Source organism: Papilio machaon, chromosome 4, assembly GCF_912999745.1.
Source record: "Papilio machaon chromosome 4, ilPapMach1.1, whole genome shotgun sequence".
NCBI lineage: Eukaryota > Metazoa > Arthropoda > Insecta > Lepidoptera > Papilionidae > Papilio > Papilio machaon.
Window position 1 is genome coordinate 10,049,855 of NC_059989.1, and position 72,089 is coordinate 10,121,943.

Here is a 72,089-nt window from a genome sequence, read left to right on the forward strand (position 1 = left end):
CCTCCCCAGCGCCACCCTCAAAAGATGCAAAACAACGACACTGTCTTTTTATCTTTCTTCAAATAAGTATCACGGTTTACTTTAAAACGTGGAGAGAATCGGTAAGTCATTATGATTGTTTTCCTATTTATTATTTATGTATGATAGCAGTTGATCAGCAGTCTCCATATTTATTGAGAATTTAAATCCAAACATGAGGCACGATATCGTCGACTTGTTTTCGGAAGTTATGCTCAGCGAAATATATTTATGAAGCGTGACTATATGCAAGGACGATGAGCTTAATGAATTGTATTGATCCAAGTACGCTCGTGTGGAAAGTGGGTCTATGCAACATCGAAACAAGCAATTTAAATTCATGTAGTACCAATAATAAAATCATGAATATGTAACGTAAGTGTAGGTGGTTGCTGGGACTTCGTCTACATTTGTTAGTTTACGTAGAATAGACTTACTCCTTACTTAATCCGTTTTTTTAAGTTTTCAATTTCTTCAATAATTATGTCGTTTTATCTTAATTCCATGGTACTGGCTGTATTGAATTATCGGGGTTTTTGTATTTTTTATTTATTATAACTATAAAAAATTCAAATATATTACAAATATTTCTATCTTATTCATAGCTTACTTAATAATATAAATGCAAAAGTCAGGATGTATGGATGGATGTTTGTTAGAAATAGAAGGTATATGCAGAACGGCTAAACGGATGAAATTTAGCTCGGATATAGAACATAGTCTGAAATTTGACATAGATGAAGATTTTAGTTTGGAAAACACACATTTAGCTTTTTTTTATAATTTCAATTCCGCGCGGACGGAGTCGCGGGCTACGGCTAGTATAATGTGAAACTTATCCTCATCATATCTTAATATAATATGATTAACTATGGGATAATATGTATTTAACGATATTTATGAACCAAGAGAAATGATCCAGAGGGGGCTAGCCCATAATCAAGGGGGGTCGGCGAGAATGCTTATATGCTGAGTTATTTATGTGGGTCTATAGGGATTGTAGGCACATAATTTCGAAGTAGTTTATATTATATTTTATTTACCTTTTTAGATATTCTAGGCGAAATTGCATTTTAATCCCGTGAGCTGTAAGTTTGAATGCTAAATACCCATGAAGTTTTAACATTACATACATAACATTATTGTAGTGTGGATTCGATATCGCATCGGAAAAGGATGATAATAATAATTAACGGTACAGTGATTACAATGAATTTATTTTTAATTGTTACAGATCACGCAGGTCATAGTTGGTCCAAGCGGCGAGGGCTGCGGGTTGCAGGCGCCGCGCGGCTTGTCTGCGACTTGCGACTAGGATGCGCCTCAGGATAGAGTGGACGATTGTCGAGGACCATCGACTGCGATACCGGCGTCTATCGGCGGCAGGTGGCGGCGGCAGTCAGCAGCCAGTGATCGAGAGACGACCGCGGCGCGCGCGCGTTAGTGTCCGGCCATGCGGCGCCCGTGATGCACGCTTACACGTTCACCAACATGTCACCGCGCTGCAGTCTCAGGTATGCGAACGAATCAGTGCGGAAAGCGGCGGCCGATGTCGTTCCAGCAATTAGTCAATTAAACATTACAAATGTCTTCATCGGAACCCGATTGCCGCGCTTTTTAAATGACAATAATAGTTTTGAGTTTTTTTTTTGAAAGCAAGGGCCCGCCGTCGTTTTCTAAAACGGAAAGTTTGAAAATTTCTAAAATCTGATTTATTTTTATTAGTCGATTTGTATTACGTTTTAGATTAGCGCCGGATATTTTATTGGCTGATTTAAATAATTATGTGGTATTTAACAAAACGCACGTGGGGAAAGTCGGTTAAGCGCATTAATTTCACGTCGATTTATGCATGTGCCGTTTGCAAAATTCTCGAATTAAATTAGAACAATACGAAAATGCAAGAAATTTACGCTTGGTCGATGTGCTCGATGCAAAAAACGCATTAACATAGTGTTACATAGCATTAGCAATCGCGGCGACCCGTAGACCCCGCGTGCGGAGCCGCGGCGGACCGGTGCCAGCTCGCAGCTCCATTCACCTCCGTCAGCTGTGCAGCCGGTGAAATTCCCAGGTTCAAGATCGTCTTAATATGAATATTGATGGACACAAGTGAGGTGCGACAATTGTACTGAAAAACTTGCTCCGACGACGCCGTATTCGAATTAGAAGTTGCGTATCGGCAATTGTCATTCATTATTCAACTTCGTATTTACAAACAAACGTGTTTTGTTGCTCTCTATTATTTAATCATTAGAAATGTTGTTTATTTACATAAAACAATATCCGAGTCTTTTATAAAAATCTCTGTACTGATGCGAATGTGGAGATTTCCTCGTCACAGAAGTTTTGAACCATGTTGCAATAGAAAGGGCTAACGTCAATTGAGTACAAAACGTCCCGTGCAGGTATATTAATTTTCGAATAATGATCTATTAACTCTAACTGCGGCTGAAATCGTTCATTCCATTATCTCTATTTTCACAAACACGGAAACGCGAGTAAATAAAATAATAATATTAGAAAACAAACTTAGACAACCGGTTTATAGGAACGAAGATCTTGAGCTGCAAAAAATTAATAATTTTAAAATATTTTATTTGTCTTGTAAGCTTGTAACTAACTTCAGACTTACTCATCATGAAGCTTTTGTCTCAAAAAAATCCACATGGGCTTGTACAGTAAAGTTATATGATTATTACCGCGTATTGTGTTTTGAACGTAAAATATTTTTAATATTTTTCACTTTCACTAATTTAATTTATTATGTATACAAAATAAATGCGAATTGCGGGAAAACGCCCTCTTTTATAATTGAACACCTTTTGATCCTTTTTGAATCATTTGCTAAATAAATAAATAATTCAATTCTTTTATATTGTGGAATGAAGCCCTTGAATATGATAGATGTTTTGATTGTTTCAAGTAAACGTTTTAAAATTATTTTGACTAAAGCAAAGTGTATGTTTACATAATGCTGTGCAATAACAAAAGATATTATGATTATGTATGGATAAAGTCAACTAAAGTCTTGTATTAGCTACACACCGCCCTGCGACACGCTGACGAATCCTTTCAAGACCATAACAATTGTACTATGGATTTTAGTAACCCAAATAGTGACGAAGTAATATCTGTGTAAGACATTGGCTTACGAACAATATTGCGACTATTTCTTACAGAGAGCATCTTTAACATCCATTTATTTATTATTTCAGCGTCGTTGTAAGCTTCAGAATATAAAACTAATTACGGATGTAAGTGAATATCCTATTTTTCTGTTTATCCTGTCCATCGAAAGGAAACAACGCAGATGCAACTTTAATTTGTCGCAGATGTCTGTAGGTAGCGGTCACTCAGCTCTTTTGCTAACAAAAAATAGTTCGTTAAAGTTTTGAATATTAAATACTTGCTTATGAGAATGATTGATTATTTAAAGTATTCGGATACGCGGCTGAGCGCCGATCCGGCGTATACACTTGATGAGGAAACGAAATTTTTGCTAATTTAGGGAAATACGGATTATGCAATAGTTGTTTAATTATAAGGTTAGTAATCTCTTATGTATTAATTTATGCTCACCTTAGTTTCTTATCATTACTATGACTCTATCAATGCGGCACACCTGGATCAATATTTTATTACGAACACGAACGACAAAACAACATCTCCCATCTCCTCTGTCCAGTAAGTTGTTACTACGTTGTCATCCCATAGGGCTTGGATTTGATCGCACCTGCCGTGCCTAAGGGGTAAGCGACCCATTTAATTATAAAAAAATCGACTTAGTGTAATACAAAATTGCTCCTTTCTTGATGTTGTAATAACAGTGTAACTGCCCATTGTAGTGATATACCGGTATATCTTGTGCAACATAACAGATACGTATGTGGTACAGTTGATCAAGTTAATAACACCAGCTCGTAGGAACGAAAACGAATCGGCAAATCTATAGCTTATTACATTTGTTGGCAGCAACTCGCAGTTGGGCAATATCCGCGTTACTTCTCCTCATCGTTAAATAAAAAAATTGGTTGTATCTAATATGTAACAACCGACAGGTGGTCGTAGTTTGTTTTGGCTCAGGTTGCGTGCTCGGCCGCCACTGAGCAAAGTTCCGTTGCAGTAGCGTTTGTAAAGCAATTCGAATTTTCACAAATAAATGTAACATGTGGTAGAAAGTTCATTGCCGCAGTGAACTAGATTGTATTTCAGCCTTGAAATAATAATAATTGGTTCCAATATTTTACTGAAAGTTAAAATGCTACAGTTGTTGCATATTGATCAAATTCACTCCAGCATTCCAGTCAAACGTTTATAAAATAATCTATTGCTTACATATACCGACACTGAACAAATTGAAAAAGTGAAATACAAATCATCATCAGACGAGTGTCATCGTACGAGTATAAACCAAAATATACGCTTGTTAATTCGTAACGTACGAGTATACGTACACTATGTGAACCGTACCGTACACAAGTAGTACTGTATTATCGGCAGCTCAACTCGGACTCCATTTAGGACCTCGAGTCTAGTTGTTTTTGATGTCCACGATGTTTGTTGTATGAGTACGTATGAAGAGGAGGTAATGTGATGTAAGTCGGTGTACCCTCACAGTATACCCAGGATTTAGTTAATTACTAGGCGAGCCTCATATTATACGTTATTATAAAATGGAATTCCGGTACCATTCATTCTATCGCTTTCCAATATCTCCCATCCCATACTCTGGTGTTATTCTTATACGTAAAATGTTTTTACCTATATATGGCTAAATAAATTATAATTTTCCACGGGACTTAAGTTATTGTGTCATTATAGTATTGTTTTTTTAAAGCAAAGTCGCGCAGTCACAGCACTTAAATGACGGACAATATTTTTATACTTTATCCCCATAAATGCTATTTGTTTTACTGAAATAAAAAAAAGTTTAATCATAACTTGACATTTTTATCTAATAGTATTATATATAATAATCTACGAAAATATTAGGTCCTTACATATGAAATTGGCGTTTTTCGTATTGGCCACTTTAATCACGAATTTCTCCTCTTTGGTAAGGAATTCCAAATTCAAATTTGTACAGTTATAGACTCATGTATTTGTGGTTCGATGACCGTCATTCATTTGTTTTTTTTCTTCTGTTTTTTTCTGTTTGCGTCACTCATTTTACAAAATGGAAAACTTAAAATATCGCATTATTTACGAGTACGAGTTCCGCCGTGGCACTAGTGCTGCGGAAACGACTCGAAGGGTGAATGATGTGTATGGCGGTCGTGTTGCAAAAGAAAACACAGTTCCTTTTTGGTTCCAACGTTTTCGTTCTGGAAATTTCGATCTGCAAAACAAGCCCCGTGGACGGCCTGAGACTCAAGTTGATAATGAAGAGTTGAAGGCTATTGTGGAAGCGGATCCATCGCAAACCACGTCCGAGTTAGCTGCAGGCTGCGATGTTAGTGATAAAACTGTTTTAATTCACTTGAAGCAAATTGGGAAGATTAAAAAGCTTGAAAGGTGGGTACCTCACGAATTGACTGAAGCAAACCGGCAAACGCGCGTCGACTGTTGCGTTACATTACTAAACCGGCACAATAATGAAGGTATTTTAAACCGAATCATTACCTGTGATGAAAAACGGGTTCTTTACGATAATCGGAAGCGCTCAGCGCAATGGTTGGATCCTGGCCAGCCAGCCAAATCCTGCCCCAAGCAAAAATTAACCCCAAAAAATTTACTTGTAAGCGTTTGGTGGACTAGTGCCGGTATTGTTAATTAGAGTTTTCTCAAATCTGGCCAGACTATTACGGCTGATGTCTATTGTCAGCAATTGCAAGCCATGATGGAAAAGCTAGCGGCTAAACAACCTAGGCTGGTCAATCACTCCACGCCACTGCTGCTTCACGACAACGCTAGACCACACACTGCGAAACAGACGGCTACTAAATTAGAAGAGCTTCAATTGGAAAGTCTAAGACATCCTCCGTACTCCCCGGACCTTGCTCCAACAGATTACCATTTTTTTCGAAATTTGGATAACTTCTTGCAAGGGAAAAAATTCAACTCCGATGGGGCAGTCCAAATCGCCTTCAAAGATTTTATTGATTCCCGTCCGACTGTTTTTTTTAGTAAAGGGATCAATGAACTACCTATGAGATGGCAAAAGTGCATAGAAAATAATGGTTCATACTTTGATTAATTAAATACATTATATTAAAAAATATTCGACTTTTTGTTCCTCCCATACAAAACACCAATTTCATATGTAAGGACCTAATATTAACGCTCAGAAAACTTTTCCCTACTTAAAGCAAAAAAAATCCATTCAAGTTAATTTAATTTATCTTCGCAGTAATTATAAATTTGTGCCGTAATTATATTTAAACGGGAATTTCCCTAAGATTATAGTAAGAATTGGTAGTGTTTGCTTTTGTGTTAACTTTATAAATGAAACTGATAAATGTGTGTGATGATTGTTTGTGCGTACAGTGACCCAACATACAGTCGGCAGAGGTGCACACTAGACGTATTATGTAAACACGGGGCACAATGTGAACTATCAAAGAGACGTGTTGCTGCGCCGGCGCCGGGAACATGTTTGATAATATTACATCGTTATTCAGCAACTACACGACCTCCTCAGCGCCTCAGCAACGGCTTAGGCTTTCGCATATGTTATTTAAACGCCGGCAGAAAGAAAGCGTTCAATTCTATGTATCTAATAATTCAAGGTTTTAATTTATCAAATATGTTTGTTAAATTAATGCATATTCGGATTTCAGATCTTTTGCGCTGAGCGTCGTGGTTCTGTTAGCTGTAATTTGTACAGAAGTGAGCGCGTTCGCAATCAGAAGCTCCTTCAATACAACGAGCACGCCCGCGCTAGACCTCGCTGTAGACGAGAGTCTGCAGCTCGAGGTCAGACGTGACTTCAAAATACCTAATGATTTAAAGGCAGAAACTTCTAAAAAAAGTAATGAAGTTCCCGCATTCACTACCGATTTACCGCACAGTAGCAATGCCTCGACCTCAACATTTACCCAAATAACTACCACAATGAAGTACAATTCCGATGTCATCGCGGAAGCAATAAGAAATAATATGACTACAAAAAATAACCTTTCTGAAAGAAGTGTGTTAAAGGTAAACAACACAGTAAATTTTGATACCGATACAACCAAAACTCCGATCGTGTCCGAACCGGTGGCCATTACAGAGAACTCTACTGCTCAAAATTACCTCAACGTGACTGCAACGACACAACAACCGGCGGATATGGACAACTCCATGTCACTATCTGTTGAAAAGATTAATGTTAGAGCACTTAATGACACCTTTGACGATTTGAGTACTGAACTAAACAACACAGTTAAACAAATAGCTGCGCGGGACCAGCTCGCAAATAAATCTACACAGAATGTAAACACTTTAGCAGAAAAAAATATATCTCTATCACCCATTGTTAACAGTAGCGATTACGATGATATTACTACTAATTTTACTTCGCGGAGAAAATACACAGTTATAGATAGGATATTAAAATTGTCAAAGAACGAGACAGCAGCTCCGGCCGATAATAAAGCAGAATCTCTGGTGTCTCTGACTTCGACTACATCTGATGAGGTTCTAAGGAGAGTGGCGACGGAGTACCCTACGGTGACGACACCGATGCCGCGGCTGGACTTCGTGCCTGGTACTACCAGTTATCCAGATATACTTGTAACGCAAGAAATAGAAAATATAACAAACTCTTTCGAAGTATCAATACAAAAACCTAAATTCGAATCGTTGTCATCAAAACGAGCTGGATTTTTAAATCATTCATCGAAATCTAAACAAAACGAGTCAACGGGTGAAAATGTTACAACCGAGACTGCCTACAGAGATCACACGACAATAGCACTTGAAAATAATTTTGACGCATACACTGGTCCAAATGTCGCTGGGATATCCAAATCGCAGAGTTATTTAGTAAGTAAATCTTTAGTGACATCTTAGGTCTTTAAATTTTCATATTTATATGTGAATGAATATTTATGTTTGTTTTTAACATTGCAGGATGAAGACGCGATTAAAGAAGAAATGCTTCAAGAAACGTCGCTTAAAAATAACGAGGAAATGGCTCAACAAAATCACGAAGGCAGTATAAATGATACTGATACCACATTCTCTTTTCTGGAACAATTCGGCTTCTTTACGTCAACACAAGATTTGGAAGGAACCGTGCAAACTAACACTGAGGAAATTATTAATACCAAGCCTTCTCAAGATAAAAGTAAAAGCACCATTGTGTACACAGTGAGTCCGAACTACAAACCTATGAAGAAACTTGAGATCCAACCACCAAAACAATTTGTTAGGGACCCAGATGACAACAGCTGGAGAAATGAGAGCATTAGTTCCCTAGGGATAGTTTTCAAACCAAAAAATTCTTCGAAACCTTTCACTCAAGTCTTGAAAAACAAGACAGAGACCGAATGGAGTAATTTACTAAGTAGAGATAGCAAAAGTGATGTTCCCGACCTAAGAGAAAGATTGGAGAAAATAGCTCAGAGGCGCAAGACCAAAAAGAACAAGACAGATTTCTTCGGAAACGTAATTTATAGTGACTACGAGGAAACCAATAGTTCCGAAGAAGTGACCAACAACCGAAATATTGATTTCACTCAAACAGTAGAAAGTATTTTGGAAGATACGACCATCCCAAATGTACTGTCAGAAACAGTAAAGGAGTTGTCTACGTTGGGTTTGACTACGACGCCAACCACATCGACAACCCCCGCAACCACAGCTGCTGCAGCCGTACATGAAACTACAGAGTCGAAAATAAATATTAGTTCCACAGCGACGACAACACAACTAAAAGTTTCTAGTAAAGTTCTTAATAGAACAAAAGAGACATTGTCCAAAAAGGGAAAATACAATTCTTCTGCGACTGACAAAGAACGGAAATATTTTAATGTTTTTGATTACTATGATATTCCTAATGAGGACGAATCGGAGTATTTACAGTTGGCAAAGTTAGAACTAAAAAAATACTCCGTTCCAAATTACGTGACACAGAGACCTTTGGTTACGACTACACCTTTGCCTTATCGATTTACTAAGCCGGAGACGATGTCTATGCCCGAAAGAAAGGCAACAATACAATACTTCCCCCCGAGAATTAATACTCAGCAGCCGAAACCGAATAGATTTGATAATGACGTTAAAGCTAAAATTAAATCCCATACAAAAATATCATCTCCGAAAGAAGTGACGTCATTTACACTCACCAATGCGCCGGATACTCCGTTAGGCAAATACAGTTCAAGGTATCAAGAGGACCAACGCAATGTACATCCTACTCATGTCAATACTATGACACCGATCGAGGCACCGAACATGTACAACGCAAATGACTATACAAGATATCTCTCGCACACTGAACCCCCGAGGATACCTTCGGAGCAAAAGACTAGATTCGGGACCAACGACCACACGGAAGGCTTCCACAGGGCGTCCTACATGATGAAGAATTACAAAGATTTCATAGAGCAAGCCGCCAAGGATTACGACTACGAAAGAGACGCGGGCTTGATGACGTACACGCCGCCGCCGGCGCCCGCCAGAGGCGTCACCATCAGCGACCTGCTGGCACAGGAGAGAGACAGACCGAACACAAACTTTAACGAGGACTACGACGCGAAGTTCCGCAAGGACGTCCTGCAGAGATTCGTGGACAACTTCAACCATAACGACGCGCGTTACCAAGCCAACTTCCCCGTGCTGTACAACAACACGGTGATGCACGTGAACATGGCGGGCAACGGCGAGGCGGCGGCCGCGTCTCGCGCCTTCCTCAAGGGCCTGTACAGCCCGGTGAAGCCGAGGTCGGGGTACGCGCGCCGCGAGCCCTACGACCCCGCCTGCGACAACGTGACGGTGGAGCTCTCGCCCGCCTACGAGCTGCACTACTACGTGCCAGAGCAGGAGGAGAAGGAGGAGATCGAGTCCAAGCCGGTCAGTTAGCCTCCACCCCATTCTCTCTATAACTCTGCATCTCAACTCGTCGACTTAACAGTCAGTGATTCGCGATGCTAACAACGCCTGGTTTATTTTGTAATAAAAAATATATTACTGTACATGCCTAGGGTCAATATTTTTAATGCATGGAATTTCGGTAAAGTAATATTTTTAGGACGATAAATATTTTTTAAAAATATACACGCAATTTATCTTATTTGTATATTTTAAACTTATTCAATTAAATTACTTATAGGAGCTGATAGCTCTTCGTGATCATATACTTTCCAAGTATAATGTAATAAATGAAAAGTAGACAGACAATTATTTTAATGTGTATTATGTATAAATAAATTCTTGTCCTGGCTGGGAAAGATGTCCTACTTGTGTGTCAGCACATTGTTTCACAAAATAACAGATGTTATTATCTAATCTTTGCTGTGTTATGCAAATAATGATTTCTTAAAATCTAAATAACTTTCGAATGATATACATAATTATGTATTTATTTTTCTATTTTCTAATTCACAGTCATTTTACAATCAATCGTTCATTTTGTACCAAGATATTTTTTTATTATTTTCAACATGAACGCGGTGCAACGCGTATTTTTTATCGTTCTGTACTTTTTAAAACTATAGACAGTAAGTTAATTTTAAGCCAACATTAAATATACCAAATAATAGCTGATTTACATATTTTGTAAAATTTGAATGGAGATAGTTTTTAGACATTTATGTATATTATAAAGCCTATGTATTTACCACCGTTTACTGCTATAGGTTATATTATTTTTGATTTCACAATTATGTTGATTTGAACAAAAGTTGATCATTGTGTTTATTTTGCTGGTGCAAAGCTAGTATAATATAATTTACTCACTTATTTTATTTATTGTGAATATCTTTTCGTGTAGAAACAATGTAATGTTTAAATAGCATCACACAACGTTCAGAGTGAAGATAGAATAAGAAAATACGATGTTATTAGGTAGATATATGTACTATTGTTGTATTGAATAAGTGATTTGTAAATGTGATTTATTTATAAGTAGTATGAAGAGGTTGAGAGGCGGCTGTGTGTCGAAGAGGGGCCATCGCCTTGTTATAGCTCGTTGCATTACAAAGTTCGAGTAGAGGTAAAACATGAAGCTCGCGGCCGAGTGTGGTCAAGCTAATGTCTCTAGTGTTCATACAAATAAAGTAAATTAAACAACTATTTGTTTCTTTTCTCACATTTGTAATGAAGAAGTACTTATCACATTGATTCAATTACTTTTTAACAGACGACGCTAAAATTGGCGTGTGTTGCTATACAAAGAACACTGCTGTAGCTGTAGTATACTTATTGTCTGATGAGAGAAGACTGTCATATCGATCACTTAGTTATTCCAAGTAAGTTGTACACTTATTAGTTAGGTTGTTGTAGAAGCGCTAAGTAACACGGAAGCTCGTTGATTCTGATCGCAGCTTGCTCTGTGTTTGTACCATAGTTTTAAAAATGATTTGATGTAATGGGTCAATTGAAACCAACTATGCCTTTTAAAATACCATTTTATTGACATTTTCATTAAATAATAATAGTATGCAAACATCACTCGATCGATCGATCGTTTCAAACGGTTACATGACATTTGAGCATAATTATTTGGGCCGGTGTTTGCCCCCCTCCCGGCGCCCTCCCGGCGCCCTGCCCGCCCTGTACGCCGGGTCGGGCGGAGCGGGTAGGGCGCCGCGAGTCGGGCACCGCCGCCCTTCGGGAACATAAACTTTCAGTGGAAATGCAACTCTGGACCAATAAATAATTATGTTACAATCTCAATTATTATATAAATTCAAATAAACAAAAAAAATGTATTTTTCTTTCATAAATGAACACATTCCTCTTTGGATTATACAAAAACAATAATTCAGAACGTCCATTATATACAACATGTGTGTCCCCGCTTTCGATGTGTCCATTTTGAATGTTACAGTACGATAATGATTACAACAATAAAATATATAATTAAACAAAACGAGAAATCTCAGATTATTGTGATGCGATAACACGAGATAAAATAAATGTACAGAATTAGTGAAACTGTGCGGGAAAATACAACGAGCACACACACAGACACACGCCTCGATAGACAAGAGCGAGCTCACAGACATTCAGTGTGCAGACAACAACTGTGCGGCCGCGCTGCACTCTGTACAGAATTTAATGAGTACGGAACAGTCTGTCTGTCTGTTTGTCTGTCTGTCAGTCGTCGTGTATTGCAGACGTGAGTATCGACGACTGCACATAACTGACGGCGGAGTGACATATCTCGGGCGACCGACTGACGCTTGTTGCGCGGTCTAATTTTCGACATAATTCCTGCCATTTCGATTGGTCGCGATTTGGTTCTATAATTTAGGAATCAATAAATTGTATCACATCTAAAGAAACTTTAAAATAAAATCTTATTTAGAAAATAGAATGACAAAATTAGAAAAACGTTATTAACTCTATCGAAGCGTGGGTAACTGCGAACGTTGGGATACTAACGATGGTTTAGAATGAAATAAATAAAAAAAGCACTGCACTCATAATAATAAACTAATCCAGGCTCCGACTGTCTCTGTAGTGGGAAGTTACACGAACGCTATCATAATATGTTATATAATAATAGTTTTTATATTTTATACTAAAAGCGATTATTTACAAAAAGGGCATGCCACTTTCCTAGCTATAAACCTGCCTCCGACTTGCCTCGCGGCCCGTCTCCGCCTCCGCGACTAACAATTTATTTCCACGTGTTGTTGATGGCGGTTCTGCATCATGTTAACAGTGGAGACGAGCTCGAGGCCGCGAGAACATCTTCCTCAAAGTGTCGGAGCGCGCGCCGCTCAATTCTACTGTACCAAGTTGCGAGTTACACGCGACACGCAGCAGCGCGCGATCTGACAAATATCGTTACCTTACTCGTTACATTAGCCAGTCTTTCGTTTACACTACACTAAATACAGCGCTTCCACTTCCACAGACACAGACACAGACACGTGTCCGCGCGACTGACATCTCACACTACACGTCGTGTCACCTCATCACATCACATTGCAGCGTGCGATACTTCAACAGTGACTTGTCTACGATAAAAGCGATTACGATAGATATGATGCTGTGATCACATTAAACTGTCGCACGATACAACCAAACACGCAGATCAATTCGGCAACTAAATGGAAAAAGTTAGTGATCAGTCTCCGCACCGACAGCGCGCTGTTGCTATGTCAAGTTGCAGGGGAAGTGTTTCAGCGCGCCGCGAGTCACACCGATTTAATTATAAACATATGAAGCCATGCACTTGGCGGTTAATTAACATAATGACTACGGATGATATAAAACAAATTAAAATTAACATAAAGACGAGTGGACGAGAGCTAGCGAGCCTTCAGATAATCTGAGAGAAGGCGACGCTACGACGAAGCTAAACAGACACGGGTCGGCTAGGGGATGTCGTGTGCGCGAACACACAAACAAACAATAAATAAAAACTATAGTCGTGTTGGCACCTCGCATTTGGCACCGATGACACAAACTGAACTGTAGCGTGCGTTAAATAAAAAAGTCCATCCTATATTAGGTCTAGCGGCGGATGTCTGCGCGGCGGAGAGCTAGACGCAGCAAGGCGCCGGTGCCTCGTTAGCACCATTCTTGTGTTTTTTTTTGTTATTTTTCATGTTGACTTAAATGCACAATACATTTTGTTCTGTACATCACTTTAAAATAATCTTAAATACAATTGACTATACGAGGCGCGTCGCGGGCGGGAACGAAGCGTCACGCAATGTTTTCAATCTTTGATACCAAAGGTATTGTTTTAACTTCTGTCCGGGTTTGTGTTGCAATACGAGCTACGTTAACTATTTGATTAGACCGTTAATTATATAAAAATATAGAAAATGTCCGGTGAGCTGCACGACGCGCAATACGTCCGGACAAAATGAAACAAATCTATATAACAAAATGATGTAACAATTTAAACCCTAGCGCAGTACAAATCTCAACCTTACATTAAAGTGAGTATGTTCAGTTTCCCGTATACTTACATAAACATATCCATAAAGCTTTGAGAGGAAGCCTCACTATATATATATAACATTAATGCAACCGTTACAATTAAATACTTTTAAATATACTTCTGTTATACACATTCATACAAATTCTAAATAAACTAAAGCATTCTCGATGTCCGAACTAAACTATACGACGATTTTTTTTTTGTTTCGTCTAAGTTATTAAATATTTACTCTTACATCGGCGACGTTTAGAAATTCCTCAACAACTCGCGAGAGAAGCTGATACTTTACAAGATTCTCAGTGGACTAGCTCACACTTGTAGCGGCAACACTCGCCGATACTTATCATCAAATATGTTGTAAAAAATATCTAGTAAATGAATAACCTAGATATTATATGATATTCAGAGAGAGAGAAAAATAAATAATGTAAAAAATATATCCAGTGATAATTCTCATCGATCGAATAAGAAGTTAAATTTTATTTTATTTAATAATTTAGTAACTCAAATCGATAACTTTGTTATTTTTTATAAAATACCTTTAACGATAACTTAGAAGATGGTTTACGAACAGAGGAAATAATGTTTGAGTGATGAAGGAAACGTTAAACACCTCGCACCACTTCTCACACTCAGCCTCTCTTCAGATGTAAAAATACAAGTCAGCAATTGCTAAATCTCTGCTAAAGATAATTTTCTACATATAATTAACATATTAATTTGAACCTAAACTATATCAGGATACAATTTATGTCCTAAGTTAATTAAAATCGATTTCGAAATAAGGATTAATTTAGATCCCTTCGCTATTTTTGACTATAAACGTTTGCAGACACAATTTACAACTGTCGCATCTCAACTAAAAGCGCCCACTGAAATTATTTACTTTATCATTATCAAGTACTTGTGTAGACAACATTCTTACTGCCGCATGTCACCCATTAGTGCATTATCTAGATGCAATAATTCTAGTAGTTTATACTTTACATTATTAACCATTAATAACAGATTAGGTGATATTTATAAGTAATTAATAATAGAAACAATTTAAGACAATGTAAAAGTTTGTCATCTCTACTCTGCTTCAGAACTTGTCATTGTCTTCACTAGAAATTTTGTAGAGTGAGAAGTCTGTGTCGGTGACAAGTTGTAGGTGACGTACAAGTTAGGAAATTCGTAACAAAGCGGACAATTGTCTAATGGTACAGGATTATCAAACTCTTACTGAAACCGAAACCTGAAATTGAACATTTGTTATGTTATTTCTTAAGATGAATAATTTGTGAAGAATTGTACGATTTTGAAACTACCAAATGATATTTTTAATCTGCCTACACTTTTTCATTAAGGAAAAAAGCGGGAGATATGATATAGCCGTCGTACATTCACATTAAAAAATTTCAAGATAATGCTCAAATAAATACGATTTTTTTTGTATTTCACAAAGTTGAAGACGACTCGTTTGTCTCCACATACTACTGCTAGGTCAGTAGGAAGCGAACGGCTGTGGGCACGACTGTGGGCGCGGCTGTGGGCGCTGCTGTGGGCGCGGCTGTGGGCGCTGCTGTGGGCGCGGGCGAGGTGGTGCGGGCGGGGTGTGGACGCGGAGGTACTAGCTGGCGACCTGCTGAGGGCGCGGGGTGGGGGGCGGGGCGCACTGGCCGAAGCTGCCGCGCAGAGACTCCTCTATCAGCCGGCACAGCTTGTCGCGGTCCGCCTGCAACATATACACAAACCAACAATAAAACATGGTCACCCTGTCAGCCGGCAGGAGCCGGCAGGAGGCGGCAGGAGGCGGCAGGAGGCGGCAGGAGGCGGCAGGAGACGGCAGGAGGCGGCAGGAGACGGCAGGAGGCGGGGCGCAGTATTCACCTCGTGTATGAAGCCGAGCTGCACGAGCTCGTGTGCGAGCGCGGGCGCGGAGTCCCGGCGCGAGACGGCGCAGGTCAGCTGCCGGTTCATCTTGTCGTCCATGCGCAGCAAGATCGTCATCTGCATACGTAAGACGTCGGATGTGAGTCGCCGAGGCGGGGCGAGTGCAAAAAGACAAGGAGTCAGGGAAGAAGAAGGCGCAGTACCAGGAGGTCGTGGGCGTCGTGGTGGGCGCGAGGCTTGAGGCTGCACATCATGTTGACGACGCGGCGAGTCTCGAGGTCGCGGGGCTCGGGCGAGGCGGGCGCGCTCTCCGCCGCGCGCTCGCACGGGGAGGCGGCGCGACGTCCGCCCCACGCGTACGCCGTCAGCGGGTAGATGCCGTACCTGACACACGACCACCATCTCTCACTATCGCGTCACGGACACATCGGAGACGTCGTACGATGTGTGCACGAGTCTGGTCTTACTTGACGTCCTCGACGAACTTCTCGAGTTTCTCTGCGTGCGGCTGCAAGTCCCGCGCCGCCAACTCGCAGCGCTGTCCGTTGCGGACGCACCACGCGAGCGCCCCCGTCCCCGTCCCACCGCACACCACCTCGTCCGTTATCGTCTCGGAGATGTTCGCTGCGACATGAATATGTCATATATATAGATATAGATATATAGATGACGCACAAAAATTATCCTGTTTGAAAGCGGAATAAATTAAATCTATTAGATCGAGACACAGGTAATCTTCTGCAGACTTATAGTTACAAGATTACAACCATCGAATTGATGTATATATCGAGATAAAAAAAATAAACTTACCAGTTGTGTTGACGAGCGTGTGCGCCGCCAACAGCTTCAGGGAATGGACCTCGAAGAGAAGGGGGTGGAAGAGAAGTTCCCTCGCCGTCGGCCTTTTCGCTGGATCCTTATTTATACACCTGCAATCACGGAGTGCGGGATGTGAGTATCGAGAGTCGTGACGAGGTCGAGAGTCGCGAGCACACGGGTCAGGTTGTCGACCGCAATGAGGTAACGAGCACTCACCGGGGAGGCAGGGCGGTGCAGGGCGAGGCGGGTCACCTGTAATGTACCTGTATATGAAGTCCTTCTGCCTCGGCTCCTCCAACGACTCGACCGTCCTTACGATGTGCTCCTCCGTTACGTGGCTGCCCGAGTCACCGTTGCCCTGAATTTCGAGAGCGGCCGTCTCCAGCGCGCACATTCCGAATGAGTAGATATCCATTGCTGGCGTCACCATTTGCGATGCTGATACGTGGGAAAGAAAGTTGCAATAAATACAAGTCACTACTTAGTTTCGCCCGCTGAAATTCCTCGGCGCGTCACCGTCGCTTCACCGCAAACGAATATAGGTAAAATAAAAACTCTGCGGATTGCATTGAAAGTTAATCGTAAAATAAAGAAGAATAAAGTTGAAGAAAGAGTTCGGACGTGAAGGTGGAGCGAGCGATTAGCACGACAAGGATCCGAGCAAGGGAAACCGCGTGTCGGTGTGACGTCGCGCGCGTGTGGCTGTGCACTTACATCCGTACTCGGGCGCGATGAGGTGCATGTTGCGCATGTTCTCGCGGCAGGTCTTGACGTGGTGATGGATGGCGTCGGGCGCCACGGAGCCGATTTTCACGAGGCCGTTGTGTTGGATGAAGATGGTGTCGCAGGTCAGATTGCCGTGCACGATGGGCGGCACGCAGCCGTGAAGGTAACTGCGCACACGACGCATGCATGTTTCGTTATAAATTATCTATACGCACGACCGACGCGATTTAGACACTAACAACCGATATATTTTTATAAACTCTGTATGAAGAATATAATTTGACTATTTTGTATAGGTACACAGAAGTGAGTGTTGCACCTGAGGGCGGAGAGAATCTGCGTGCACCAGCGCTTCCAGGCCTGCAGCGGCAGCCGCTTCACGTTGCGCTTAGTGCGCTTCAGAAACTGCTTCAGCGAGCCGCACGACATGTACTCCGTTATGAATATCACCTGATTACACATAAGTATTGTTACTGAATTTAATGCAATAAAGTTACAATGCTAATTCTGAAAACAATCGTCAATATCAATATGCTCCCAATTAATGATTGCGTGTAATTGTCTTTTGTTGTTGACGATGTTGTTGATGAATCGACTCACTCTGGGCTTATCGTTGTGCGTGTCGGTCCAGTAGCGGTGGAACTTGACGATGTTGGGGTGCTCGAGCCGCGTGAGGTTGTCGAACACGAGCTGAATCTTGTCCTCCTGCGCCTTGAAGTTCTTGCGCTCGGAGAACTGCACCTCGTTCCACACGACCTCGACGCCCTCCTCGGTGTCCATGGCGAGGTGTGCGCAGTCGATACCCGGAACATCGCGCTGCTCCACCTGAAACCCCGATAACGGCAAAATATTTAAATTATAGTTATTTGTATACGATACAAAGGTATCGCATTTCCTACAGTAAGTGAGTACGTAATATGAATGTTAAGAATATATTTGGGCTATTTTGTTGAAACGAAATACGAGAAGTAAACCGAGGACATATATAAATATTATCTTAATTGCAGCAGCGCAAAGGATCGCATAACGAATATTTTATAATAACGTCGGCGTCCGATGATAAAGTCTATATGGTTTCAATTTACATGACGTTTTTATGCCATACCTTTCTCGGACATATAAAGATAAATGTATTCACAGTCCCCATTTCTATAATATTGTTACACCGATATTTTTTTCTGACGAAGTGTGGATCTAAACTAGTTATTCCTATTATTTTGGTAACTTATCATTTTTTGAGATAACGGCTGATGTACTTCTGTTGATAGTTCTCAGGTCCGAAAACCCCGGGTGATGTCAGAAGGACTTTTCGACCTTCAAGGAGCGAGCAATAAATGTAAATTAACAATAAGTGGCAGGAATTGTGCCATCTTTCCAACGAGCAATCATTCAATTGCAACTCTCATTTTGCCATTTAAATAACAAGGATATTCGACTGCCGCGTTATTTTTGCTATTCAAAGGTTAACACTAGAATACATAAACAAGCATTTTCTATATTTGTTAGCGAGACATTGTGCAAATGATTTGATTATTAGTTGACGGCAACTAATAATCAAATCGTAGGTTTAATTGTAAATCATTTAAATTCCTATCAATGTTGCAAGTATTTTTAGCATAAATTAATTACTTTTCTACGCAAGTTGTTGAATTAAGCAGCGAGATATTAAATATAATAAGTTGCATATATCCATAAATTCTGTCTCAATTAATGCGGAATTCAAATAGAAGTATAATCCAACGTTGTTTTGCATTTTAATGAATCCAATAACACCAATCCAAATCCAGATATAAGCTTATCAAATGAATTCATCGAAATGACGCACTGACGCACACAAGATAGAGATGATATTCGAGTTGTTTATGAGTTGCAAGACACGTATCTCAGATAGAATTCGTATTTAGACAAAATAAGAAAAAAACACTGGCTTTTTATCTAAGCAAATTGAAGTAACAAATTCTTTAATATGCTAAAATTATAGATGCAAATTAAAATTAAAAACAATAATGTTTAAAATTATTTTTTTGCGTGAAAAAAAATAAAAATATCATCAGCGAAGAGCACAAAGAAGGGGTTATGTTCTATTGTAGAATTTAATGCATATATATCGCAGCATTATTTCGTATGTCACCGTCGATGAGGTTGTTTAAATTTACATATTAAAGTTAAAGTTTATATTTACTGGTAATTGTAAGGAGAATCTGTTATTGCCAATTAAATAATTAAATAATTTATTAATAAATTTAATTAAATAGCCAATTGTTTTTATAATTAAGTGTACTGGCCAACTAGGAGTTAATACTTTATTGTTTTCTTAAGCATCTTATTGGATGTTCCAAAAATTGTTGAATGTAAACGATGTAAAAAGGAAGTTTAAGGATTGCGTCTAGGCCTATTTGTAGGAAGAGGCGTTTGTGTCGTTATCGAGCGACCGCGGCGCGGCGTCCGGCGTCTTCCGTGGCGTAGATAGCAGAGGTAAAATTAGCCCGGCGCTGACGAGCGATCATTAATTGTCCATTTGTTATTCATTACGCGCTGCGATAGGGGCCCGGTAGACCCGTAGTCAACTCTCGAAACACTTTTACAAAGTAACTTGTTAAAACCATTTCTTCTTGGTGGTTTACGGAGGCTCAGAAACTAAGCTGTCGATCATAGCTTTGCAAGTAATAAAAAAACATGAAAAAAAATACAGTGGTCTTTCTTGATCTTAAAATAGTTTACTCGCTGTACTGGCAACGGGACAACGAGGCCCTTGTAATGTGTCCAGAGCATCTTTTGAGTGCGTTTTTGTGTAATTATCTCATGCACAGAGTAATGCTTAGAAGGATATTGTTTCGGTCACTGAAATATTTAAAAGCAAATTCATAATGAAAAATATACTTAAACCAGAAAAATTGTTAGATTTAAGGTCACATTGAACGTCTTGTTTTATTTTTTATTTTTATAGATGAAATATTCAGAGCACAATTCCGTTTCATACAATACCGTAAAATAAAAATAACAATATTTCCAACAAATTTAAACACAGCAAAAAACATATTTATGATTTCATTTCTTTTGAAGAACATTTTATAAATGTTTGCCAAACAATAACATTGTCATGAGCAGAACGAACATCGCGTCGTTTCCCCGAGCACTTCCGATCGACTATCATTTGGCAAATAAAAAGCGATACGTGTGTAGGAACGTGCCAAAATAAGGAAGTGCTCGTATCGAAATAAGATAATTATAATATCTTCCTTATTTTATTTTCTTGTACTTGCATGACAAGTTTAAATTACAACGTGACAATATGTCTTGATAATTTATGGCAGATAATATTTGCCCACTTATGAAGTTGAAAAGGCCATCTTTTAATAACTAATAAAGTTTTATTGTAATTTATTTTGTACACGAGAGATGACAATTTAAAATAGGTTCTAGTGTTAGAATTACAACTTTTACTGTGGGTTCACATTTTTAGATCAAATAGTAGTTAAAGCTTTTTTATGATTACAAGTTTCTACATGTTATTTGTTTTTGCTTTACCTTTGGTATGAACAGAAATAAATTATTTAATAAGTACAAGATTGCGGATTGGGTCGATCGTTCGCAATCAACTTTCATAGCAAGCATGCAGTTTATGTTACATTGTAAAGTTGGTGATCACAAAGCTGTATGGACGATAACGACCTGGCCCTATTGGTAGCGAAGAGATACATGGGGGGGGGGGCTGCTTCCCGTTCTAGTACATCGAGAGGTAACAACATATATGATTTATTCGTATGAGTTGAGCATGAATTTGAAGAAAGACTGTGAATTAATGTTCGCCTACAGAGGTACATGAGATTTATAGAGCACATTATGGCTACGGGCTAAAGGCGAGTGCTGACCTACCGCAAGCTTAATTGCCGTGACACAATATCGGCACGGCCCGGCCGTGGCGGCGCGGCAGCGGAGTACGTAACCTCTTATGCGTACTGTGTACATGTATACAAGTTTACATCAATTCACTACAATACATTACTTCTGTGCTAAATTGTTACCATCACTTGAAATAATATCATCCAAACTTATAATAGATGCATCTACATACAACTATGGTATATTAGATGCACAGGAGAGCGACAATAATGTGATATAAAATGTCGTGGTCTTGTCGTCGATAGGACGCGGCCCACGCATCATAACAGTGGGGTTCGTTCACTCCTAGTTTGTAGTTTTGAGCGATGTAATTGCTCTTTGGGCCGACAAGTGCACTTCGTTTATGCAATTAATAATTTCTATAAACTGGATATACATCTAGAAAACAGAACATGTATTTCCAGTAGATATAATAACAAGTAAAGACTTGTGATAGAAAATATGAATTTAGAATGTCGAATCAGCTGCTAAGTGGGTAGCCTCATGACCTTTGTACCGCTGAATGTCAACCGCAAACACTGCATACAACAATTGCGTAAACTACATTTCTTAGAATCAATGTACATGGCAATCACTAACTAGAAGTCATGGCAAAATACACACCAATTAAACGAAGCTTAATGTCTCGTTTGCATTTAACAAATTGACTTAATGATCAGGTTCTTTTCTTATCCTCTTATTGTTGTGTCTGTCGTGTCAAAGAGAATGTGAGAGATAACAATATGCAGTCGCAACAGACAGCTATAAATAAATTTATTTTATAAAAACAAATACTGGACCCCTTGCTATGAAATGCCAAAATTACATATAAGACAATTAACATTAAAAACAACCAAAATGAAGAAATCTTAAACGAAGAAGAAATAACTAAAACATCTGGATCATCCAATAAACTTCAATAAAATTGAGTAAGGAATAAAGAAAGATAATCTTTAGGAACCAAGATATTACATTACAAAATATTGAAGAACTTTTTGAAATCAGAATTTTGCAAAGGTCAGTAAATATTGTACATAAGTAAACATATAACCGGCTTTTGAGCGGAGCGGATGTTCCGATATTACATTTTATGCAAATGCATCGCTGGATTATTGAATATCTTATGACACGAAGTCTGCAACATTTTGTAAAGTTCGAGATTGCAGCAAAATGCTAAGCTTGATAAATCATAGAGATACTTGTTATATTACAGTTTTTTTAACTACGCAGATTATAGAATTATCGTTTTCACTTTACATCGTCTTCAATCATGGCTTTCGTTGAAGACAATAACTGTCTTCGAATTATTACGAATTTGCAGCGTAAACATTTCCTTTCAAGCCTTTCCAAGTATTCTGTTATTGCTGTATTGCTGTGACATAGGAAATTGTTAGATCGCGGACAAACGTTAGTTTTAGCACCCGACGCGTCTCGGAATTAGCGAGAACTAAATGCACGACGCGACAGATACACGCAAAACAAACAACTGGATATTTTGTGTTACATGTGAATTGTAAATGTTTAGTGATTGGTATTTATATTATTTATTCTCAGTTCTGATCATACCAAAGATGACCAGCACTAGATGGAGATGTTTCAATAAGAGAACATTAGAATTGATTGCTTCATCTCCCGGAATTTCCATATAACTGATAACTGGTACCTTGGCTATTAAAATAGTTATACGTTTAGCTTTTTAATCTTCGGGTTAACAGTACCTTTATACGCACGTTGATTTTATTCATGCCAATGTTTTGTTTACGGCGCGACGCGGCGAGCTAAAGACGTCAAACCAAGGAAACGTCAGCGATGCTCATGTGATCTCCATCTTGATAATAAACATGACTGAAGAGACGGATTCGTCGTTTATCGTGCGATTAAGATTTGGCTGGACCACAGAGGAATATGTAGCTTCAAGTTATGAGGTACTGATACCAAAAAAATAGTGATGAACATACCAGAGGCTGTTATAAGGTTTTTCGGCGAGGCGTTTTTCGTGGCCTAGCTATTTCTTCTCTATCAGTTTTCGATGTATCGAAGAACTGGACGAGCTTGCCCCATGGTTAGGCCTTGCGTTGAAAGATCGGTGTTATCTCGAGGCCGGCGCCGGAGCCTCCTTATCTCTGGCAAGCTCATGCTACCTCGTAAACAAAACGTTCACATCCCCGCGTGTAACTATTGTATAAATAACGCGACGTCCGGCTGGTCGTCTATAAATTGTTCTAATGCTTTGACATTCGTATTAACTTCGCTCGTCAATGTCCAGTGGAGCGCGGAAATTGAGATTGAACGTTGTTATTTCATGTCTATTATACAATTGCAAATATTTTTAGAATGATAAGTATCCCACTAATATTATTAAAAAGTCGTAGTCATGTGAACAGTATTATAATGCGAAGAGGTTGATATAATCCAATGCTGGCAGGGCAACAAAACAGTTATTTTGACTGAAAACTAAAAAATAAAAATATTTTTAACAAACCTTATCAACTTCGACAGTCGTAAAATGTCCGAGATATAAACATTTAGAGGCACATCTAATGAATGAGACTAAAGTGTTTTACATATAATAAAATAGTTATTACATTATTTAATTATCATGTTTATTCGATCGTAATCGAGTTGGAGCGGAAACTTCACTCAGTACGGCTGCAGTCAATTGACAGCGCGCTTGGGATCTAATGCGTCGTGCTGAAGCGTAGTTACAAATAGCTCTTCCTGTCTTATCTGATTGAACGGTGCACTGCCAGAACTTTACTACTTACATCTGTTAACGTAATATAATATTTGTGGTTTTGCAACATCCGTCCGATAAATAGCGAGGCCAATTGATACTGTTTTGGATTTCAGATAGCACATCTGGTATAGTAGCATCACATGTCCCGGCACGTTAGCACTAGCGCTACCCACTGGACAATGCAATCTGTATCAATCCAATATCAAGATCATATTTTATTCCCGATAAGTTCCCGCGTCACTCACAGCGTCACGCGGGGAGAGTGACGCCCGGCGCCCACCCATTCGTGAAGCGATCGTGCGCTTATTGGTGTGATTATAAATGCTACACCTATTACGTCATGTTCAATACAAACTACTGTTGTGACGTTCATACTTCCATAAATTATAAATTTGCATTTAATTTTAAGTATGCTTTCAATTTATCATTTGTAAAAGAATTAACGGTAAATTGGTTATAATTTAATGGATAGTCATATCTATCAACAATTTAAAGTGCACTTGAAACATTCGTCACTTGTGCAAACTTTCCACAAGTAGAGACATGCAAATCGTAGTCAAATAGAACCGGAGTCATCGACCGACGAGGGCGAAGTGTGCGACGGTCGCCACAGCGCCTGGCATCGCTCCAGCCACCGACACCGCCGCATGCACTTGCACTCTCTGTACTTCCTCCTTCTGCCAACTCCTATACCATAACCTATCGACACCACAATTGATACTCTAGTACTAAGTGCATACAGCATAAAACGCATTGTATACGTTACAATTTTCTTAGCGTCAGGATGAAGTGCCTCGACATTTAGAAGGCCTTTGAAGTAATATCTAGATATCGGTATTCGAGGCCATTAACACTTGCGGCGGGACAGCGCCGACGTAAATTACTTTCAAATATGCGAATTCGGATCTAAATAAGATCTACGCATGCCTTTGAAGACAAATATATGTGCCAATTATTTTTATTTGTTGCAATGCAAGATCTGCCGGAGCATAGAGGGAACTTAAATAGAAAGTTATGTCTGGTCGCGCTATGCGACGTATTTGATAACAAGTGTGACTAAAAGTTAAGGGATAAATACAACCGCTACGTATTAAATTATGGTAAAGTCCAGTCTAAGTGAATTTTCCATAAGAATAACGCGATTTTTTTTTACGTAATGAACAAAGGAATGCTGATATCACGAGTGGAAACGTTACTGAATAAGTTTGACAACAATCGCATTATATAAATTATCGTAATTGTCACCGTGGTGGCGTCATCCTCGAGACGGCTGATATCACTCCAGCGTGTGATAAACATCATCATACAAGATATGCAAGTTTCTAAATAAAAACATACTCAAGATAATCCTAAAGCAAGACCATACATTATTTTTTTCATAAGATAATCTTCAAGCCAAAGAAGGAAAGTAAGATTGCCTATTACAGCCTGATATACAAAACTCAAAGTAAAAGAGAAGACCACTACCTACATCAGTTTTTGTATTTGTCCCTCTACCAAGAAAGGATCGCTAATTTCTTAATTATTTTACATGCAGTGGTTACTGATATCTGACGAAAGATGGAGCTGGCGCGTCATCGCGTCGTCACATCCCGCCCGCGCGCAAATTACTTCCTCTATAACTTATACTTTTCATTGCTATAAAACCACGCCTACACTTTCCAGAGAATTTCTGACAATAACTATAATAAACGAGTGAGATAAAAAAATAACTATATTAAAGGTTTAGTGACGAAAAAACATTAATATTGTAAATTCTAGCAAGCGAAAATTATTTTTTAATTTATCCAAAGTCTTACTTTCACATATCCTTATCTTCTACTTTTGTAACCACAAGATATTATAATATTTATAAAAAAGTAACTGTCGCCCGAGACTCTGACCGCGCGGTATTAAATAAAAACTTAACAGTTTGCCTATTAAATGTATATTAATTTTCAATTTGTTTTAAGTGAAAAGGACAGCTAATGGAGCAAATATTCAGTAATGAGTCAATGTTTTCAATTAGCGACATCGTAGTGAGTCTTTTCCGGGCGATATATTCATTCCTTAGGGCGCGTTACATTCTGTTGACTCAACAATGATTCAATTTGTCCATTATGTACAACCGATTCCTTTTGCTCCCGTATTATTCCCGAAGCAGCGAACGCTATAAATACAATTGGTGACTCTATGATTTTGTTGTTTGTAGGACAAGTGTTTTAATTATTAACAATATTTTAAATAAGTATCGGCATAGAAGAAGACCTTCAAGAAAAAAATCAAGTGTAACGACAATGTGCCTTTAGTTTTACTATTTGAAAAATCCTGAAAATCCATCAAATTTATTGCAGCACATGGTAAACCTACCAAGAGCCCTATTAGCCTTATTCGCTTCGTCATCTCTGTATGACAATGGAGTGAGATGGGTTGGCAGTGAGTCATTCCATATTCCGAGGCGAAAGAAATTTGTTGGGACGTGTCATAGCGAGTTCACATCTACATGTGTTCACAATTCAATGCATATGTCGGCCGCATTAGCCAATGTAAATAAAATTTTATTACGTGTAGCACGTGGAATGAGATACAAATATTGATAAAAGCAATATTTTACATATTTATATGAGTATGAAATGTGGTCAGTTCTACCAACATTTTTAATCATCATTGCGTCTAAAGATGTCAAAAGATGGAAAGATACTTATTGTTTTTTTTATCGAAGGCGATCCAAAAGCCACAAATATAGCATGATAATTAGAACTGTTGGAGCAATTCGTGTTCGCACGAGTGTGCTAACTAATGATTCGATAGTCTTTGCTGACGTGTCGCAAGTCAAACATGACTGATTGATAACCAATACGTTGTGTGGTGGCGATAAATGCGCAATTACCTACCCGATAACTCAAACACGGCTTCCGTCATACTCTAAATTAAGATCCGTGAATTATGCCTTTTATGATCTTGGTACGGAAAAACAAATATGTCTATTTTCTTCTCGCACTCCGAATTGAAAGGTGCCGCGCGCGGAGACGATAAAAGAAACTATTAGACCGTAATTACTGACCCAATAGATTTCCAATAGAACTATTTATATTTATAACCTTATGTCTTATAAGACTCCGAAGTAATCTTAACCTTTGTCAAAAATTAATTTTGAATTATACATTCAAGCATTTCGTAATCGGACTGTTATAAATCAATGTAAATTTTTATTCGTTGGAATTAACATTGAATTAACTATTGTATTAATTACTATTATAATTTTTACGTCAAAACATTTACTTTGAATATTGCACGTTACTAAAGGTCTATGAAAATGATAATAAACTTTTAAAGTGAACTAAAATAAATAAGAAGAGGTTTAAATTGTTCTATTTAGGCAGTCGTTATCCACTAGCTTCTTCGTAGACCAAAAGAGGTAAAGAAACATTTTTTTTCAATAACTTGACAACCAGAGAGATAACCATGTTAAGAGATAATTTTCAACCGCCGCAATTTGTAATCAGCCATCCTTAAGATTATTGTATTTATGTGTACTTATTTTATGTAGGAATTTGGACGTTGTGTACGCAACTCGTCGGGCTTGCACGTAATACAATGATAACGTGCAATTCACAATTTAATTATGTTAATTGATGGCGTAATTATCGTGCGGCTTTTATGCATACCGCCGCGTCGCGTCGCGCTGAATGTAATATCCTCGGTGATTACTTTCTAATGTTCTATTGTCGACACTTCACACTTTTTTAATCTTAATTGATGAGTTTGGTCACATATAGTTTACCAGGAGTGATAGCTGTGCTGTGGCTACCTTTGAATAAAAAGTAAACTCTATCCATGTTGTTTATAATGGTACTCGAAGCCGAATTTGAACGTATATAAACTATATCGGTAATAAGGAGACATTGACGAGCCTGAAGTTACAATAAATAAATGTTGCAATACTCCGGAATCTGGTCAGAATGGTATCTTGTTGCATAGATTAGATAATCTCAGAGATATCAAGTTATACTGTGTTGCGGTTTTATGTAATGTAACTTGATAAGGCCAATTTTTTTTTAGCATATTATTAGCAATTAGCATAGCACGTGTAGCTTGTGTGAAGCATGTTTGCATAATTGTTGATAATATGATTCAAATTGAAGGCAATTATGTTTGTAGTTTCTATTTCATTATGGCAGATTCGCAACATCAAATTAGAGAACTGCAAAAGTGGAAATTAATCTCCGTAATTAAATTTAGCACAGGATTGGGCATTGCGGCAATCGATGGGGGAGACCTAGGTCCAGTAGTGGATGAACTTAGGCTGATAATACTGATGAATTAAAATTGTATTGAGGAACCCTGATGTTAAAATAGTACAACATATTGATACTTGACAATTGTAAAAGTCTGATACATTGGTGTGATGTTGTGCAGAGCAGTTAGTCCAGTACGAGTAAGTTTCGTCTATCAATGTGCCAATAAATATTTTATGTTATTACAGCTAGACTTTCACGTCGGAGAAAGTTTTGCTGTACTGTATGTTTTTGTCGTTAATGTTTAACTACTATAACTAGCATAAATGTAGGACTAATTTTAGCGTCAGTTTACTTTGCTTATTTATTACATATATATTTTTTTAAATCCATCATTATATCGTCACTCACAGGTGCCTATTTCCGCCTAACCTGCGCCAACCGCATCCATCCCTTGTTTTCGTGCTTACCTAAAATAGAAGAGAACATTATTATTAATAAGATAAAACATAAAAAAATTGCTTGATATCATTCAGTCCAGTCCTGTCTTGTCCGAAATATTTCTAAAGAATCAATATTCCGCTAACTTAAAATATTATTACGAGATTATTTCCAGACAGCCCTCAAACAGCTTAACTGCTTATAAATAACAGAGAACAAGACAGTACAAACAACTTGACCTGTGTCGATCGAATATAACCTCAATGTAAAAAAGATCCAATATTCAAATAAGCTTCAAGTATCCAGTAAAAGATTGTTAAGATATGGCGGGGATTATAAACCGAGAGTGTCATTTGTTTCGGAAAAGTACAAACTATTTTTCATACGTGAAACTTTGACTTTTTTTAATTCAAAAAAGTTATAGAGTAAAAGTTACTATATTTTCTTTATTATCTGGGGATAGATCATAGCTTTAGTATCGCACGGTATAGCGCGGCGGGGGCAGTATGCGCCGCCCTGTCTAATGCCACTATCGGCGGTCGGTAATCGGCATGTTGCGCAACCTTTGTAAGCTGTAAAGAGTTTTGTTTCGATTATGTCTGCTTACATAAGACGGTGCCGATCAAAGTTTAGCCGCATGGGGTCAAAGACCCTACCAATATCTGCCTGTGCCGTGCTAATGCACTACAAACTACTTTTTTATGTTTATTAACGTGCCTATTTATCTATTTATGCAAAATACAAACCATGGAATACATATGCTAAGGTTTTGGTTAAGGCGTGTTTCCAACTTATTATTACTAACCTGGTTTATATCACAGACAGGTTTCGTGTGAGAAATATATTAGGGTGATATATCAAGTGTAGTCAAAAGACACATTGTTAGTGTCACAGCTCGTCACATGGGAGTTGCTACGCGCGGGAATCCGACGCCGCACCCCCCGTGCCCCACGCCCCACCTACGTCATAAATCACCACAACCAGTGCTGTATTTCATGTGACAATAAACATTATTACTAACTCTATTATTAACTGCCTTAGTACTAACTCTATACTTCCATTTTGCAACATAGACCTTCGCCTCTCAAGACAAATGATATAGACAAGGGACATTTTATAGTCTTCGATAAAGACTATTAAATGTATTTAAATTACAAGAACCTTGCACATTTTTATCCTTAAAAACACGTTACTCGGAAATTCCCTAATCAATAGACGACGACAAGTGGCAGGTACTAATATAAATCATAAGCGGAAGCGTTTTAGTTATACAATAGTCTAATTTTCTCACATGGCATAATACATACATATGTATTCACAATTCTTTTTTTTTCATAAATTTATACAGAGCAAAATTTCTTTATAGTTTATTTTATTTTAATATTTGTGTAAGTGTGTATCGCGTGCGCTCATTACTTGTGCCAGCATTGGCAGTACACGAGTCACGTAGGCTGGCACCGGGACAATGGCAAGGATACCGGCAAACAACACGCGCAACCGATGGCTGTGTGATCAACTGTGCCACCTCCTGACGTCACTCACTAAAACAATTACTTTCTGCATCTTTCTCAATGACAATGTGAGTGAAAATTTGCAAAACGTACCTACGAATTATGTTCTATGAAATATTTATATGACAACTTAGTGTCGTCTCTGAAAAAAATGAGATCGCTTTATTTGCAAAATGTAGATGATTTGGCGATGGAAACCAACGGTAACAAAAATATTTCTGTAATGGTCTAAAATTGACAATCGTTTTTTTATTGAAGTCCAAGGTCAACTCTCGGCAAATGGCAGTATATTTCTCCAAAAAATAATTAGGCTGAAAAATCAGCGAAAAACCGAAGTATGTGCCGTTGGCCAAATGCTTGGACTGAAATCGATTCTCATTACACAGTGAGTTGGTAATCCGCTTTAAGCCGGCGGCGGGCGGCTGCTGGCAGCGGTTGGGTCTGCCCTAGAATTAGTATTGCGTGCATATTGCTCCTCTAACTCTATAATTAAGCCTTAAATCATTCTATTGGTATAATAAAGGACTTTCATATTTTATTAACTTTCAGATTTCAGTTCAGTATCGTTAACGCTTGCAATTTCATAATCATTATGAAAAACCAATGAAATATAAATTATTTCGTACAAAATATAACTATAAATGGATAACATTTCAAAGCTATAAATGCATGTTAAAGGTAAAATTTGCATTGACAAGGAAAACCGCTAAGCGAAAGAGGTCAGTGATGTTTTCCAGCATTAATTGCAATACGATAAAACAATGTCATTTATTTACTGCTCGGCCGGTGAATCCTTAGGTCATGCGCAGTGAGCACGGTTCATGGTCGCAAACGCAAGCTAGGCCACGATGGAACAAGTAATAAACACGATTAGAAGTTATTGAAAATCGCAATTTAATCTGTAGTTTTCAAACCTTTATATTCGGTCTCATTGAATGTAAATCAAATCACTCGACGTATCTTCTAAGCCTTCTAGAGCCTTCGAGGATTTATACAAAAAAAGTAGATTGTTGTGTGGGGCATGAGCATGAGCACCGTCACGAGGATGACTCTGCCCGGCTAACGATACCGCACTTACGCAGACAAAGCAAAAAAGGGCATCCGCTACGCTTATTGTGTTCCTAACTTTGAATGGAATAGATTAAAAAAAAAGTGGGTTGCGTGGAGCGTGGGGTGCGGGGTGACGTGCGCCCTGTCACGTATCCCGACCGTGTCCCGCCGCCGCCGGGGACATCAGCGCCCCCTCCCGCTCATTTGTCACTATCAGCCGTCGAGAGTGAGGCCAGCGACATATGCAGTGCAACAACGTAGTATTACAAACACTTATAAACACAATTTTACCTTCATTAAAGAAGTCATTCAAATCTTTATCTACAACCTGTCATCGCCTGCGTCTGATATTTCAGATAAAATTTTGGCAGCAACGATTAACACGGTACCCATACGGTAATGAATATTGTTAATTGCTCGCTTTGCTTGGCACATTGCCAGCAGTGCAGACCAGCCTACGGGGACGTCTATATCTAAATCCGAGAATTTATGCGACCGGTGTGGCCTGTACAGCCTTTACGTAAACGGCTCATCGTATAAATATAAAATTGTCAATAACAGATATACGATAATTGTAGTAAAAGCATACGACGTGTATTTAATTTCAAAGCTTGCACTATTTACTTAGCCTGTTAACGTTTTTAAGCCTGTTATTTCAAAAGCTCAGTGTATTCCAATCTTTAAGGCGGCTCGATGTAAAGCACTCGTGCGCTAATGGGCTGTATTCTTTAAGGGTGAAAGTTTAAAGTCGAACAGAACGCGCGACGCACAGTAAACACAATCAGTTACTTTGATGAATCGAGTTTAGGCCTCAGGCAATTTCAATATCCACAACGTTGAATGATCCCATTTAATTAAATGCCATACAAGTGTTTACATTGTTATTTATAAAATGAAATAATATCAATTGAAGGAGACACCTCATTATTCATTTCACCAGAGGTTATGAAGTTATACGAGAGTCATAGAAAAGCATGACAAAGGAATCTCCTTAAAGTTAGTTCTTCGTACATAAAGATTCGAAAAATAAAAATGTATCAGTATTGACATTTACCATTTTATATGAAGGCGAAAATCCGCACGTATATAATTAAAATAAATCGGAAGTTTGTAATCTGTACAAATAATGAGACGAGATATAAAACAAAAGATATAATATGGAAGTGATCAATAAAACGCGCGGAGTAAATGGGCACTAGAGATGTCGTAGAGACAGCCGGATAGCCGCCTGGGGCGAAAAGCTTTGACATTCTGTAGGTCGGCGAGATGCTGAAGGGCGTTTCGATTTAGTAGCTCAAATAGTGAGCCTGTAGATTTTAGGTAAAATCTGATACATTCCGATACACTTTACAGGAACAACTCTAGTAATATGTTACATTCTATTAAATTAAAATACTACGCGACCTTAAAATAATTTAACGACAAAAAAGTTCACCAACTAGGTAAATATCTTGCCATTTTATAAAAATCTTATTTATCTCATAATATTTATTGTAATATTCGAAAACCCATCCTTTTCAAACAACTTAATCAGTTTGACAAGACGTAAAGAAAACAAGTAACCAAATTGCAGATATAAAAGACAAGAGTTCGAATTAAAGACCATAAATAGATCAGACAGGACCTTAATTACATTTATCTTCTTTTATTACGCTAAGGACAAAATATGAGCGAAACATTTGCAACAACTCAGGATGGTTGACATGGCAACGATACAATTGGTTAACTTCCAAAGAAAAAATAACAGAAGATTTTTGGATAGAGAAAAGAAGTAAGTACATAAAATATGTAAAAAAAAAAACTGTTGTTTGTAATTAAGAAAAAATAAAGACAATTAGTTAGGACATCAGTGAAACTTGGCAATAGTCGAGACAGGCGATCATTAGCGGATGCGCTAAAACGACGGTCGTTCCAACAATGCTTGCGCCGGCGCCCGTTGTCGCCCCGCGCCGCACCGAGCGCGCGTGACGCGACGACACACCACATCGAATACTTCAGTTGACAAACATCGATCCCCGCTATGTACCAATGTGTTTTTCGAGTTCCGAATTTCATATTAACATTTTTCCGACGTTCTTACGGTGAAGAAAAACGTCGAAATGGAACTGCAAATGCACATAATATCAGCTAGGGTGAGTCAACCAACGCGTACTGGGCCAGCGTGGTTGACTAAGGCACAGTCGCCCCTAACGCATATAGAGTAGACTCCGAGCCCCTCATTGGGGACCACAGTGAGCTGATAACAATATTTTTGAGTCGCAAACATATGAATGACAGTTACAAAAAAAAAAATTAAGTCCTAATTTAAATGTAAAATACAACGTAAGGAATAGAAATTCCATTAAGAAGGTTTTGTTACACGTGCGACACGTTTAAGGTAAAACATCATCAAAATCAAGTCAATCTGTGACGTGTAAGGCGTGTATAACGAGCGTGAATGAATCATCTAACGCCGGCTGCGTGAATCACTGCGCCTTATTCAGAATAATGCGGCGGCTGCAAGGCATATTGAACCCCACACCAACCGCGCACGGCCCGGTATGGCAAGCGGTCACAGATACCATTCGTTCCAAAACGGTGCCGGAAAAAAACTAAAGGAAAATATTACATGTAATTAACTGCTATGTTGCCGCTATGAGTATTTACAACTAACGATGTCCCTGGTCATATTTTAAGCCGTATTAAGTTTTTTTTTTAGATAAAATCTATCAATACTCCACATAACATTTGTAGAGTTGACTTTCGACCATCTTTACGGTACAGCAGATATGCACTTCAATTGGAACAGTAATACTAAATTAAAATATACCCTTAACCGCATAAACATAACTTTCTCCGATTTGCAAAATAAATCTAGAAATGGAGCGCCAAGTGAGGCCGCCGCAAATATACAGGCAAAGCCTTGGGCAGAGCGCATTGAGTTAACAAGAGTACGCGGAGTTTTTCCCGAGCTTTCTCCCGCCGTCCCGCGCTCCCACCTCACACGGCATCTCGCTGCAATTTGCGGCAAGCGGCAAGTCAAATCGTTAAGCTCAGCGGCGCGAAATCGGAGCATACTCAATTACTTCCCGAGGAGCGAGTTGCGAACCTACCCGGCAATTAGCAGCAAAAACTCACACATTATATGAAAAGCTACTAGTTTTTATAACTTTACCTACGACGTACGCTAGGATAAGGTTTTAAAAAAGCGAAATTTCTTTTCGGGTTACATCAATCACTTCTGAAAATATTAATAGTACATAAACCATATTCATATATACGATTTTAAAGTAACTTTAAAATTGAATACCGGTTAACTAGGCTTTGACTAACTGTCCGGACGGATAAAGTTGTTTCCGGCATAATAACGAATTCCAGTGACAGTAGAGTAGGTAAGCTGTGTATAAACGAGGTGCAAAGGGGATTTATTGCGCGATTTATTTGAAGCCTTCTATTTATACATTGTTTCCCTCAACCCCAGCCTACGCGGAACACCCCTTGCCACTATTTGAACACGGACTTGGCACCTCCGCGTTCTATTTTAGTACCGAAATAAAAGAAGTAGATGAAATACTTTTCTTATAAATAGAGTAATTTCAAAATATAATTTTATATTTTAAGCATAGGTGAAGTGCGGTTGTTTACTTATTAGTACAATTCACTTATTAAATATTGTAGGTTTTTTTAAATTAATCTTTAACGTATGAATAGAAATAAAAAATAAATCTTCATTGGTGAAAAGCAAACTAACAACGATAAATTACAATTTATAGTCGACACAGGCACAATAGCCCAGCCTTGGACGTGGGTGCGCCCATCGCTGTACAATCCCCTAGATAATTTACGAATAAATAGGACAACGTATACACCGTTTGTATGTCTGCAAAAATAAATATATGAAATTATACAGAGAATTATATGACAAACTTTGAAGAATCTTATTGTGAGATTGTAAAAAATGTTTTCAACTTGGAGGGTCGGCTAGAATAGCTAAAGTTATTTTTTCCCTCTTTCTTGTACTACGACATTTTTTAAACGAACGTCGATGTTAGTACGAATAAATGTTTTACTATATAATTTTCTTGTTACTTTTTAACACAACATTAATTGCCGATTACTGATAAATATGATTCGAGCGAAACTATTCATATTAAAAGTCGCGTAGACATGCTGTGAGTTCTTGTGTTTTCCATTTCATATAAGATAGGTACTAGTTGGAACTTTGCTTGTACATCTACTGTGTTTTGCAGGCGACAAGCCACAGCCCACGCAGCGTCGGTTGGGAATTTACTGACTAGCCTGCTCGACTTGCTCTGCCTGCTCGCCGCCCGGTTCATACAGTGCAAAGAGGATCGAGGACGATTGTTACACGGCCGCTTGTAAATCTTACACATCTTATCTTGATTGCACTCCTTAGTGGAGTTAATGCTGTAAAATGTGGGACAAGATTCTCGTGACTGTTATAAAGGCAGAGTATCGTAATTCAATCGGCGTTGCATTCACTGTAATAATGTTTAATGAAGAATAACATGAGAAATGAAATTAATAATAAGGATAGTTCATTCAATTTTTCTCAACATGTGTTACGTGAGAGGTTATCACTTATAAATAGCTTATGATGACTTGTACACTTTTGAAAGGGTCATTGTAGTGATACAATCGTGAATGCATGTATTTCTATAAGAGGTTTAAGGTGAGCTGCATAGGTAAATAGTTTATCTGCATGCGCGGCGGGGGAGAGGAGGGGTGGCGGCGGCGGGGTAGTGGAATGCGAGTGGAGCAGATCCGGCGACCGGTCACGGACCACCGGCCACACTCAATGCCTTTTGCACTTGCTTTGCATTCAAGAAAAAAAAAAAAAACAAACAAATTGCAATCGCCTTCGGGCTCAACTACACGGAAATCTATCGAGTTTCTCTAATAATAAATAGAATATAAAAATTCTGTGGCGTCGTAGACGTATGCCATTCAGTTGAATAGTCTAAATGGCGGACATTATTACAAACGAAACTTCCTTCCGTTGTTGAAAAAACTTAATGATGCTAGAGACTGTCGGCAAATTGCAATGGTAGAAAATTTGAAAATTAACTTATGAAAAAGAGGGAAAATGTCAATATCCTAGGTAATATTGCGTTACCTTAGTTTGATAATCTTTATGTATTAAAAAAAACCGTTTATATTTCTCCGGTAAATTAACTTTACCGAAGGGATAGTTAGACGACATTGTTTCAAATTAGCCGACAGCGGTTTACAAAGTTACTTCATTGCCGTTTGTTTACAAATTGTTGCGTGCTCACCGCGACTTGGCGAACTGGAGAGGGGGGGGGGGGAGAGGGGAGGAATTGCCACAAAACGGAACTTATATCTTAAAATGACTTTACTATACAGAAACTTTATTATTTTGTCACGAACATAGAAAGATCTCAACGACTGTTGAAATAACGTAGCAATCGATTTATCAGTAGGTATTAAAATTATTTCAGCAACCAAACGTATTAAGAAAACTTAGACGTCCAAAGTATGTTTTGATATTTATGTTTTTTAATTTTAAAACATTATCCTTACACAAATTATTTGTAACACCTACTACCATACCGTAGCATAAAGACATTTAATAGAGTTCAAAAATAATATTCAAATGTTTTCTGTCATAAGACTATTGTACATTTTGCTTGCTATTAATTTAGCATCCGCTGATAAATTTGTCTGTCTGTGGCATTACCTCATACCCTAGTAAGGTTTGTCGGCGGACTGGTATCGGGTCGGTGTCGTGTCGGTCACGTCACGTACCCGACCCGCACCCGGAGCATTGCACTCGCGGTGCGCGGCACTGACTCAGCCGCCTTTCTCCGTCTGCCGCGCGTCTGGCCTCGCGAACGCAATCGCTAATTCTGCTGTCTATAGCAAATCTTCTAATTTTCAGCCTACACTACTTGATACTAAGTTCTATTGTTATTTAAATTGATAAGGTTTAGATGTAGTTTGGTGATGTATTTGTGAATGGAATACAAAATGAAGTTTGAACCTAATTATTTACTCCGTAATGGTATAATATCATTACATTAAAAGTATGACCGACGTCTTTAAACTGTATGCTCTTCGGCATCCGTCTGGTCTTCCTCATTTGCATTAGCTAGTTGATTGTTTTGTTACCTCTGATATTTACTTACTTTTTCAGCGCAGGATTTAAAATAATAGACTAAAATATGGCCGTATGCCTCAGTTACCATCACGTCAAAGTCCCGTCAAAATAAATCCTGCCGTTCCATAGATTACACGGAACAAACGCGGTCATGCGGACAGACAAGAGGACAACAATTTAAAAATTAGTTTTTCGTCATCAGCAACACGCAGATAACGAACGTTGAATTACTTTTTTTTTTTTTTTAGTAATAAACAGAATATTAATTTAATTTCGCATTTCAAGAATAAGATTTTGTTGACACGTTTATTGAATACACGTACTAATATTATAAATGCGAATGTTTAGATGGATGGATGGATGTTTGGTAGAAGGTAGCTCCGAAACGGCTAAACGGATATTGTGTATTTGACATAGATGTAGAACATACTCTAGAACAACACATTGGCTACTTATTACATTTTTTTTAATTCCGCGCGGACGGAGTCGCGGGCGACAGCTAGTATAGAATAACTATGAAACGTATTACGTACGTACATAAATAGTAAGTAATAATTTTCTATAGGAGAATCTAGTGTAGCGAGACAAGCATGACTTAGTAAGTCGATACCTTTGACATAACTTACATCGGTGACACTCCGGCGAGTGGGTGTTGCCTTTCGTCTGGCCTCCAGCCCACGTGACGACTTTACTTCTGTTATGTCATGTTATTTAGCTATTTGGTCGTCGTTAGCTATTACTTCAATCATAACAATGCTGAAGTAATCATTTTGATTAAGAATAACTAATTGAATACTCTACTATATACATTCAAAAGCTTCAGTCTAGTACATTATTATCAATAGTTAATTTTGATGTAAAACGTTCCATACTTCGTGTTCAGAACACATCTTGCAATAGTAAGGAGCTAATATTGCACAAGTTGTGAAACTCCCCGGAGACTTCGAGAAGTCTTAAATAAATAATGAGACTTGCATTGAACCTGACTTGAGAACTTGAGTCTTAAAAATTAAATAATATGGATAACGTAAAACTTCTTGCTGTCTTATACGCCCCTCATTCGCTCGACTCAGATTTGCCCATTTAGAAAATAAACTACGAGTTACCATTTGTTGTAGGTAGAGTAGCTAAATCGATGACATACGTGAATTTGTTTTAACAATATAAAAGTGCCTAATGCAAGTATTTTCTCGTAAAATCTCGGTCGAATCGGTGGATTTCAAGAGAGTGCTGTTTTCTCTGAAACTCTCAGTGTTGCTTTTACAAAGCACGTCGGTGTATAACCTGCGTGGAACTGAAGCCTGAGCCCAATCTCGATAAGCTTGCCTTATTAAGCAGCTCGCTTAGCTATAATAGCTCGCGTCTAACATGAACTTTACAAGAAAGCTAATCTTGATAGAAACTCTGTATAACATTGATTTTAATGAGTTTAATGGACTTTCTAATAAATGTGTGATAGTATTTACAATAAAAGTTATTTATACATTAATAGCAAACTGCACCAAAAAGATTTCGTTTTTCTGATACATATTATGTATTAGAAAAACGTGTTATTTTAAAAATTGAAACGAATCACATATTGGATTGGACTGAAGAAACATGATGTGGGTAGAACTGTTTTGATTGATTTGATGTTTGTAATAACTGACGTACATATACATAGGGGTTTATGTATTTACTGACGCAATGATACATATTTGAGAATAAAAATCGACACAGTTGGCAAGCCATTCTTAGTTTGTTTATCATTTGGGCTCCAAAAATTATTTAAGACTATATAAAAAGAACACAAATACATAAAAATCTGTATTGCAGATAAATTCCGAAACCCCATGATAATCAAGAATACGGCTATCTTTGGCCACTAATTAGATATAAACTTATTTTGTCTAGTCATGTTTTGGAGGCCGAGTTTGGAGGGTACGCGTGAAACGCAGCAAGCTTTATGTTTAACTAAAGACGTCGAATTTGCCGGCCAGCACCGGCGCCGGCGTACGCCTTACATAACCTAGCTACACTCCGGCCCGCGGCGACGCCTGCCTTTCTAGCTCTAAACAGGGCGTCGACCTCGCTATCTATAGATAATAGGTATATAACACAGATGATTGTTCGGAGAGAAAGTATTTGGATAAGTTATGACTTGTACTTAAAAAAACTTAACGAACATAAAGTACTTTCGTATTACTATGAAATTAAAGTGGCCTCAACTGAAAGCGGGTCATTACACTCGACCTATAGATACTTATTTGTTCGTTAACTATGCAATATTAATTAACAATTACTGCTAGGTACTGGCGCACATCTACTGCATAAAAAAGCATTTCAATGACACTGACAGCCTTTAGTTTTTCTAAGCACGTCGCGGCGGCGAAGCGCTGGCCAAATGTATTGGAAGTCTTTATTGGGCAACTAATGAGGTTTTAATGCAGCCGACGCGGCGGCGGTGCGTAGTGATTGTGAGATACCGACGGCTCATGCTGATGACACATAACGCGATTACAATCGACACACTTTTTTGTAGAGGTCTTGAGTCATAGCTTCGAAATATATAACCGTTACTTAAATTAATAACATTAAAAAAGGTACATTTTGAAATTAAACTTTAATAAGAAGTTCGAATCTCTTATCGATACAATCTAAGAGCCACATACGGTTTGCCCGCAAAGGAAAAATTTCCCTTATATCGTGATTGAACCAAACACATTGCTGTGTCGTAAAATCTAAATATAAAAGTGTTTTACGCACAGAGCGAGGGTCACGGCCGAGTTTATGTCTTAGCTAAAGTAAGTCCGTATGTGGTACCTTTCGCTTTCTCAAAAGTACTTATGTCTAAAGATCGCTTAATTGTTGTTGCTCTAGCAGATCATTTTTTTACCCGAGCCCACACGCCGCTCATTCGTTATTAATGATTGTTCGTTTTTCAATATGTTTTCGATAATCTCGAGACAAACTGACCTTTACTGCAAAGCAGTAGAGTATAGTATCCCGTATAAACAATATCTAATCTACACTGGGTCAGCGGTACGGTCATTAAGAACCACGATTACTTTTCATTTGAAAGTGAAAATTATTAGTGTGGCTGTCAGTTTTGTTTGATGGAGAGTTGAGCTGTATCCACTCACTCTAGGTCTGTCAATCAAGTATTTTGGCTAAGTGAAAGGAAACTGCTGATAAGAATGTTCCAATTAGTGGGAAGCATTGTTAAGGTTAATGACCTTAGTACCGGTCAGTGCTTTCTGCTAAATGTCAATTTCTTTACGCAGATATGTATCATGCATTAAAAAAGTTTCCCTAAAATATAAATCGGCTTTATTAAATGCATAAACATCCGAATATTTACCCATAGGACAATTTTGTGTGTAAACTTAGGATGCTCAACACAATGTTAGAAGAGGCCACTTTCTACGTGGTGCGATTGACGGCAAGCAATTAATCTCGCTGGTGATCGAGACAGGCACGTCAGGCTCAGGCTCGGGAAAGTTGTAATCTCAGCAACCACTAGTCGATAATTCTAATGATTAGATTAAATACAACTACGTATAAACTTTCAAAGTTAATATTTTGAAGTTATAACAAAACTGTAATAATCAATTATAGGTACTATCAAAACACTTTAGTAACTAGACTAGAGTATTACACAGGGTGTTAAAATCTGTGCTGATACACTGACAGATAAATGACCATCAAAGCACCTGGGTGTGACAGTTAAATTCTTAACCGCCATTTCAACTCTTCAACTAATTCCAGAGTAAAATGTACATTGTTCTCTATTCTATTGTTATAATATGTCCTTACAAGATAACAAAAGTATGTAAACAAATGATAACTGTGTCATTTAAGATATTAGTTTATCGTTACTTCATAACATATGACCGCCTTAAATCATCCTACTTGTGTGCGGAGGTTCATTTTTAATGTATGACTAACCAATGTCAACTTTCTTGTCGCTTTATACAAATATGTATTGTAATAAAAATGATGACGTAAATAATAACATGTTTTGAATCAGATACGATATTAATAGTATCATATAATTTGTACCAAAGAAATTTCTTCAGATCAGACAAATTACAATATATGCTTTATGTCATCAGCTATTTAGTATCTAACCGGTGGTGTTTTCATTGTCATTTGCAAGTCATGTTACGTAAGAGAAACAAAACACAGCGTTATTTTAAACAAAGCTATCGATGGCTTCTGGTCTGTTTAATTCACTTTACATTGTTTATATCCATGAAATTATATAAATATATAAATTCTATTAAAATACTGAAATGTATTTCTCAGGCTTCCTTGTGTTATGATGCGGCTATCAATTTGTTTACATAACAAGTTTTATTCACAATACTAGCTCTTGCCCGCGGCTCCGTTGGCACGGAATAAAAAAAAAGGAAACGGGGTAAAAATTATCCTATATAATAATATAATATGTCCGTCTCCTAGTTCTAAGCTACCTGCCCTCCAATTTTCAGACAAATCGATTCAGCCGTTCTTGAGTTATAAATAGTGTAACTAACCCGACTTTCTTTATATATATAGATTTATGAGAATACCTATAATAAACCTAACTTACAACTCAGAGTCTGAGACGAATGCTTGAGTAACTTAAACACAAGTGTGGCGGAAGTACTTTAATAGCAAAGCAATAAGCGACAAGTGACACAGCGCCAGGTGACAGAGATCACAGGTTGCAATAAAACACCTCTTAAAGGCTTATTACGTGTAATTACTTTCTCCGACTTTACTGGCCGTTTTAATTGCACGCTCAATAAAAATACATAAAGCGAGGTACATTCACATTTTGTATTGCCAAATGTGTGTAATGTCCGAGCCAATGAACATTCCATTCAGAAACTTTTGAATGAATATGAAAGACGCACTAATTATTGTTATAGTCAATCAACTGTGAATATATTTCCTTAAGGTCTATGTCGTATCACTTGGGAAATACTCTATTACTCGCGACTTCGTTATGCGGATCGGGAACTTATTTATGAAGATGTAATAAAATAAGTTTCGATTTCCGCAACAATAATAAGCAACATAACTCCAGGGTTACAATGTTAATTATTTAACTAAGTTTGTATACCAATTTGGCAAAATTTCTATTAAATGCCAAGTTAATATAAACTTAAATGGTGTAGAGTAAGGGGGCAGTTCATTAGAATTTAATTAAAATAGTGCAATGGTGAATTCGCACGCTGTGGTGCAGTGCTAGCGGTGTGATATATATTTAAATAAACATTTAAAACAGCACGCAAAGGTCGTGCGGTTCTCACGACCCGGGAGCAACATTGTGGACATCATTCGTGCACTTCTTGAGGAAACTGTAGGAAACAGAACTTCTGCTGTTTACTGTTAACTCTACAATTCTATAAATTATTTTTTTAATAAATATGACCTTGAATTAAACGAATATATCCGAATAAAAGTGGGTCTGACCACGTGCGAGATGACAATACAGGGCTGTCACACGCGAAAGTTAATAGGCAGGTACGGAACGACGCATCAAGCTGGCAGCATACAATACTTGTTCAGAGAACACAACAAACACCATTATACACAATCCCTGGAACACAATAAAAATACAAACATTTTTTCATGAGAAGTTTCATAAAAACCGTGGGCCGTGGGAGTGGAGCTTACGGTTCTCGTTAAAATATAATCAATATTGAAACAACTTGTGGAAATATAAAAATAGTCTAATCTTGATTTATAATGACAGGTTTATTAATAAAAAAAAAAAACTATTGCATATAGTGGATGTTTGCTTACTAAGATGAGTGCAGCGTTTATTTATTTTGACGTTACATAAAGTACATTCTCCCAAAGAATATACACACGCAAACTTTTACAAAAAATTGCTTTATTTAAAGAAAGTAATTATTGTAAAAATTATAAGGTTAAAACTCTAGGACAAATCAAAATTATTAACAGTCATCATTCAGTTTCAACATCATTTAGTCAGAATTATTTTTGAATTTATGAGTCGCTAGCTGTCTCCGGCGACTACGTCCGCGCGCCATTAGAAAAAACGTAATAAGTTAGCCTAGGTGTTCTTCCAGACTATATTACATTTGTGCCAAATTTCATCAAGATTCGTTGAGCAGTTACAGAGATACATTCTAACAAACGTCCATCCATTCATTATCTATGGTTTAGGGTTACGATTTGATTCCGGTTCGAGTACTTCCAACATGGCCTAATACTAATTCTAGACTTTATCAAAATCTTTAAATAAATAATGATGGAATTGACAAGACAAGAGGAAGAAATGAAACTTTAGCTGCTCTAATTCACGGAGGTCGGTCTGTGAGCAGCCCGCAGCAACCACAAGCTCCGTCAGACTGGGACCCTAGGCCTAGAAAGCGACAGTGATTGGATTGCGTAAATGCCGGTTCGGCGGTCGACGACCGCGGAGCTGCGCGGGGAAAGTCGCGCGCTAACCGTTGTTCAATTAACTATGCGCAAGCGCAGCCGATAGCCCGCCGCGCCACCGCCTCTGTAGCTAATTAATTTATAAAACAGCTGAATCTTTACGAACTCAGTACAAATATTAAACACTAAACAAAAATGTAAATTAACATGAACATAATGATATTGTAATCATAGAGTGATAAAATAATTATGCAATAGTTGAAATTGATAAGATAATAGTATAATTTTAGGTGAAATAAATGAATGCAATCAAGGTCACACAAACCAAATGAAATGAAATTAATTAATTAAATTAATAAAAAAAAGTATACATAAATTAAAAAAAAATCAAATCAAGTACATATATATATTTTTCCAATGAACCGACCTTGGTCCATTTTTGACATTTTTCCCACCATTATCCTTACAAGTTAACTTTAGTAAATTATAATTTTTGTGTATTGTATGTAGTTAAGTTTAACAATATTTATAATAAATAAATTAATTAAGAACAACAACAACAATTAGCAAACATTTTTAGCTAGTATTTTTACCCAACTACACAAGAGGAATGACTTCTAAGGGTATGTAAGTTTGTTTATATGTATATCAATTCCATTGTGATAGTCTAGACTCTAGAGTTGTTTAGGCTCTAGACTCTAGAGCCTAAACAACTCAAATTATTTGGACGATTGTGGTATCATTTGATTCGTATTCCTTCCGGAGTTTCATAAATAACATCGCAACAAAACAAATACAGTGGGCGCCAAAGAAAATTCTGTTTTAATGAAAAACGAACCTCGCTTGCCATAACTTCTTTTGCATTCCTAAATATTTTTTTATTTTAGTTTTACATCACAGTTTAGATTAAAAATTCTAATAGCCAATAGATGGCGCTATTTCATCCCGAAGAGCCTTGAGTCAATTAGTTTTTTTCAAATAAACCCTGTTTTCTAAGTAGTGTTTGTATGTTGATGAATATTTTGTCAGGTTGATCACACATAGCTATATGTTAACTATCTTGTATTCATAAATGTCACATTGTAGCTTCCATATAAATAAATAAATGTGATAAACAAGTTGGACTTAAATTTAAAAAGAAAAGTTGGATGACTGCTGCTAACGAGTATTTTAGAGATGTGAAAAGACTTGAGGTAATAAAGTAATTTGTTAAAATTATAGAAGCAATATCATTATAAAGTAAACATTGAAATTGATTGACTGAAACATGAAAAACAATTATTTACTAATGATTACTTTATATGGAATATTTTTATATTTATTTACAAAAATATTAGTTAATTGCAGTTTAATTACTAATATTTGTTTATTTATAAATGCATTTACTAATTTTACTATGTTCAAATATAATTAAGGTGTACAAATAAATAAATAAATCAGTGCTCATATCAAAAACTTAAACTTTGAATAAAACAAAACTATGACAAATAAACTGAATATATTAAAACATGCCCTAGCCTTGCCGCACAGAGATTAAAAACAATTCATATTATGGCCTAAGTAACTTACTAGTAAAAGAGCTATTTTTAAGTTAAAGGATTCCAAAATAATATTCTGTATATTCTTTTAATTTTACAGTTTGTTAAAGATATATATGATTAAAAGTATAGTAAGATCAATTAACACATTTAGAACTATTTTTGTTGAAATTTGATGTTGAATTAGATACTGAATTCTACGGAAAAGCAAAAACCTGGTAAGAGTGCAGTACAGGATTATTCGATGGGGCGTCAATATCATGTGTTGTTATTCTCAGATATTTGGAAGATAATATAAATAATAACCCAACGCTCATTGTAATTATGAATTCAAACTGTCTGTCACTTATTGCCTTTGCTATGACTCAAAAGGTTCTTTACTACAATACAAGTGTGCTTTCAACATTTCGTAATCATTTCATATATTATTAAAGCATAAATTAGTTTCCACAATATAAATTGATAAAATTATATACTCTCAATTTCAAATAATAACTCCCTAATATATCAAAAATATAATACGTTTGCTTATTCTAGTGTCGTGGCCTTCACATAACAGTTTAAATTTTTGAAGATTCTTTCATTAAATGTGAGATGCTGTTTACTAAACAAACCCCTCACAAAGGTAAATAAAACATATTTCAAGTGGCACAACTTAATGAGCGCAATTCAAGACATTATCAAAGTACTTGTAGATAATGATTATTGCGTCTTAATTGATCAATCAAGTAACCTTGAAATCAGCTGACGGCATGTAAAATTTCCTAAATACACAGAGGTTAATGTTTTCTTTGTAAACTATATTGAAATTGTATCACTCACCTCTTCACGGCGTTTGAGCCAGCGGCCGCAGGGGCTCTCTTCAAGAATTTCGCTCTCATCCTCGGAGTCCTCCCCGCTTTCCCTGGGCGACTTGCGCTCCTTGTCGATACTTCTTCCTCCCGACATAACACCGATTTAACGAAACACAGCGTTAAACCACCACTGCACAGTATATTAAATATCCCACAAACGTTTTCCAGAAGAAAACACTTGGATATATTTTCAAAATACACTTTTTCTCGTAACCATAACCAAGGTTGCAAGACGAGATGTCACTAATGTTCCATCCCAAACCATTATTTGATACACGACACTCGTTTATGACCTCCTATCGACAAATTATATAGTTCAAATATTCCTCTACACAAAGCGATTACACACAGCTTGTCTAGTGAGCTTACTCATGATAATTGAAATAAATTGTTCGCCGGCGTCGTAACTCTCGACGTATTTCGGTTCGACACAAATATAAAACCATAGACTCTGTTAACTTTTTGCTGTCTTTTTTTGTAAGCATAGACAATTTTATTCGATCACGTCAATTTTATTTGAAACCTTAAAAACAATTTTAAATGAAACAAAAAAACAAAACATGATTTTAAAATATGTTTTTATTTAATTGGATTTGATAATGACAATTTACTATTTGCCTTAACTTCGTAAGCGCCATCTATCAATAATTTATTTTTTTAGAGTTTCGAATACTTTTAAACGTGTTTTAATCTAATGCCATCTATGTAGCAGTTTCTTAATTAAAATTGTAACTCTTCTTTCAATGTTTGCATTTTTACCAATAGATGTCGCACTCCGACTATGATGGAATTAGATTAAAATGATTTCAAATGTAACTGAGAAACATATTTTAATTCACATATGGCGTTAAGAATTCTTGCACAGCAAATTTTTAAAGAAGACTATTATTACTATTATAGTGTTCGTATTACACTAGTTTTTCTCCATAAATAAACTTTGAATAACTTTGTGTGGAATTAAGTTTTTACCTTTCGGAATGAAACCAGAGGAATCGCATTCTTTGCCCAGTTATGATTCACAACGGTTTCATAATAGCCTAGTCAATTGGTTTGGGTGAATTTCTTTGAAAGGGAAGGCGCATACACAATGTTCTCTGTAAACAAAGTTAAATAAAAAAGTGAAAATCACCCGGTGTCACCCATCCAAAGTGATCGAGAATCGGTGTTTGAAAACGTGGTATGGACGTTGGAGATTATGGAATCATTATATTTGATTTTTTTATTTGTCACTTCACTTTAGTCATTCCATTAATGTAAAATAATAACTCAAAAACTAAATATATCTTTCAGTGAAAAGACCTCACAATAGAATCGTTTTCTCGTAAAATTATTTCCTTCAAAGTGCACAGGGAACATTTTCAACAACAAATACAAATATTGACAGCCGGAACTCTTCGTATTGTGCACATGGACTTTAGGAAATGGCGGAACTCTAACAACGTCGACTTCTAAAAGGTATATGGTATATATTTAATGTATTTTTAGTACATGGAAAGATGCAATTGGATTAAGAAGAAAATGTTTTTAAGAATAAAAACTTTGACAAAAACATATTATAATGTTTACCCAACAAAAATCTTACTAATATTTATTATAAATGCGGAATAACCTCTATCGGGTCAGCTGGTTTAGAATAACCATATTAATATATTAATGCGAATGTCAAGAAAAACTCCAATTCATTGCATAGTGAATACTTTTATTCCATTTTCAACATTTCTAACGGTCAATTCTACTAGACGACTGTCTTTCCACGAGACGACTTATCACATCGACGGATATCCAACGACTGCCGAGCTCCTGACTCAATAATCAAAACGCTGTTTCAATCCCACCACTCTCAATCCATTCGCCGGAAGTTGTCACAAAAGAGTGGCGGGGTCGAACAGTGCTGCCATCTATGAAAACTAAAACTACCTTTTATAAAATTATTACATTCGGCCATCCTACGAAATGTGTAGCCTCCTGGCACACTAAAACATCAGGAACTCTGCCAATTAATTACTTACTAACTTAAGTTACTTATTATAATTTTGAAGCCAATATAATAAAATCTTAATTTAATTTAACAATATAACTTAATACAATATTATAAAACGGTATAAAAGTATCTATTTTCCTCATAAAAGTATTCAACCTACGTAATAATTATTAGAGACTCAAGTAGAAGCTCTTATGAAAGATTTAAAATCGCAAGTCGATCAATCTAACCAAGAGCTTGATAAAAGTCTAGACTTCCTAACGGACCAATTAAAAAACATTGAAGGTAAGTTATGTACGTTAGCTGAGGAGGCGATCTGGAAAAACGGACATCGCTACTTGAAGAGCGATTAGATACTTTGGAACGTTTTCCTCTAAAAACAGCCGTTGAAATAAGAAACGTCCCTGGTAAACAATCCAAATCCAATCTCCTACAAACTTTTGAGCGCCTAACTAATACTTTGGATGTTCAAATTGAGAAGAATGAGCTGACTCCACAACGTCTACAGTCGTTGTCGAATTTACCAATACTTGGACTGAAATGGATGTGCTAGCGTCTGTCAAAAGTACAGAAAAAACAGAACTGACGAACTAAACTCCAAGCAACTTCCTTTTGTCGGAGAAGTCATTCCAGTTTACATGTTATAAAGATTAAAAGAGATTAACAAAAATTAGAAGAGTACATTTTCTCGCCAGAGAATTCGCAAAGGCAGAAAAATACGCTCACAGCTGGGTTAAAATGGTAAATACTTTTACGAAAAACAGAAGGGGCATTGTCATTAAAAACGAAGATCAACTACATTCATTACGGACACAAAATAAAATATTCTACGTAGTACAATATTTAAACACATTTGTATAACATATACCGTCCATAATGTTATCTTGCTTGTTCATTTTATAAATGTAATATGTAGACACACTTTACTAAAACATAAAAATCAACACTCCCAAAATAATACAATTAACTGCCAACAATCAACTTACTCTTATCACACATACTACCACCGCATCATAGAAGTGTACAATGCCAGGCATACTTATAAAATTCACCTTAGTTCCCCAATTTGTTTATCATACAAGTATGCTAACCTTGAAATTAATGTTCCATATTACGGTTTCTTAATTTGTTGATACTGGTACTGTGTAAACATCAACACACTGTACGGCCTATTACTACTACCGTTCGAGAACATTATATATTACTCACGTACACTAAATTTATGAAAAGTTACAATAAAAGTTGCAATATACGTGTCATATTACTAATCTACAATATCTTATATACAATGATATAAATATCAATTTCACACTATCAACTAACATTATTAAAACTCATGACAATAAAAATACAACATCATTCCTCCAATAGTGTCAACTTCATGAAAACTGTTATTGTTACTTAATAACGAAGCACGAATTTTGTTTACAAAATCAAAACATACGTTTTATCAATTGAATCCTCTATTAATATGTCGTATTATGTATACACATACTAAGGCACTCTGATGTTTTACAAACAAACAGCCCTAAACGTAGTACTTATATCCATTCATTTTTTTGGTAGGAGTACTAATGTACCCTTAATTATATCCGACATACAAATAATGTACCACACAATCTCAATAATTAATGATAACATCGACAACATTGTACCATCTAAGGCACAAACCTGCACATCTGAAGAATTCAACTCGTTAATAAAATCACCAACACATAAACTAAAGATTCTAACACAGAATATAAAGAGTATATTGTGCAATTTTATCGGTTTCCTATTACTTCTTTCCAGAATAGCAATAAGTCCTGGCACCATTATTTTATTAGAATGCTGGTTTAACAATTCTTTATGTATCCCTTAAATAAAGGGGTACAATACTAGTAGTCTAGAACCAAAACGATGGCATAATGATATACACTAAAAACTATTTACACTGTGATTCCTATGAACATAAACTTTCAGATGCTACCTGTATTATAACAAATAAAAAATGGTATTATCCTAAAGTCCATTAACAGATCGCAATCATTTCATAATGTAATACCATTCCTTAAATCATTAGAAGAACTATTAATCTCATGTAAGAATTATAAAAAAAAACATCGTAATAACAGGTGATATGAACATAATGTTCAAAATGCTCTCACCGACCACGATACCATATTCCTTCCTAGTCATGGATATTAACCAAACAAAACCCCTTTTCACTATCACTGTTACCAAGACTAATTACAAAGAAGTTTCTGAAACAATCAAAGCATCAGACCTCTCAAAAATATTTATTACTACTGATTGTAACTTGGCCACAAACTATCTTTTAGATAATATATCTAAACCAATTACCAGACACTAAAAAAAACTCTGGATCTTGACAGGACAATTAAGGTGCATGAAAAATAGAGATCGAATGCATATGAAATTACGAAACCAACCTGTTAATGTTATTTTTATTAAGACATATAAACGTTATAGAAATCACTGTAAAACCCTTCTTAGAAAAGCAAAAGTCAATTATGAAATAGAACGTCTGAGGGAAGCTAGTAAAGCGAAAAATATGAAAATAACGTGGCGAATCATAAACGAAATTACACATTTTAAAACAATTCCCAAGGTATCACAAGATCTTCTAGAAAACAACCGACTATAAAAAAAAAAAAAACAGTCAACGATGTGAATAGTGATTTTGTTAATATAGGTAAAGCTCTCGCAGAAAATATTGCTCCCGACACTGATATAAGTAATAGTCTACAGCCAACTAATACAACACTGAATTCCGTGATCCTAACAGAAACCGATATACCTGAAATTCTGAACACCATTAACGCGTTAAAAATCGATAGCTCCATGGGCTTGGGCAATATTCCCTCCGCTGTACTACGCCAAAATAGTTACTTACTTGCACCAGTCATAACACACATTGTTAATCTTTCCCTACAGTCAAGAGTCTTTCCTAAATCTCTTAAACATGGCAAAAAATACCTATGCACAAAAGTGATGATAAAATGATTGTTGGTAACTACAGGCCCAATACCATATTAACATATTTATCGAAGGTTTTTGAAAAGATAATTACAATAGATTGGTCAGTTTTTTAGAACACAACATGTTCTCTAAAAATCCATTTGGCTTCCGAAGAAATAGGTCGACTTCAAATGCTGTACTAACATTAACAGAATATGTCGCCAAAAACTATCAGAAAGAAGAGTATTGCTCTATTTCTAAATCTTGCAAAGGCCTTTGACACTGTGCCAATACCGCTACTTTTAAACAAGTTAGAAGGTCTTAAAAACAAGGAATCAAAAATGTTCAACTTAACCTTTTCAAAGACTACCTCTCGGATAGGACAGAGAGCATAGGACCTCATATAAGTGACTCCTTAACTGTTAGCTGTGGTGTTCCGCAGGATAGTATACTAGGGCCTACCCTCTTTCTAGTTTATATAAACGAGCTTTGCAACCTCCCAGTCGATCGCGGTGTCATTATCACTTATGCTGATGATACAGTTTTAGTTGTCCAAGGAGACACCTGGCCTGAGACTTTTGCATCAGCCCAGGGAGTGTTTAACAACATCTCAATGTGGCTCAGAAATAATAGATTAACATTAAATATAGAAAAAACAAAGCATGTAACATTTTCCATTAAGAACCCGCAGAATTTCGAGTCCCTCTTTCTACTTGCACACACCTCATCTACCTGCCAAAACAGGTTCCCGAATATCATGTGTAAATGCCAGACCATACAAAAAGTTACCTCAATTAGATATCTTAGCGTAATCAATTAACTCAGCGAATCAGAAAATTAACTGCAGTTTTCAAAACATCAGGGTTTGTGCATATAAAAGACATCATTATAATGTTATATTACTCCCTATGTCAGTCTGTGCTAAGTTATTGTATTTCGTCTTGGGGAGGTTCAAATAAAATAAATCTTTTTCCACTCGAGAGAGCCCAACGCGGTATACTAAAATGCAGCACAAACCGCCCATACAGATATCCAACAGCTAACCTGTACAGGGAATGTAAAGTTCTTACAGTAAGGCAACTATATATACCAGCTCTTATCCTTCATCATCACTCATCAATTACATACAATCACGAGCTAATCTTCATTCAACGCTCCGCACATAATATATGTGAAGTGACAAGAGTTCATACTACGTTTTCCGGAAAATTTTCATACTTCTTAAGCCCATGTCTACATAACAAAATACTCAATCTTACCTCTTTCAAATGCAAAAGATATTATTTCATATTATACTCATTGATTTAATTGTCTAGAACCTTTTCATCCTTGATACAAACATAGAACTTTACTTTTATAAACGTACATAAACATACACACACACGCAATCATACATCAATACACATTCATCCCAACAAGCGTCCTTACATACACACATTTACTTTTACTCTCACTTGACGACGTCGAAGTAGATGACGTCGAAGGAGCCCTTTTCCTCTTTACTTTCCTCCGTTTTGCGTACTTACGCTTCCTTGGTGGAGTTGTAGGTAGCGTACCTCCAACTTAGTCATCGTCTGACGTCATATCTAAATGTATTAAATCCCTGGAATCATGTCTCAATCTCTCTTATTTACATCAAAGTTCAGTCTAAGTCAAATTTAAAGTCATTCGTTTCCTACGGTCCAGCGAGCATCATTGCTCACTCAATCATTAAGTTCAGTCGTTTCTTATAGTCCAGCGAGCATCATTGCTCACTCAATCATTAAGTTCAGTCGTTTCTTATAGTTCAGCGAGCATCATTGCTGACTCAATCATTAAGTTCAGTCGTTTCTTATAGTCCAGCGAGCATCATTGTTCACTCAGTCATTAAGTTCGGTCTATTCTTACAGTCCAGCGAGTATCATTGCCCGCTCAATCAATATCCAGCGTACATCATTGTTCGCTCAATCATTATCCAGCGAACACCTTTGTTCACTCAATCATTATCCCAAAAACATGATATTTCTCCACTGTTTAATCGTTCGAAGCGAGTAATTTCAATAGACATAAATACAAAAAAAAATAAAAAGTAAGTAAATGATTCACACACAAATGAAGTTTCATACATAATAAAATAGAAACCTCTATTATTTATTTCCCTGTTGGGGGGTCTCGCTTGTATAACTATGAAATCATTACCCATATTCAATTTCTAAATATCCCGTAAAACGTTTAAAATTCTAATGAATTCAAAATAGGTAGCATAAATATAAAGAAAATTGAAAATACGAGTTAAAATCACATTCGATACTTATAAATCAATAAGTCATTAAATAAATATTTTTAATAATTACGTAAATAATGATCTCAATAAAAAGTCTTTGTAACACTAGCTTTTACCCGCGACTCCGTCCGCGCGGAATAAAAAATAGAAAACGGGGTAAAAACTATCCTATGTCCGTTTCCTGGTTCCAAGCTACCTGCCCACCAATTTTCAGTCAAATCGATTCAGCCGTTCCTGAGCTATAAATAGTGTAACTAACACGACTTTCTTTCATATACCTATATATAGATATAGAGGATATGCATAATTTGTATTTTTGGAAAATAGCCGTGATCAAATGCAGTATGACAGTGTCATATTTGTGCAGTATCGAAAGTAAAATAAATAAAACAAAAAAATAAAAAATTATAAAAATAAAAAAATTAACAAGCGTTATAGCTACTTTGTACTTTAAAGTAATTTTTTTTTTATGTAAATTAGTATTTAAAATTCTGAGGGCGTTCATACCTGGATTTTTATATCCCACTTCTGAAATGTCAAGAAAAACTCCAATTCATTGCATAGTGAATACTTTTATTCCATTTTCAACATTTCTAACGGTCAATTCTACTAGACGACTGTCTTTCCACGAGACGACTTATCACATCGACGGATATCCAACGACTGCCGAGCTCCTGACTCAATAATCAAAACGCTGTTTCAATCCCACCACTCTCAATCCATTCGCCGGAAGTTGTCACAAAAGAGTGGCGGGGTCGAACAGTGCTGCCATCTATGAAAACTAAAACTACCTTTTATAAAATTATTACACGAATATTTAGATGAATGGATGGATGGATGGATGGAAGTTTCTTAGATAGAATGTATCTTAGGAACAGCTCAACGGATCTTGATGAAATATGGCACCGATATAGAACACGTAGTTCTTCCAGATTATATCTGAAGTGTAATTCAAGTTCTAGGTACAAATTATCTGACCCTACGAAATAGTAGGTAAGAGATATTTACAGTTGCAGAATCACTAGCTCAGCTTCCATAATCTGTCGGGCGCATTAAAAAAGACCTTATAAAATACAAAGTCAGAACAAGTTTACGGCCTACTTTTGTATACTTAATGGAAACGAACAGTAACTTTGTGGCCCATAAACTGCGCTCCTACACTATTGACGTTATTAACATCTTTATGAGAGTTTGAGTGCGTTCTTACGTATTTCTAAACTTGAAGCATTTTATGTGGACAGACCCAATGTTATATTTTTTTAATGACCAGCTTTTGCGAGACAAATGTCTACTTGGCAATTCAAACGTTTTATTCAGATTGAGACAATTGCATCTTACATATAGAAAACAGTGTAACAACTTTTAAGATAATAAATAATTTTTGGAATAGGTCTTTGTATATTAAAAATAATTAATTATTCCATTATCAAAGATGAATCCCCAGCAGTTGTGAGCCGTACAATGGCGTCTGTCATTTGATATTGGATTCGCACAAAGGTCGACCTATAAATACATGTTTTATCTATTGAAAAACTTGAGATGAATTATTCATACTCTGTGATTACATTCTGACGTAAAGGTTGCTCGGTGCTCAGTGCTGCCATCTCATTGTGATAGCTAGACAGATATTTATTTGGAACCTGTCAACGTAATAACACAGCGAACACTATTCACAACACAAAGAAATACTGTTTAGAATTTTAATTTATAAAAGTAATGTTACATAACATTAAAATAAGACGTACAAATAATAATAATTTAACTCATATAACCTGTGAGAATTAAAACAATCTTTTAACGAAAATCAAGGCTGTTCAATAAACTTACAAGAGCGAAGTCCTGCCTCCTGTCTACAACCGCCTGCCGGAGCACGTCACAGCGGCTACCAACCTCGCGTCTTTTAAAAATAGACTAAAATCATGGCTTATTCAGAAAGCTCTGTATAGCTACGAAGAATATTTTGACTAAAAATATGCATATATGTATATGTCGCAATCAGAAGAAGAAATCAACTTTAATAAATCGAAATTAGAACACGAGCTGTGTTCGAAGAGACTTCTTGTACGATGCGCGTCTGACATTAGTCATTCTGGAAATATGGATCGTAGCTAAAGCATTGTTCGTTGTACATGAGCCTGTGAATCAATTATAACAAGTTGAGAAGTGATAAGCAGTGTATTCCTTGAATCCGATATTACCCATAGCCGCCCACAAGTGATCTCAATCAATAATAATTCTGATAGCGAGCCACCCCGGCCGTTATATATATATATATATATTAATTGTGTGCTCATCGTTATCCAAAATATTTGAGTAGTGAGATTTTGTTTTATAAAATAGATATTATAGCTTTTACTTGTATGACCTGTAATTTATATATTACCAATAAAATTGTAATTGTAATTGTAATTGTCCAAGAGGTGTTTAGCGTCAACATCAGCTCCAAGCTAATGTTAAATGAACCTTTATAAGAATTAAACACTTCTGAAATAATATGATGCAAATAGAAAAGGTACATTATAATGTGTTCAAAACCGCGTGCAAACAAAATGGAGACAGCGTTGCACGCGAGCGGCACATCGTCCTGTATGCAGCGATAACAATAACACGTTTATGTTAATTCAGCAACGTACGTGAATTGTTTAAGGACAAAATTGAAGACATGCACTAAACATTATTCAATGCTATTTCAACTCTAAAGTATGCAATGTAAGTAATGCTAAAAATGATAAAAGAAACAATTGTGCATGTCTCTTGTTAACTGACTACGGTATAACATGACTCACGTACACTTTAAATGTGGAATTCTTCTTTTGCATATTTCTTTTTAAAATGAGTTGCTAAAATGTTTGCATGGCTCCTTCTCCAATTTGGTTAAAAGCAAACGGACTTGTTTATTCACAGTTTGCATTAACATTTACTTAGTTTACATTCGTATCGCAACAGAGATAACTAAGAACAAAGATATGATGTTTATTTTTTGAATATGTAAGATCCGGTTGTTTCGCCCAACGCCTGATTGCATCTCTATAAAATAAACTGCACGCTGTAACAATTTAAAGTTCACGCCTTGGGTCATATATTTATTGCATATAGCGCCTGGTTACTTATCTACAGACTTACTCATAACTAATCTCTGTCAATTTCATTGTGAACATGAACGAACATTGAAGATTTTTTTTAAAATTATTATAAAAATAATTAGAACATTTAATGTTATTTTTAGAGGATATAAAAGTTCAAAAAGGTTACTTCGAATAAGGGAAGCACGTTTCATAAATATTGAAGAAGCAATTCCCCGCGGGCGAGAGGACAAATACCTGCTTTACTTTCTTTAATAAAAACGTTTTCTCTCGAACAAGTTGTTTTCACAAAACATCAAGTAATAACAAATCGCAAGCTCCTCGCTGAAGCGCCGACAATATAAACTTTCAAATTTCCTTTAAACATTACAAGATTCGTTTTGATAAATGCAAGTACATTTTTACTCGTATAATTTAAGTAGTTATTGCTTATATTAGGCTAAAAAAACAACATATAAGTGTTTGTATGTGTGGGTTAGATGGGCTAGAGCGCTAACCAGACCGGCCAGAACCATAATTTTTACGACTGAGAATAACACCGTCTTGTATCGAAGTTGTAACTAATGCAGTTTCTAAATAAGATTCAAAAACTTATAGGTACACACAAAAGGTATTTCACGTTGCTTCACAATATTTTCAAACAGATTAACATTACTATGTAAATTCGCAGGAGCAGAGAAACACGTCGACTTATTGTAGTTGTGCGCCGAGGCCGAGCAGTGCGCGTGTTCTCAGCACAAACGAGTCTTCTTCATCCAAAGCTCAGACATCAGGAGTCACGTTTCAGCAACAACATCTCATTTATAAACAAATCGACACTCGATCACGTTGGTATTCGATAGCCGCGTTAGCTTTACAATACTGTAAATACAACAGAATTTGTTTTGTGGTATTTTAGTTATTTGAAATTTTATTCCTATGTGAAAGTTATTGTGGCAAATGTAACTTCATTGCTTTATTTTCTTTTACCTTTTAACCCGTTATCTACATACGTTATATTTTTACAATGTCTATTAAATAGCGCAGAATATTTTTTTTAGCTAAAATAAACCCTTTCAATGTATTTGTACGGAATCATTGGATTTTAAAAGAGATATCGAAATGTGAATGAAATACCAATATTTTTACTAGACATTGACGAGTTCTGTCAAAGGCAAGGCAACGCTGGAATTGCAAATTAGCCGACATCTGCGCAAATAGAGCTGCGGGTAGATGTTATAAATGGAGAATAAAGGTTAACGAAGAGAGTTAAAAATAATATTCGCAGTTATATTCAAAATTAATTTATAGTAAAGCTGGCCGCCCTCGGCACAGGAAAGCCATCTCGAACCTGTAGGAACTATATACTCATTTTTCGCTCCGTGAATATGTTAACACTAGACGAGACTTATCTTTGGTTTCTGAGACTGAAATAACTGTATAAAACATATCATCATCCCAATATGTTTTAAACTTTAGGTCTCAGAAACCATAGATTAATGAGCGACTTTGGGTCATTTAAGCGGAAAAGGTTCTGAAAACGGTAGAATAAGGACAGTTCAAATCTGACTTTATATCCTTACTTTAAATACGGTTATTGTATAATCAGGGCGAGCAAAGAGAGTCCTTTTGGTATCCCACAATGTTATTAGTTTTGTGGCACACATTACAAAGATTTCAGATGTAGTCATTGATACAGTAAATTTAATTTATTTCTAGTTGTGTCATAGGTCGTGAATCCCTTTATTTTTATTTCATTTCTATTGCCATATGTTCGTACATTATATAACCAATAGAATGATATCTTATATATCTTACTCAGAAAGCTACGCGAAACCTACTAAAGCACAGCATTATGTTAGTTAAATAGGATTTTATATTTCATATTGCACAAAAATATTGTTTCTATTCAGGCGTTTATTGAAAGATTAAAGTAAAATATGTTTTCAACTATACAATCAAGATTTTCATTTGCTTTGTTTTTCTAAGCTTTTATAGATGGTTTCAATATAGAAAGCAGTGTCGTTGGTAATGTGTCGCACCTGACGCGCTCCGCTCTCAGCGACATAAAACAAATCTAATGGACAATGTCGCACCTTCGTAGCTCTGTAGCACCTTAGCACAGTAGCGCCGTAGCTTCGTAGCTTCGTAGCTTCGTAGCGCAGTAGTCACAATGACTACGTTAGCAAAGTACCAATTTGCTGCTGAATAAATATTACATTATTGTTAGTAATCCGCGTAGAAAATCGTTATACGACTAATAGTGTGTTTCTGAGACTAAAACCTCCTTTTAAAACATATCCTTATCTCTGTTTTATCAAAGATAATATCAGGGATGGCGATATGTTTTATACAGAGATTTTGGACTTAGAAACCAATAGTAATTCCCAATTTTATTGTTTTTACATAAAAAAAAAAAATAATGCGAAAGAGCGAAAGATGTAGAGCGTAATTAAGGGCATATTGATAAATTATGTTCCTACAATTAACGGGTCTGAAATGTTGCTGACGACGCAGATGAAAAAATGATGACTGAGCTGCCAGACGCCTTGTGCCAACTTATGTAAACAAATCAATTACCAACATTAATTATCCTGAATTCGGAACAAAAACATATTTATTTCATTAAAAAACGACATTTATTTAATTATACACATTGATGTTGTTTTGAGACGAAAATTAGTTTTATATTAGTTTGATTAACCAATAAGGCATCTAAAATTTCTAATATGTCTAAAAAGAGGTTATAAGTCGTAAGAATCATAGAAGATTTGATTTACATTTTTCTTTAGCATTTATATATCTACAAAATATTTCATATGAATGTTAGATATTGTAGTTGTGGGATTTGATATTACTTTGAGCATTTATTGCCTTACATATTGGATTCTGCGGACTGTTAAATTAAAAATTGTACAGAAACGATTTCACTGTAACTCGTTCTACTGAGAAATCTATCTGAGATCTGTATATAATATTATTTCTGCCGCCGGGTTACATACAGTAAGTTATATACGTATAAATGTTTAGTTCGGAAGATTTTTTTTATTAAAGAGATTAGGAATCTTCAGAATCAGATTTGCAAATGACTAAATTCATTTGTGAAAATACAAGTTTCAGATAAAACAGGTAAATTGTACTGTTAGAGTATTAAAACAAAACTATTATGAAACATAAACTACTCTGAAACTATCAAATGTAATGTTTATTTATTTATTTATTTATTTATTTATCTACATACACAACAGCTTAAAATTATCTTAAAATAGTAATAACAGCGGAAAGAATACATACAAGTGATAACTTAGCTAATAGTGTGTATAACGACATTATAAATAACCAAAATGATAGTGTAAGAACAGACATTATACATTACTTTATACCTGTGACTTATGTTATATTAATATTACAAATAATTTTGTTTTTAAAGTTATTTTTTGATAAGTGAAAAATATCTATATTATTAAAGTTTTCATTATAAAGGTGAGGTAATCTGGTTAATATAGAATTTTTTCCATAGTTTGTTCGGTGATATGTTGTATAAAATAATACGGTATTTCTAGTACGTTTTTTAGGAGTACAAAATGTTATACGGCTTAGTAATGTTGGATGATCTAATTTATGTAAGATATCGTAAAGTAAACCCATATCTAATAGGAGCCTTCTATCAGATAACGGTAGTAATTTAAAGTGCTTGCAATCCTCCCGGTAAGTGGAACGTTGCCTATGACATTTAAAGTTGAGAATTTTCACAAATTTCTTTTGAACATGTTCAATGGTTTCAATATAGATCTTATACTGCGGAGACCAAACTGAACAACAATATTCTAGGAGGCTTCGGACGTAGGCGTAGTAGACGACTTTAAGGGCAAAGGGGTCACTGAAAGGTTTGCAAGTACGAGCGATAAAACCGAGGTTACGATAAGCATTATTTCGGATATATTCTACGTGCTTTTGCATTACCATTTTAGAATCGAATATAACACCAAGATCGCGAATTTCGTCAACTCGTTCTACAGCCACGTTTTCGAATTTGTAAGGGTATACAATAGGGTCCTTCTTCTTCGTAAAGCTTATACAGTGACACTTCTTAATATTGACGGATATTCTGTTTTTTATATAATAATCATATAGTGAATCCAAGTCCATTTGTAGCAATTTGCAATCGTTAAGATTACTTATTGTCATGTATATCTTAGTGTCGTCAGCATACATCAAGTGTTTCGCATTCTGTAAACATTTGTCTATATCATATAAGTAAGCACAATAAAATAAAGGTCCAAGGTGTGAACCCTGGGGCACACCGGAAGGGATTTCGATGTAGTTGGATCGATGACCGCCAATGGTAACAGCCTGGGAACGATTTTTCAGGTAAGACTGTATCCACCTGAGAAGATCTCCATGGATTCCTAGCTTGTTAAGCTTGTATAGTAGGATGGCGTGATCTACACGATCAAATGCCTTTTCAAAGTCTGTGTAGATCACGTCGACCTGACCAGAGTGCTCCATACCGTTAAAAACATCATCAGAAAATATAGCAAGATTAGACGTAGTAGAACGTGATTTCAAGAAACCATGCTGGTTTTCTGAAATACCTTGTTTTATAATGGGATAAATCCTTCTGTAAACAAGTAGTTCCATTAGTTTACTTAGTGTTTTAAGGATGGAAATAGGACGATAGTTGATAATTAAATTTTTAAGGCCCTTTTTATAAACTGGTACAATATTAGCCTGTTTCCAGATATTTGGGAAAGTACACTCCTGTAATGACTTATTAAATAGGATACAAATGGGGTATGATAAACTTTTAGCACAGTTAGATAAAAATATAGCCGGCACGCCATCACCACCCGCTCCTTTAGTTTTGTCCAACTCTTTAAGCACAGTGAAGACTTCCCTTTCTTGAAAGTGAACCTTGCTCAAAGTGTTGTTAAACATGCAATCATCAACATTATTATCTTCAGAACCAGAACTATGCGAAGATATAAAAACACTATGAAAGAATGAACTAAATGCAGCACAAATACTTTCGCTGTCCGTTAAGGTTTGGTTGTTATAAGTGAAACTGCTAGGGTATTGACTGCCACCGCGCTTAGATTTTATATATGACCAGAACGCTTTCGGGTTACGTTTAATATTCTCTTGGGTAAATAATATATATTTTTTATAACATTTCTTTTGTATTTGTCTTTGTCTAGTCCGAAGTAAAGAAAATTCGTAATAATCACGCGGGTTTCTATACTTTTTCCACCTTTTATGTAATTTACTTTTTTCTTTAATTACTTTTATCAGCCCCGCACTGAACCAAACTGGGTAGTTATTATTCCTCTTCTTAGACGCGGGAACAAAGAGATCAAAACTTTCATATATGACGTCATAAAAATATTGAAGACTAGTATTAATATCGTGATTCAGTATTAAATCCCAGTCAAAGCTTAGAAAATGTTTATTTATTGCGTCGTAGTCACATTTATGAAAATTACGTTTAATCCTAGCTTTTTCTTTCATGGATTTGAAACGCAAATCATCTATAGTTACCTCTAGGGGCGGATGGTGCGGGTCGATAGGCAGAATGGGAGAGCACTGATTATTAATTGTGAGAAAATGATTACAGAAACTTAAATCCAATATACGACCGTTTTCATTTTTGACAAGGTTAAACTGTGATAAGCCTAAGTAAGTTAATTCATCTACAAATAATTGTGCTGCATCCTGTACTTCTCGAGCGCTTAAGTTGATCACAGTATACCCCTCATCGAACCACTGTAGACAGGGCAAATTAAAGTCCCCAACCACAAGGATAGGATGTTCAGGGTAGTTTTCGACGAGACTGCGTGTATGTTGTTTAATAATATTCAGACTGGGAACAATTTTGTCACTGTCAGGAGGTATATAAGTCAATATAATATGAAGGTCAGTGGGGAGATATGCTTTCTGAGCCGGTATAGATACACACAAAAGGTCGCAGAAATCACAAGAGTATTCATCACGGAAACGTGGCTGTAGATTATTTTTAATACACATCATAACGCCGCCACCCATCTTTTTACTTGTTAAATTTAAATCACGGTCTTGTCTGAAAATTTGGTACCTGTTATCACAAATTTCATTGTTAGATATGTCGTCTTTAAGCCAGGTTTCTGTCACTAGTAGAACATCGTAGTTATTGCACAGTACGTTATTATAAAATTCGTTACATTTGGTTCTCATTCCGCGCACGTTTTGATAAAAAATCCCTAATGTTGTATTAGCCATCAGTGCAATGTAAATGTCCTGTAGCCTTGTAATAAGTTATAACTTGAAACTTTATATGAATGTGTAATAATATTATAATCGTTAATACACTATCTTGTAACCGAGTAGATGCCTTACATATGGAAAAAATTCTATATCTTTCTGTACTTAAATACAACGTTATAGATATCAGAGTTGTGATAACAATAACATACAAAATTAAAAATAAAAAAACTAAAATAGTGATATGAGCAAAATCGTATTTTAAACAACAATAAAATATATGATCAACAATTAATAAATGTACTGGTAAATTTTGGCGAAAGAACATAAAATGTATTGCCTTATTTGAAATTAACATAAAAATAAACAATAGAAGTACCGAGTATAATACCTTCACCTCACTCCTTATAGTGGGTGTTACACAAGAGCAGACCACACTGTAGTCCAGCCGGACTGGCAGCAGATTGACCCCATCCAGGAATTTTAACCTTCATAACAACTTTTTTAAAACATCCAAATTGCGCACCAAAATGGCATTAGTAGTCTCAGACTTTCTCATAAAGATTCTGCCGGCACGCACCCATACAAATTTATAGTTAAGTTCTTTAGCTCGAAGTCTGGCTGCAGCGTGCAAGGATTTGTTTTCGGGAGATAGATTTTCGACAACGTAGATTTGGGTACAACTTTTTGCAGCTATACCAAGATCGCTCGTATTAAGTTTATTTTGTGGATGTGCCTTATTATATTTCTGCACGGAAGCAAGGAGCGAGTCCCTCAACTGTGGAGAGCTTAGTTTGACCAATATCGATCTAGGACGCGTGCTGTTGGGGTTCATTTTCGCTGTTCGCGAGCAATAATAAATGTCGGTGTCGTTTATTAGACAGCCAACCGTACGGCCCAACTGCTTCGTCAGGGACGCAAGGTTTTCACCTCTATGCTCAGGTACACACTGTAACTCGATATTGGCGGCTCGCATTATTTGGTCGATCTCCATTATTTTATTAGAAAGTGTACCCATACTGGTGCAGGCCTGTTTCTCTTCTTTAAACGACGTGATGTCACTTTGACAAGTTTTTATATCGCTTTTTAGCTTTTCAATTTCGCCGTTAAGAAAGTTCATAGATTCTTGGAATGTAGATATTTGTTCATTAATTTTAGAGAGAGTACTTGTCAAGGATATGTTTATTTCGGACATACACTCTCTGACAGCAAGTTGTACCTCCTCGCGGATAATCTCCCTTAACTCGGATCGCATCACGTAGCCTTCGCTAGGTAAAGTAATTTTGGAGGCTCCTTGTTGCGAAAGATACTGAGCCTTACGACGAGTAACGATTGAATTGTCGGAGGGGGCCGAAACTTGCATGGGACTATTGGAATTGTTGCCCTTGGGTTGCTGCATTTTCCTTGTTTATTTTTTATTTTATTTTATTATTACTATTAGCGAACCCTTTTAAACGACAAAATGTTGAATCAAACGCCTCCCGTTGGTATAATTAACTTATAAAATGATTAACGAAAGTCTATTTTCGTCAATAGAACGAGCACAAGCGTGAAAAATTACGACGTGTGTTAACGCTTCGGACGTCTTTTATGATTCATAAAAACTTGTGGCATTAGCTGTTAGGTGGCTGCGAGTTCTGCGGACTAACGAACATATATATCATATGACTTATGTAACATCATAAATTATACGTCAAAAGTTCTTTACACTGGAACTGATGGAAAACAAAGCATACGTTAGCACCCGGTGTACTCGCAGTTTTTGTATCAAAACATATAGAAAACTTATTTTGCCTTTTTGATTTCGCTGTGAAAAATATAAGTAAGTATTTGTAGTTTTACTGCAATCAAAATTGACACGTAGTGTTTAGCCAAAGTTTTCTTATTATTTTCTTTACAAAAGCTATAAGTAATCACAATTAGGTACTTTAAGGAAAAAAAGGAGGTACAGAAAAAAAAATCATTAATTTTTTTCAGCAACAAAATCGAGCCGAAACAATCAAATTACATAAATCTGGTAGAGATTAATTCTCTTTGAAGTTCTTTTACATCTTTTAAATATATTGTCCTAATTATTACAAATATTACAGAAAGCTGGTATTTTTAATTTATTTTTTCGTCAAAGCCTTCATTCTTAAGTATTTTTAAATAAACGTTTTCTTAAGTCAATGGTATTTTTGGTATTTAATTATATTGATACCAGCGTGTCATAATAGACACGTGTTAAAACAGCAAAGCGCTGTGTAATGTCATTAGTTGCAATTCACACGACCTGGAGACAATTTAATCAGGTCACACACATCAGGCGCAGCGCAGCGCAGCGCAGCGTACAGCCTGCCTCATGTGTCATCATGTGTGGAAACACTTTTATGAGGAGTTTAATAAAAATAGATAAGGTTGTTATTGTAATTTTAATTGTTAAAATGGTTTTAATATTTACAAGTTCTACCCTTAGTACTGAATAAGCAACTTTTGGACATGAAAATATAATAGAAAATAAAAAAATATCTATTTTATATAATAAGATAAACAATGTTGTAATAATATTTTAGGTCCATTTATTGCTCCAATATCAGTATATAATAATTCGATGTGAAAAGACGCTGTTCCTAATTAATCAGAGTATTTCTTACGTAACAATATCTACTAGTGCGTGAATCCTCACGGTTGGCTTACTTCGTGTCGTGTTCTATACGACTGAAGGATGTAAGAAGATGTAAGACTCTACTTCATAACTTTAATCAAAATAAATTCTTGTAGTGTTACCTGATTATTCTGTGAATATTTTACAAGTAAATTTTCACAGTATGAGAGTGTTGTTACTATAACTCCTTTTCTTAATCAAAATGTTTTAAAAAATTCATAGAGACACGTAATTTTCAAGTTTCATTATAACAAGTGTAATGAGATCTGCAATACGACCTGTGAGCGCAGCGCGCCATCTGTCGGCTGACGGGGACACTGCGCACTTCATAACTAACTAATCAACTTTTATTTAGCGCAAGACTCACTTGTAATTTTAAAATTAAGTTCTTCATTCCTTCGTTAGTTAACTTATTATATAAACGCGAATTAAAGTTGATATTAAATGCGATCAAAATATTAATAACGAAAGGCACCAAATACTTGTTTTAAAATTTAGATGAAATACTTCAAAAAAAATTATTCGGCATCTGAAGTTGTTTTAGGGAAATCATCGATCTGATAAATTATGAAAATATCCCATTAAATATTCATTATTAAGAGCCGTAACGGAAGTTAAGGCTTTCATAATTTATGTTCTTAAATAATTCTCCAAATCCAAAGATATTAATTTAATAGACTTTCAAACTTAAAGTAAGAGAAATTATTCCAAAGTATAATATAATTTAAAACATTAAAAGCGGCATAAATTTAATGAATTATTTTTTAATTAATCATTAAATATTTAAAAGCTTTCTTCAAGTACCTGAGTAACATCGTTCAATTATTTATAGAATTTCAACTTTCAATATAAAATTACTTGTAATAATTTCATAATACAAATTTTTATAATACTAAATTTTGTTTCCAGGCACCTAAATTAATATTAATTTACTGTGATTAAATTTTAAGTTTTGACTAGTAATTAAGAAAACTTTATGTTAGTTTAGCCGTTGATCAAGTTAGATGCGGAGGAATTGATTAAACCTAATATTTAAAAAAAATACGTACGTAAACTTAATAAATAACTTAATAACTTAAATTAAACTTAACATTTCATTTTATATACTAGACACAAGCAAATTTTAAATATATAATAAAGTAGCACGTTCGTTGAAGCTGCATTATATTTTTAATTGGTGCAATATATCTCCGGGTGGCGCTAGCGTCGCATTCATTACGATTGGACGTTAACAGTCGAGATTCATTTGCACTTCACTTGTCGGATATTTATTGGTCCAGCTATCGGCAGCGGCATTAAATTTAACTCCACGTTCGAAATCGTCTTAATTTTAGGATTTTTCAAAATAAAATATTTTTAAGAATATCTAAAGCAAAAACCAATATTACGGTATTAAGCAGTCAAAGTTTATTGGTTAAGATGTTAGTGTGTAGCGCGCTCGGGCTTTCTTCCACTCGATTGTTTTCCAAATAGAGCCATGAAAGCCCTGTAAGACTCCCCGGAGGCCCTCTGACGTCAAGTAGGCTTATCTCTACAAGCTCCCGCCGCTATTACCGCTTTAAATTTATGAATCATATCAGATGTTATATTTTTTCTTAATCTAAGAGCAAAGAATGGAATGGCTGCAATACTTATTGTCTGTCTGTATACTCGTATAGTCGCTTAGTGTATAGAACTTCTCGAGTGAACACTCAAGGCTTGCTCAAGAATTGACTTCGATTTCATGTCAATGTTTATTACAGTCTAATTACGTTAGGTGGAGCGGCTTTCTCATTCGGTACGTGTTAGAAGCTAATCCGGCGTGCACACCATCATTGAACAAGAATTAGTAGGCGAGTGGCGAGGCAGCGCGGCGTGTGTCGGCTGATTGCGCGCCTGACATCGTCTGCTGAAGCAAGTCAAATGCAATTCAGTTATGACTCGATTGTATTTAAACTTGTATTCATGGATAATGTAATAGAATAATCAAATCATAAATTCTATAGAATAGAAAATAGTTTATTAAAATCTGAAAGATCCGGTGACGTCATCGTTGACGTTAACATGTATTTGTTATATTCAATTCTATTCTGTTGTAGACATCATAAAATATGAAGAAGTTCATGTACGCAATTTTTCTTTATCGCTCCAGTTTGGGATGTACTAAATGGATAACCCTTATATTATTCTAGCCTGTATCTATGGACAGGCGCTATCAATATAGTTTTATATCAACTTGGTATAAGAAGACGCGCCCATTTATATCCGACTCCGAAATTCATAAGAAATTTAAAGTCAAATCTTCGGGAATATATAAAATAGAAACAGCCAAATGTTAAATTACTACGCATAAAGGTCACCTCCCACGTCGTTAGGATAAATAATTAAATTTTCTTAATATTTTTTATTAAGTAAATGAAATATTTCTTGAGATGGGAAATTAAAGTTCAGTGGAACGTAAGCTTCTGGCACAAAAATTACTTTATTGAAATTAAAAAAAAAAGTTACTGTTTCTTTTACATGAAACAGATATTCTATCACGGCCTGCAATTTGATTTTTTCAATCAAAGTGAGATAAATACGTTGTGACGAAATACCCCGACAGCGCCTCTCCCGCCACGACTCATATTGCGAGGTTCAAGAACAATCAATGTAATATGATATTAATTAGGAAATGGACGCCGAGAGGATCGCTGTGTTGCTTTAGCGGTTAAGCGTAATTTAAGAAAAACAATAAAATATTTAATAACAAGATAACATTACCATAAATGTGGCCACTTTTATGAGATATTGGCGGTGCTTATACCACAGGTCCTTTGTTAATATAGTTGTGAATGATAAAATATTAATTAATAGAAATAATAAGCCTTGCCTTATGTCATTTCCCACTCTTCTCTTCTGTCTCTTCCACAACACTCTTAAAAAGTGCTTGCAATTATGTGTAGAATATTTAAATTTCTTCTTCAGTTGGCTTGTGATGGACGACGTTATCAAATAACGCTCCTGAATGCATTACGAGTGCCGCTGCCAGCTTTGGCTATTAACAAAACTTAAAACTACTTTAATGCACGGTTTTATTTAATTTTATATAAATGAGGATATGCGGTAATATTTAAATCTATTCAAAGATGTATTCGCGCGTTACAATTTGAAATCTTAGGCACAACTATTCGCTTTGGTTGTGTGCAAGTAAAGGTAGGTATATATAGGGGCTTTCAGAAATTAATTCTCCAATTAACTTAAATAATGGACCGGTAGCCGCTATTAATAATTAGTTAACGTAACGTAACCGGCGGCCGCCTGCTCCACTACCCGCACGCCTCTGTCCAAGTCCCCACTAATAGGGGTTATAATTTGAACATTCAACTCATCCTTAAGTCATTTCACTAGCATTTCACTGTTTTTTCTGATAGAGTAATAATATTTCATGGTATGACTGATAGAAGTTTAACCTTAAACTAAAGTTTAAACGCGTTAAAAATAGTCTACTTTAGAGTTTTAGGTTTTACTCAATTTGTATTCTTGTCTTCTCAATTCTAGTGTTAAAAGAGAGCAGTCAGGAGGATTGGATCGAGAAGAATTTTAGACAAGTATGAAGTGTTATTTGTTATGTTTTTTAAGTGTGTTAAAGCCTTTATTAAGATGGATGTGCATTAGAACGTGACTAAAGGCGGCGGTGAGTGGAGTCGGCTAAAGGAATAGCGAAGTACGTGAGAATGCCGCGCAACGCGTTACAAAACAACACCACTTCATTCACAACTCGTAATTGAACTAATAAATTTGTCTGAATGAATGTGAGGAAAAATGTAATAATATTAATTTTATGCAATGTGTACAAACTAATTGTATATAATGAATTTATAATTGTTTTGGTTAAAAATTAACTCAAAGGTCATCTTTTTTTTAATTTTAGATAAATGTGTACTACAATGTGTTGTGTGTATGGAGCACTGTGTGTGTGTCGTTCAGTTTGCACTGGATCTCATCAGTCTACAATATCTTGTCTACATAAATAATTATTTATTTATTTATTTTGAATGCAATTTATTCATTTGTTTTATTAAGAAATAATAAATTCGAGTCTCCAATTTATCTTCCAGTTTAAAATAACCTCTTTCTGTGGAATTAGTGGTTCACAATATTACTTGTGAATTGGATGAGGTTGTGAATTCGGATAATTTGTAAAGTGTAGTAATTAAGATTTCAGTGGCTATCAGGTGTGATTTCAGTGGCCTAGAGTCCTCACAATTTGACATCGCTCCGTCACAAAAACATCGTTAGCGTCAACTCTACTTAATTTAAGCGACGTCAAACAATTTTGTATAAACCCTTGTCCAAAATAATTTCGTTGAAAATTTTCAAGTTTATTCAGAACTTGAGACTCATTGTCCGCGAAAGTAATAAATATTGATTAAAGTGTCTCAACACTTCACATCTTTTTCGTTAATTTATTTAAATGATTCTAGTCGCAAATAATAATGTTTAGTTTTAATTAACAATATTAATATTTGCACTGGACTCCAGATACCTTTGTCAAAAATTAATAGGTTATTTTATATTTATCTAAAAGTAATTAGTGAAAATGTACTTTAAATATCAAGCTTTGTTATTTTTTACAAATCAAGTTCCTTTTTTTCCTTCTTCTCTAAATATTATTATTATATAACTTCTAATAAAATTAGAAAATGAACTATCAGATTTTTTTAATTAATTAAACTAAAAGTTTACATTCGATTTTCTAGCCTTATTAAGTTTGATATGGTTAAATATAGCAATCAGAGACGAGCGCCTGCTTCAGTATTACCAAAAAAGTATTACCACTTTTTTGTCACAAGTAATGGTAATTATCCTATACTTATTTTACTTATCATATATATATAACAAGAATACTATTTATGTACAGAGGTCAAACAAAGTCAAACATGAGTAGAACACGACGAGTATTTCATTTGGTGCGCTTCTGTCTTGTACCAGGGATCTACTTACGCTTTTATTAAATTTTGTATTAAAAGAACAGAAGAATTTTACAATTTTCTCATCAAGTCTCTGAGTAACACAAAAAAGATATTGAATTTAAATATCGCTTGACATCACCTTTATTAACACTTTATTCAAATTTACAATTTGGACTACAAATAGAAACTCTACTGAAAGAAACAAGTTTATTTCATAAATGAATCACTTCAAAAACTTTTCAAATAACCGGTTAAATAATTCAAGTCTATAGTCTTTAAAGGTACAAAAGAACTTTTACTTAGTTTACATTTTGAATAAACTTTGTCAGGCATGAGCATTTGTTATGTCTCTGTTACGATACATGTATCTGCATATATATATATATATATGTAACTTGAAAAGAAAAATATTTTTGTTGTAGTTAAACTTTTTGATTGCAATGGCTAAACAATGGCTTTATAACAAAAAGTTTTGTGAAACGAGAAATAAAAGAACATCACATTGAACATATAGATATTATTTTATCGTTATTTTTAAACGTTATTGACATTTGATTAGGGTTATTGTAAAACTAATCACCTCATGCATCATAAAGGTGAATATACACTAGAGTATTTTCTCAAGAATTTCTATGTAATGTAACGTTTTAACGAATGATATAATACAGGTAAAAGCGTAATTTCCAAAACACGTCTGGTTCGTGAAAGGGTGATACACAACAACATATCATAGAGTGGCTCGTTGTTTTGTTACAAGTAAATGCTCTAGTCTATACCCACCTTTAGAAGATTGCTCAGAACCATCTCTACGGTATGCAGTACATTAAACTAATCATAATAATGTCTAGAACAAAAAATCATTGAAACTTGGCTTGTACAAGACAATTTATGGATTTGTGTAATTTACTTTCAGTTTAATTATTCAAATAGTGGTTTTGAGAATGTAATTTTAATTAAAAGTAAATACAGAAGTTTAGAGTGATGGCTGTATGTTTTAAGTCTTAAGAAATCATTTCTTATTACTCGAATTATAGATGGAGCTGTTAACTCTATAGAAAGTTCCGTAGACCTAGTACTCGTATTACTACAAAAACATTGTATTGATTTAAAAACAACATTAACTAAATTACTTACTAATTGTTTAACAATTAGATGTAAAGTACATAAGAATGGTAAACAGATAATTAGAAAATGATATGGTAATGATAGCAAATACAAATTAACTTATTGGTGCAGGTAGAGTAAATATAACATTACCAAAACAAAATATTGATTCTTATGTAGATATAGATTCTTATGTACTAGTGGGTGGGTATTAAACACCACTTCCGCTTTTAGAATAAAGGTTGGGCATTTGCGCCCGATGTTTGGGTTACGTTTCAGGCATCATCTTCGTCTTCGGAGATGCATAATGTTGTATCTGGAGATGGAGTACCAATTGATCTTATTGCGAAGGCGTAGACATGCGTCATCGTCGCGAGGCTGAAGCAAGGCAGTTGACGAAAGCCATGACTTTCTTCGTGGTTGTGTCGTCGATGAAGTTACACACCTATACTTTTAAAAAAGTGTGTATAATATAACTAGCAGCATAAAAGTTCCGATTTTAATAGATAACCGAGAGAATTGTTCTGGATTCGTTGGTAAATTTGTGAATTTTAATTGTAAAATGTTCGCCTATTGTTTGTTTGACAAGAATGGTCGTACCATTAAGGTGTAATTTTCGGGTAGTCTGAAGGGGTGGGTAAAATGACAACCGGCAGTGAATGAAGAATTTAGTTATTTATTAT

The 72,089-nt window shown here is 36.1% G+C and overlaps 2 protein-coding genes across 2 annotated transcripts; one reads left to right on the forward strand and one right to left on the reverse strand.

Moving 5' to 3' along the window:
* The first annotated feature begins 1,408 nt into the window (after positions 1-1,408).
* LOC106716270 lies at positions 1,409-10,149 on the forward strand. Its single transcript, XM_014509754.2, has 3 exons — positions 1,409-1,532; positions 6,801-7,989; positions 8,077-10,149. The coding sequence occupies exons 1-3, from the start codon at positions 1,486-1,488 to the stop codon at positions 10,027-10,029; spliced, it is 3,189 nt and encodes a 1,062-aa protein (XP_014365240.2). The 5' UTR covers positions 1,409-1,485; the 3' UTR covers positions 10,030-10,149.
* Positions 10,150-15,321: 5,172 nt separating this feature from the next.
* LOC106716300 (nuclear receptor-binding protein homolog) lies at positions 15,322-46,642 on the reverse strand. The gene is made up of 10 exons (XM_045686759.1): positions 46,189-46,642; positions 18,092-18,316; positions 17,811-17,941; positions 17,480-17,658; positions 17,029-17,203; positions 16,757-16,875; positions 16,414-16,570; positions 16,150-16,330; positions 15,944-16,063; positions 15,322-15,788 (listed from the first exon to the last, which is right to left on the reverse strand). The coding sequence occupies exons 1-10, from the start codon at positions 46,312-46,314 to the stop codon at positions 15,684-15,686; spliced, it is 1,518 nt and encodes a 505-aa protein (XP_045542715.1). The 5' UTR covers positions 46,315-46,642; the 3' UTR covers positions 15,322-15,683.
* Between the last annotated feature and the right edge of the window lie 25,447 nt (positions 46,643-72,089).

What these genes read in the sequence shown, in the direction of transcription:
- LOC106716270 (XM_014509754.2), top strand. Translation starts at nt 1,486, where the DNA reads ATGCACGCTTACACGTTCACCAACATGTCACCGCGCTGCAGTCTCAG. An exon ending in TCACCGCGCTGCAGTCTCAG is followed by an intron (nt 1,533 to 6,800) that starts GTATGCGAACGA and finishes TTCGGATTTCAG; the next exon opens with ATCTTTTGCGCTGAGCGTCG. An exon ending in CCAAATCGCAGAGTTATTTA is followed by an intron (nt 7,990 to 8,076) that starts GTAAGTAAATCT and finishes TTAACATTGCAG; the next exon opens with GATGAAGACGCGATTAAAGA.
- LOC106716300 (XM_045686759.1), bottom strand. Translation starts at nt 46,314, where the DNA reads ATGTCGGGAGGAAGAAGTATCGACAAGGAGCGCAAGTCGCCCAGGGAA. An exon ending in CAGAAGGACTTCATATACAG is followed by an intron (nt 16,876 to 17,028) that starts GTACATTACAGG and finishes CCGTGATTGCAG; the next exon opens with GTGTATAAATAAGGATCCAG. An exon ending in ACGACGCCCACGACCTCCTG is followed by an intron (nt 16,064 to 16,149) that starts GTACTGCGCCTT and finishes TTACGTATGCAG; the next exon opens with ATGACGATCTTGCTGCGCAT.